The sequence below is a fragment of the Lactuca virosa genome, chromosome 4, assembly GCF_052849685.1.
Source record: "Lactuca virosa cultivar CGN04683 chromosome 4, Lactuca_virosa_CGN04683_v6, whole genome shotgun sequence".
Lineage (NCBI taxonomy): Eukaryota > Viridiplantae > Streptophyta > Magnoliopsida > Asterales > Asteraceae > Lactuca > Lactuca virosa.
Genome location: NC_136429.1, coordinates 44,934,454 through 45,006,542, shown reverse-complemented (window position 1 = coordinate 45,006,542; position 72,089 = coordinate 44,934,454). Strand labels below are relative to the sequence as shown.

At 34.4% G+C, this 72,089-nt stretch overlaps 2 protein-coding genes, 2 long non-coding RNA genes and 2 pseudogenes across 5 annotated transcripts; 1 reads left to right on the top strand and 5 right to left on the bottom strand.

Moving 5' to 3' along the window:
• Positions 1–13,094: 13,094 nt before the first annotated feature.
• Positions 13,095–14,143, bottom strand: LOC145109716 (lignin-forming anionic peroxidase pseudogene; annotated as a pseudogene).
• A 4,372-nt stretch (positions 14,144–18,515) lies between these two features.
• Positions 18,516–20,254, bottom strand: LOC145168433 (uncharacterized). 2 transcript variants are annotated; one of them, XR_013741872.1, is made up of 7 exons: positions 20,116–20,254; positions 19,813–19,842; positions 19,557–19,705; positions 19,361–19,458; positions 19,096–19,271; positions 18,823–18,872; positions 18,516–18,731 (listed from the first exon to the last, which is right to left on the bottom strand). It is a non-coding gene; the product is annotated as an uncharacterized LOC145168433 (long non-coding RNA). The 2 variants fall into 2 exon arrangements; XR_013741871.1 differs by having other exon boundaries at positions 19,557–19,842.
• Positions 20,255–20,820: 566 nt separating this feature from the next.
• Positions 20,821–22,002, bottom strand: LOC145103960 (lignin-forming anionic peroxidase-like). Its single transcript, XM_079041242.1, has one exon. The coding sequence runs from the start codon at positions 21,968–21,970 to the stop codon at positions 21,005–21,007; it is 966 nt and encodes a 321-aa protein (XP_078897368.1). The 5' UTR covers positions 21,971–22,002; the 3' UTR covers positions 20,821–21,004.
• Positions 22,003–28,824: 6,822 nt separating this feature from the next.
• On the bottom strand, positions 28,825–29,745 carry LOC145168970 (uncharacterized). The gene is made up of 3 exons (XR_013742205.1): positions 29,717–29,745; positions 29,450–29,622; positions 28,825–28,864 (listed from the first exon to the last, which is right to left on the bottom strand). It is a non-coding gene; the product is annotated as an uncharacterized LOC145168970 (long non-coding RNA).
• Positions 29,746–32,920: 3,175 nt separating this feature from the next.
• On the top strand, positions 32,921–33,526 carry LOC145104376 (uncharacterized). The gene has a single exon (XM_079041636.1). It carries the CDS (start codon positions 32,921–32,923, stop codon positions 33,524–33,526), a length of 606 nt encoding a protein of 201 aa, XP_078897762.1.
• A 6,819-nt stretch (positions 33,527–40,345) lies between these two features.
• On the bottom strand, positions 40,346–54,643 carry LOC145109714 (lignin-forming anionic peroxidase-like; annotated as a pseudogene).
• Between the last annotated feature and the right edge of the window lie 17,446 nt (positions 54,644–72,089).

Below are 72,089 nucleotides of genomic sequence, written 5' to 3'. Positions count from 1 at the left end.
TTTGGAACGAAGTATGATTGACTTCTTGATTTAACCATTTCTTCAATTCTTGATTCCTCTTCTCAGACATACAATTTCACTAAGACTCACTTAGAGGATTAATTGAGATATGGTTCTTCATCATTAAGACCTATCATAAAACATAATAAAAGGTACTCTCCCTTCTTCTTAGAATAGAGAAACTTTTATCTTTCTGCTTACTTGATTCTTCTTATTCGTTCTGCTATTGATTGAAGCTCTTTCAATCAACTCAGAATTACACTTAATCTTATGAGTATAATCATATTTACTTAACCTTAGTAAATCATGACGAATATCTTTGTTACTCTTGTGGTGGATTTGATCAACACACAACTTTGTGTACTCGATCTCCTAGTCCTACACTTGACACTATGTCCAAGAATTTGTCTAAATTTCCAAATATGAAATTTCTCATTCATCATGCAATCAAGTTGTATGATTCCAAGTTTCTATCCAATTGAAACTTGGGCGATGAGAAACTTTCCCTATTTGGTAAATTCTTGACCTTTCCACAAATAATACATTTAAGAATCAAATCCATTATTGCTAATAGTAGAAACTTACAAACATCAATTTTTTCATACACGTCATTGCAATGATAAATAAATAATATAAAATCAAAATTTATTTTATTGCGGAAAAATTTGTCCTTACAATGCAATTTAATTGAAAAAATATGTTAATACATATTTCATAGCAATCTATTCTAACTCCAAGTAGTAGCTCAAAATTCTAATCTTCAAGCAATGCGATCGAAATCCATTTCTTCACGATTAGATTCAGCTCACTTATTCCCTTAAGCTTCCTCTCTTTTCTTTGATTCTATAAAACATCAAAATGTAATCTTATTACATCATGTATTAAGAATCTAGAATAGGAACTTAAAAGAGTTAGTTAATGGATTTTACCTGAAGTAGAGCCATGCATCTTGACTCTCCCATCTCTTAGATTTCTCAGGTAGTTAGGGCAGCTTCGTCTCCAATGTCCCTTCTCTTGGCAATAAAATCAAATGGACTCCTTTGGCACAGCACATCGGACAATCATAGACTTAGTTCTTTCTAGACTTCCGATGTTGCCAGTGCCCATTGCAGTTTGGGAGTTTGACTCACCAGACAAATTTGCTTGACCAGCACGCCAAATCATTGCTGATTCAACAGCTATAAGCAAATAGGTGAGATCAATGAGGGTCACATTGTGATGCATCATATAGTACTCTCTAACGAACTCACTACATGATTCAGGAAGTGACTAAAGGACCCAGTCAACAGCCAGCTCCTCACAGACAACCGATCCCAACATTCTTAACTTATCAATGTGTGACTTCATCTCTAGGACGTGTGCACACACTAATTTTCCTTCTTCATGTTTACTTGCCAAAAGGACTTGAGTGAGTTTGAACTTTTCAATCTTTTGAACTTGTGGGTTAGGGAGAATAATAGGAGGAGGTGGAGGAAGTGAAGCATGATCTCTTGTTCCCCGATCGAATCGTGGAATATCATCTTCATGTGAAAAGCTTGTTCCACGGGATTTGGGAAGACCATAGTTGTCATACTTTGACATCTACAAAACGGGAGAAAAATTCAAGTTAGTTGATTGATTGAATCCTTAATAAATCACCCAAATGAGATATTAAGGCTAGGACCCAACACAATACTCTACAATTTGGGAGAGGGATGCCGTAACCCAAATTGCAGAACATTTGAAGGTAAGTGAATGACGATTCACTAATTTCCACCTTGAAAAACGAAAAAGAAATTTAAGTTTTAAATCTATTGAAAATTCCTAGATCTTTTGAGATTCATTGAACTTTTCAATGGCATGTTTAAATCTCGATATGCCCCTCGATTTGTGACTGGGATGCCGAGGATCACAAAACAGGGTGTGAATAACCATGCAAACTTACATGGTGCCCCCAATGTTACAGTCACCTATTCGATGTGCCGGTTAACCACACACGCTCCACCGAACTATGACAAACAATGAGTCATCCTTTGCTACCTTTGCTTAGAACCATTTAGTGTGCCGGTTAACCACACGCGCTCCACTAACGTCTTTGCAAGGGCACAAAGTGTAATTTCATGGGATTGCATCAATTCACTTTTGCCTAAAGTAACTAAGATTGGGAATTTTGTAAAAACATTTAGTTACTTTATACTTCATTATACTTTTAATGGAAAGGGTTTGCCCTATCCTACCCGTTCGGCTAACGACCCTCCACCAATCAAGGAAGCGGTGGGTGAGAGTGGACACCCATTAAACGGCCATTTTATAGGCCATAACCTTATACCCCCCTTATAGATCGGATTTGTGAATGAGGCCTACTAACGGTAAGACTAGCATTTTAGTTATACATATATAATATTAGACTTTCAATGTTATATATATAGTATAAGGGTGTATTTTACACTTTTAAAATACTAGGTGGTTTAATTTTATAAATTACACTTTTAATTTAATTAAATATAAACCATATTATTATGGATTTATTAACTCTCTTTTAGTTATACACTTAACTAATTTAATAAAACCATAAGGGTGTAATATGAACTTTTCAAAATTAGGGTTTTAGAATTTAGACTTTTTCAAAATTAAACCTTTTAATCAAACAATTTAAATTCCAAAACTTGAGGGCAAGTTTTGAAACTTTTCAAAACAATTAGGTTTTAATTTCACTTTAAAATTTTCGAAATTTAATACTATTTAAATTAAAATTTTAAATATTAAAACTCTTGATTTAATAATTATCTTGAATTAAACTATTAATTTAAATTATTAAATCATTAGGGATTATCTAAATCATGAAGGATAATTACCAATTAAACAATTAATTTATCCTAATCCTTTTAATCCCTCTAAAATTCGAAAATCATGGGATAGGATAATTCAAAATCTTTAATTACCATATATAACCATTAAAGGATAATTACAAGATATAGGATAATCCAAATCCCTAAAATTTAGGATCTTATCTAGGGGAGGAGGCTAATTTCGAAAATCATGGGGTTTTTCAAACCCTAGATTTCGAAATCTTGAGGCTTAAGGAAAGGATTTGAAAACCCTTTCAAATTTTCGCAAATTAGGGTATAGAAACCCTAATCTCGAAATTTCTTGCCTCCTAGGGTTTATTGGCAATAAACCCTAATATGTCAAGTTCATACAATTGAATAATACTAATTGAAAACAAGTTAACCAAAGGCTCTGATACCACTGATGGGTTTTATACAAACAATCCTATGTGTGCATGCAACCCTAGAGTTGGATCTATGTTATCACTATTAGTTATACAACATTATGAACATATAATAAAACCCTAATGATGCTTACTATTTTCGAAATTAACCAAAAAGGTTAGATTACATACCTCTTGTTGTTATATTGTAATAACAACTTAAATCTTGAATCTTCTTGTCTTTGAAAGCAAGTACCACAAGTGTAGTACCTCTAATGGCTCACAAACACCAAGAGCAAATGGAGAGGTAATAGAGAGAGGGAAGAGGTATAGAATTTCGTCCCTAGGACCCCTTGGGAAGGCATGGACGAATTCATGAGCCTTAGGGGTCTTTATATAGGTGTAGAGATTAGGGTTTCAGTCCTTATCCTTATCTAGTTGCTTGCCCACCAAGCAATCATAAGATAAGCCTTGAAATCCCTTATCCTTTATCCTTTGGACTATTTCAAGGATCCTTATCTCCTTGAATTCGTTCAACCCATATTTAGGATAACCATTACCATATTTTGTAACTATCACATAATTACAATTCAGCCCCTCTAGTTTAATTAATTACACTTGATCACAAAATTAATTCATAATGAATTATTGACCAATATTAATTAAACAAATATGATTTCTCCTTTAATATATTATTCTTATAACATATTAATAAATCATAATAACCTCTTTCTCTATTATTTCTCCAGTCAAGTTGCTTTGGTGAAGGCAACCCAAAAGGACCATGCACAATCGGGTCAAGTACTTACCAAATATGGTTACAGGCTTAGACACTAATCCAACACATAGTTACTCCAGCAATCAATAGAAGAGTCAAGGAGGATCCAACAAAATTTCATTAGGAGAATTCCGAAAAAGAAACAGATGAGAAGTACATAATCTATAGAAATCATTTAGTGCCCTTACCCTATTAAGGACACCAATGAGAGATTCGCATGAACTTCCGAGATTCAAAATCTTCATTACGAAGTAATGGGAACCAGTGTCAGAATCGGAAGTAAGACAGCACGGGAATTCAATATACCTACAGAGGAGAAGGACACCCTATAGATACCAGGAGAGAACAAATCATTACCACCCAGAATAGAACGGAGAACAAAGGAAAACCACGCATGATTCATGTGAAGAGTTTGAGCACCATTTCATCTAAGTAATAACTAGTAAATCAATTCAACCTAGTGAGTCAGTGATTTCATTACTCACATTAGGTTTTGAGTTTATCCTCTTTTCCTGTCACGGCTAATAACAATAAATCAGATCACGGAATCTTAATTGATAGTGATTACTTCCCAAATTCATAAGTCTATTTTATGTAGACACTGTTATGAATTGTTTTCGAATATTTTCGAAAATTGGGAAACGATATTCACCAAACGAAGGTAACTTAGTTCGGATGATACTCGGTTCCTAACCATTCTAGAAACTTAATTATGTTCCTTACCAGGACTGCATCATAGGGATGCAGGTCGAATCATTGAGAACAATATAACAACACAAAAGATTAATACATAGATACAAGTGGTTAGAATACATCTAGAGACACGATAGTCGCTCACGAGCTCATTTTCTTATCATGTAACAGAATCATGCCTCCAAAGAAGTGTAACCAACCCACCAGCGAAACACCAATCCTTCATATAGATGCGGCTACGTTTCAAGCTGCGGTCACAGCAGCTGTAACAGCTGTCATGGCACACCTTAATGCTAATAATGCAAATGTTAGTAGTAATGTTGTCGGTAACCCCGATCATGGTAATGGCCAAGTACAACAACGAGCACCTATTTGTAAGGACACCTTGAAACTTAAGCCTAATATCTTCAAACGAAAGTTTGAGAACAAGGAAGGGAGTTGTTCAACTCAAGAACCTAACAGAGGGCAACGAACTGGGGCAGTCAATACCCCCATCAACCCTGTTATTCTAGCACCGACTAAGCTGTATTTAGGAAACCTTCCACACTGCAGCAAGTGCAACTATCATCATCATGGAGTTTGCCGAGAGCTGCATTGCAATAGATGCAACATAAAGGGGCATACCACCCGCATCTGTAGAACTCCGGTCGAGTTCATCACTTCAACTACCGATGTTGGAACCATTCCCATATGTCACCTTTGTGGTGAAATAGGACATTACAAGAGGGATTGTCCAACAGAGAAGAACGACGGGGGAGCAGGAGGATTTTGACCCCAATACATGGGGAAACATCAAAGAACCCTGCTATATTTTGGTACGCTTCCAAACCCCGATAACTATCTATAATTATGATTACTCTTCCGTTCAAATTAAATCACAACCATTATATAAAATTTGAAACCCTAACATGTAAGCTATGATGACTTAGTGTATACATAAGGGTCATTTATAATTAAGATTTGCAGACTTAGAGTGAGTAATCCCGCCTCATTTCCTGTTTCTTGTTTGGTTGTGGATTTAGGGCAGGGTTGCTCAGTCAAAGGTCTTACCAATCTTAATTATACATGACTTGTATACACCAAGCGATTATAGAGAGACCTAGTAAGGATCGTTTCATGAAAGTTCATAATTTCAAATTATCAGAACCCTTGTATTGGTAGTACCCACCAATTTCGAATCAAAAGGGGGTTCGTAGCGATAATAGCAGAATAAACTAGAAGCGCTGAGAACTTAGGTACATAGGATATCACCCTAGTAATCATTCGTTCCAGAACGACTTAATATCTATTTCGTCGAGAAAATTCTGACATCCTCATTCGACATGGTTTGGCCTGGCCCTTACCATGTGAAAATTATTATGTTGTATAAGAGAACTTTTTCCTTAATCGGCCGTAAGATGAAATTCTTCCAATCATTAACGTAAAACCCTTAGGTTGTCTCTCATTTCAAAACTTCAGAAGTACCCATGCGAAGAATACCACGCCATTCTAGCCTACTTAGTAGACAGGAAACTTCAAACGAAAAGCACCGAAGTAGTCTTAGACGTCAGTCACTACCAAAGTACCTCAATCGATCTCGTAGGAAAATCATTGTACCGCAGGTCAAGTTCAAGAATAGAGACTAAGAACTCATTAAGTTAATCTATCGCTGCTAAGTGTATACACGAGAGTGGTATATAAGTTAGACTTAACAAGATTAAGGATGTGTGATTCCGCCCTATCTCCTGTTCCTTGTTTGGTTGTGGATCTGGGGCAGAGTCACCCATCCGAACGTTTTGGGAAATCTAAAATATATACGACTTGTATACACGAGGTAATGGTGGATGAGCCAAGTATGATTCTGATCATGAACTTCGGAGCAAAAGCCAGCATCATGTATTCTACCAGGTAGAATTCAACGTGAGACTAAGACAGTGGGTCGAGCTGTTAAATGACTACGACTTTGAAATTCATTATCATCTCGACAAAGCCAATATAGTAGCTGACACCCTAAGTCGGAAAGAGTACCCAGGTCATAGTGCCAATCATGGACTATGATAACCCTTTCAAATCTCTCCACACAAAGTAAGGAGGCTCAACAGGAAGCCCTGAAACCTGAAAATGTGGCAAGTAGAGAAGATAACTAGAACGTGTGAGTGCACGGTATGCCAATATCTGTTATCTCCACTGAGATAATAGAATCATCTCCCAGTTTAGGCCGTCACTCAAAAATCTCTAGGAACCAGAGTAATCATGATTCTATGGGATCGACTATGGTAAAGAATGGGATACCCATTTACCAATTAGTCGAGTCCTTTATCACGCTAGCATTCAAGTTGCATCCATTTGAAACCTTCTGTAGTCACAAGTGCAGATTCTATCTGCACTGGACTAAAGTGGTAATACGCAACTAGCTAGAGATCTAATTTCCACACAGCACCCTCGCTGATCTGGAATTCATCCGAGAAACTACAAAAAAAAAAAAATACGAATCAGGAAGCGACATGAAGCGTCCAGAGTTAACCAAAGAAGCTACGGCTTCGATAAAAGAAAACCCTTGGAATTCCAGGATTGATGACCTTGTCATATGAAGGTCTCACTCAGGAAGGACAATATGCGCTTGAGGAAGCGTGAAATACAAAATTCAAGGTACATAGGGCCATTTGAGATTCTTACCAGAATCGGTCTTGTACTTTTAAACTTAAAAGCACGACAAAAAATTAATAACATTCATCCCATCTTTCACATATCTAATCTAAAGAGGTGTCTATCTGATAAAACACTTGTTATTTCACTCAATGAAATCAAGTTAAATAAAAGTCTACACTCTGTAGTAGAACCAATGAAAACCATGATAGGGAAATCTAAAGAACCACGCTAAGTCTCATCCCGTTAGTGAAGATTCGCTGGATTACAAACCAGGGACCTGAATTCACTTGGGAAAGGAAAGATTAGACCTAGTCCATGAGTATCACGTTAGACTTAATTTCGAGACGAAATTCCCTCTAATGGGGAGGATAATGTGACACCAGTCAAATTTTGGTCAAAAAATAAATTGATCAATAATCGTATTGGGATGAACCAAGTGGTAGAGTTTGTAACAAGGTTTCCAAAAACATAAAGAACACTGAAATCCGAGTTATAACGAAGAAGTTATGACCAATCGAAAATCCGCAGTAAAACCGGCATAAAAAGCGAATTTTCAATAAAAGGATTTTTAGCCTTAACAATCTAAATGAAAGTTGTAGAATATGTTAAACCGAGAACGTTCATAAAAAGAACGTAAAAATCTCACTTCGTATGAGGAAGTTATGATTTTTCGAAGTTTCGGTTTAGCAGTAGACAACTAAAAATTTGAAATATAAATCGATCGATATTTAGCCAACGCAACTTAAACAAGAATCGAAGGTCTCGTCAAAAGTAGCACAACGGTAAAAAGACAGACGAAAACAGACGTCGGATGAAGAAGTTATGAATTTTTAACGGATTCCCGTCCCGGTCTGTTTAAAATAATAATATTAAAAATAAAGTCAAAATTAGCCGATGAAGTCTAAACGAAAGTCGTAGAGTATGATTTTACCTACGCGTGCATATAAAGAACGTCAAAAACGAAGCTTGTATGCGAAAGTTATAATTTTCGCAAGTTTTTGGCACAAAAATCAAGAAAATGTGGAAAACCGGGCAAATTCGCATGAGTCACCTCGGACATGTCACCTCGCATGCGAGGCCTCCACGTGTACGCTTCTCATTGGACCACAGCCTCGCGTGTCGTCTCCTGATAGGTCCGAAGTCGTCACCTCCTTTCCCCATTGGACCGAAGTCCGGTCCACTTAGGAGCCTCCACCTGTCCGAAATCACGTGCCTCGCACATGGTCCGAAGCTGCACCGCCTTAAGACTTCGCACGTGGCCTTCGCAGGAGCTGCCGCTTGTCCTGCTGACTCTTCCTCGCCTCGCCAGGTGGCTGCTGACTCCTCACTTCGGACCGCACCCTCGCACCCCTATATAAAGGGTGCGAGACTCCTCGGCTAAGAAGAGTTTTTCACCCCAAAAATCACCCAAATTCACATTTTCACCCCCTCGATTTTCTCACGACCCCCCAAGGCCCCGGTATCGTGTCTAAAGCCCGAAGCAAGCCCCGGAATTCTCGAGAAGTTATCCTCTCTCCTGCCGAAACTCTGCCCGGTTTGAGCCGATTTTTCGTCAAACAAACTCTTTTCCGGGAAACGAAACGCTGCCCGAATCACCGCTTATCAAAGTGAGTTCATACCCCTATAATTTACATTTTTAATTGTTTTTAAATGCTTTTTTTTTGGGGGGGGGGGGGGGAATACAAGTTTAACACAATATAAATTGTGTTAATAATTATGTGATAAAAATCACACAAAGGCTTCTCGTATATTTTTAATAATTACGAAATACTTCCAAAATAACTTAAAGCCATGTTAAATCTTTAAAGTCATGTAAACTCCGGTAAATTCTTTGAAAAATGTTTTATAAACTATTTCAAATTATAATTACCAAAATCACGTTTATATATGTATAAATATATAAATAAGATTTGAAGGACTTAGGACTAATGAATTATCTTATTTCCTTTTCCTTGTTTGGATGTGGAATTAAGGTGTTGTTATTTGTCCGAAGGTTGTTTCCTTCTTAATTATATATATATATATATATATATATATATATATATATATATATATATATATATATATATTATACATATATAAGTATAAAAGGTTACTCCTTTTGGTATCATTACCTTTGTATCAGGCTGAGCAAATGTGTTCATCCATGAGAAATCATGCTAATCAGATAGAACATATAAATTATAATAGGTATAATTTATGATTCAAAACTAAATATACAAGTATGATTCACATTCCAAGGAAATTACCAACAATTCATTTACCTATACCAGGATATGTATAATACTTTTAGTATATGATAATATATTAAAGAAGTAATAATACATCATACCGGGTTTGCATTAACAAAGGTACTATACAGAGTACCAGGGTTAGCAAACACGGGGTAATAATACATCATACCGAGTTTGCATTAACAAAGGTACTATACAGAGTACCAGGGTTAGCAATCACGGGGTAATAATACATCGTAAATCTCGTTGAAACAATAAATTTATGAGACCCTTGACGGTGTACTTATCTAAGTACGACTTTTAAGTCCTGACCTATTAACCAGAATCTCTTGTAGGGAGAGCGTGAATTTGTGTATAGATCTATATGGGACTGACAATCCCGCACCTCTACTGTTCGCTACAGTTTGGCCGGCAGGCCTATGGTGTCAAATATCATTCCATTCCGACGCCTGAAGAACGTCGCCGCATGCATATCAGTCATATTAGTATAGTTAATAGAACTCACATGGATAAAACAACGAGTGAATTAGTAAGTAATATACTTCTATTAAAACAGTAAGAAAAGATAATTACATCCCGACCAAATATACCTTCTGTAGTTTTTACTTATAGTAAAAGCTACGTATCATGAAATCAAGTATGGTAAATATACTTGTACTTCTGGTTTGAAACATTTAAAACTACAAGGCAGTATTATGGATAATATAATATTTTCCAGGATTAATACTAATGTTTTACTGTGGAACGGATAAAACTAAGAATACTTTTACAAAGGAAACGGTTAGGATTAAACCACTTTTACAAATGAAGTTGTTTATGGAATTAAAGTACTTATCAAATGGAACTTAGTCATTTAATCTCTGTAAACTAGTATAACATAAAAGACCTTTAGTGGTTAATTCTATAATTCCTTAGTTTCTACATCATAGTTATACATAAGTAATATCCGATTGACAGTGAAATGTGTGACTTCCGCCTTACTTCATGTTCCTTGTTTGGTTGTGGGCTTAGGGCAGATACACCCATTTAACTGTCCATTCGGTATTGGGTTATATATAATCAGTATAAACTAAGTAATTACAGAGGGAAACTATTTAGGTTATCAGTTAATCACCTCAGGAAATATAGGATTTCCTGGAGAAACCAGTGAACTTTTTCAAAGAACTTAGGGTATACTTAACAGAACTAAAACACTTATGAACTCACCAGCTTAAATGCTGATCTACTCTTTCCAAATAACTTGTATTCTCAGGAATCCAGTAGACAGGTACACTCCCGAAGCTTTTGAGAAGACTACCTAGTACGTACCGCGACTCTTGTCTTCTACTGTACCTACTTTAGTGTTTGAATATGTAATGTTTGAACACTTATGTAAAACTTATACTTATTAATGCAATGGTTGTTTGTACTTTGATTACTATATTACATGTGTTGTGATACTTACCTAAAGTCCTCCACCCCCGAACGTTTCCGCCGTTCTGGTTTGGGGGTGCGACAGTTGAAAACCCTATGTACTCACCAGGTTTCCCAACCTGACCCACTCAAGCTTATTTGAATCACAGGTGCCGATACGAAGTTTCATTACACTGAGAGATTAAAGATGTGTAGATCACTAGTGTAAATGAATGTAAGTTCTGTTTATGCTTATGTTTCTGTATCGACAATGACATCCCAAATGTTTTAAAATGAATAAAGATACATTTATTCGAAAATGCTTTGATAACGTATTTATCATGTTTTACTGGGAACAAATTCCGCAACATTTTTATTAAAAGAAGTACTCTGATTTTTATAAAGCATAAACAAAATCGGTCTTTTCTGGCCGTGAAAATGGGGATGTCACATCACACAATCCCTTAATACCCTGATTTCAATAGCAAGAATAAACAGTTTACTTAACTTTCATGTTAAAATTTACCATCTATGTGCAGAAACATGACCTTTAAATTCTTCGACATTCTTGATCTCAACTGCAATTAATCAACCAAAAATCCTTTTAAACAATTGATCATGAATTACCCTACAATAAGAAAAAAAAACATAAAAAAACATACCTCTTAACTGATAAAACTTGCTTCAATTGGTAGCCATTTGAAGAAATGTGAAAGGGGGTGAGAATTACTCACGAATTCAAACTAAATCTTTTTCATGCCTTAGTTCCTTGCAATGGGTTAAAATCGAGATTCTTGATGTTGTAGGAGATTTACCTGGTGAGGAATTGTGCAATGGGTTAAAATCGAGATTCTTGATGCTCTTTTTAAAGAAGATGAATCCTCCATTGACAGAGGTGCTGCTAACCTACCTTGGAGTGGGTTGGAGAAAGAAGACGAACATACAATTAAATCTTCGATTCCATGTGAGATCATAAGACGTATCTGTTGGTAAAGATGTATTTTTCAGATGGAGGAAACACAAAGATGATCTTGGGATGGTAAAAACACTTAACCGTAATGATGATTACTTGTTGATATGAAACAGAAAAGGAAGAATCCTGAAAGAAAGAGTAGAAATTAGGATTTCATTCATCAAAATTGAAACATAAACACAATGGTATGCGATTGGTTTTCATCCTACTCCGATTATTATCGACTACTATGATTTGAAATAGCAAGAACGATGGCTTCGTATTTATAAAAAAAGAGGGCGAGCAATAAACATTAAACAAACTGATTGAAACATATAAACATCAAACAAATTTCGATCATTATATAGGCCAAATTTCTCTATCGTGGTTAGGGCAGTTAACGATTAAGAAGGAAGCAACCTCCTCATCGTGGTTGGTTGAAGGAGAACTACCATAAAACACTGTTGGAAGGAGACTCAGAAACAGATTGAACAACTTTGAAAGGAGACAACCGCCGACCTCGTACGTGGGGGAGAAGAAGAAGGAATCGTGAGGACGACCTGAAGACGGAAGGGTGAGGAAGTAACCTCCGATTAACTGGAAATAGCGAGTTATTACGGTGGAGATTGAAAGTTTGGAAGTTTGAAGGGTCAAGATCATCCAGACAGTTATCGACTCACCGTCGTCAATAATATAAAGAATATTTTCGTTTTAGCTTGTTTTTTCGCAACTCTCAATGACGTCTTTCAGTCTTTTATAAGAACAAATAAAACTATTTTGCGTCTTTATATTAACCAAATTCATTTATCCGTTCAGTCTCATGGACAAATAGGAATCCCTATTAAAAAGAAAAATATTTAGAAAAAAAGCAGCCTATACATATCTTGTTCTGTTAGATTACCAATAACTTTAAAAGATAAAATATGAAAATTAGTACAAATTTCAACAATCAAATACATTTTAAATCAAACCTTTAATTATAAAATATATCAATACACATATGTTTTAAAATAAAGCAACCAAACAATATGATTACTCAACAAATATAAAATGAATCAATTAAATGTATACAAAAGCTAATAAATTTGGTTATGAATAGCTATAAATTCCATTAAAAGTGGTGATAAATAAATAAATCTTATTACTCCTTTGAGAATACTCATATATAAGGTTTTATATTTCTTTACTTTTAAAAGAATAAAATAAATGAATGAAGATTTATATGATTACAAGTATAATTTTCCGAGACAAAAACAAGCACCCAAATCAATTCTCCCTGATGAAATGAATTAGCTTAGGGAAGAGCACCACATATCCTCCTTATCACTCCTTCTTGACCCGTTAACGGCCTGATCTCACTCATCTTCGCCATCGCTTCTGCAAAATCCGACTTGAACTTGGAAGGATTGTTGCTATATTCAGAAACAATGCTGTCTGTGGATCCACCACTGTAAAGCACCTGATCCGATTCAAGAAGACCCTTCTTTTGTATTAAATTCTTGAAGTAGTTGTAATCAAACGAATTGGGAGTCACCAAATCTAGTGGTGCAAGATTTCCGTTTCCATCGTTTATAGGGCAACCACGTCTACGTGTGCTAGCGAAGCCAGCATCAATATCTGATCCATTGCTGTATATTCTGTCACGAAACAAGAAGCATTGAGCTTGTCCAATTGTATGAGCTCCTGATAAAGCAACCATGTCCCTGGCGCTAAGTCCGTTATCTTTAAACGTGGAAATAAGTGAATCAAGAGGAGCTTTAAAGCTAGGAAGACTGGTCTCCGCTAGAACAAGGCTAGCGGTGGTGGAATCTCTTCTTCCGAGCTTCACCGACCACGACGGACCACCAACCATTTCTGATGCATCACGGGCGGCCACCGTCAGTATGTCTGCACAAGATACAACTCCGGGACATAGTTTCTCAACCTCAGATTTTGCAGCGTCTATCACTTCGTAGCCTCTTACAGAACCCTTATTAGGCAACGCATTCCTTTCTCCAACTATCGAAGGCCCATCCTCCAACAAGATTGATGCGTCACAACCTTGAACGAAGCAGTCGTGGAAATGCAGACGAAGGAGGGAAGTCGCCATTCGACGTTCACGAGATATGGCTGTTCTGATGGTGGTTCGGATTGTGCGGAGTGCAGTGGGACATGTAGCGTCATAGAAGGTAGAAGATAACTGTGCGTTGCAGGGTGTGTTGTTAGTAACAGAGAGAAAAAGCAAGAAGAACATGGCTGTAGAAGTATGTCTAGAATCCATTTGAGAGATGGTTTTATAAGATTATATATGTAAATCTATGAATGTGGGGTGAGAATGTGAGATGCATCGAAAAGAAAGGACGTAGCAGAGATTTATAGCGTCGAGACTCGAGAATAGACCGTGTGGTTAAGCAGTCTTTGTTTGATCAACAGTGTGCTGATTTTGTCCATCAAGCACAGTAAGAAAAAATGATTTTGACTTTTTCAAAAGTCAATAAATCAAGTAAATCAAAAAATTAAGTGAACCTAGTTATTTACGTTGTAAATTTAAGATAATAAGATTAGACGCGCTTTACGATTAAGCTACATGTTTATTATAATAACTAGAAAAGATTCCCCGGAGTTGCTGGGGTCGGAAGGTATTGCTTTGTAAAGTAAAGTAGCATGTTGATTCTTTTTGTTCGTTAATGTGAGGGTAATTTGGTCTTTTCAAGTAGTAGGGACTGAATTTGTCACCATGGGTAGACTATATGGACCATTTATGTAATTTTGGCGGTGGTGGTGGTGGTGGTGATGGCACATGGTGGGTGGGTTTATGGTATTGGGTGAGTATTTTCTAATAAATAAAACATTAATTTAAAACCAAAAAGAAAATGTTAAATTTGGTAAACCACAGGGACCAATCGTGTAATTTTGTCTAACAATAATAATAATAATGATGAGGGACCATTTCTGCCAAAAGACAAAATACTAATAATATGTAATAAAAGGCGAGAGTTATGAAAATTTCAAACCAAATTGAAAGCGTTGTTTGTGAACAAAAGCATAAAGATGAAGGGTCAATGTTGTAAGTTGGAGGACCAAAATTGAGAAAAAAGGTGCCACTTTACTTTACTGTTAAAATCTTTCTTAACTTTAATATATATATATATATATATATATATATATATATATATATATATATATATATATATATATATATATATATATATATATAATTTGTAGGAGTTGTAAAGAAGATATAAGAATAATGTTAATGTGTGGTTTTTTTTGACATTTTCTTTCCAATACAAATTTATATTCATATGTTTGCATGTTTGCGTCTTGTAGTTTCCGCCGCAAGACAGCATGCGACAACTCAAAACTTTCTCAATTAATGCAATTTCATCGGCGAATTTACTATGTTGTACCGTAGCCCAGTTACTCCTCAAATTTTCTCGTCATATATAAATTTAATGATAATTGTTAAAATTCATCACAAATCCATTGGAAATCTGTCAAACACCTGTCACGAATCCGTTGGCAATGCATCACAAAGTCTGATAATTATGAATTTAGTGTAAATCCGTCGAGTTATTGACGATTTTTTGTCGGAAACTGCCTTCATTTTTTTTTCTAGTAGTAAAACCCCTAAAAAAATTATGCAACACTTGACTTTTCTTTCTGAGTCCGCCACTGAATTTAATATTTTTACTTAATAAATTTATTTAAACATAAACTAAATACAAAAATATAAAATTTTTATAAATAAAAAATCGAAGTTATTTAGAACAACGTCTACCTACGTCTACATGAGTTTGAGGGTTAATTATAGGAGACTTCCAAATTTAAGTTATTCAAAGAACTTCATCCTTTAATTACTTTGTGATTTCAAGAAGTATTGAAATTGTGCTTTCGACCTTGAAAAACTAAACTATAAATGTGCCTTTTAAGGGGAAAAATCATCAATATTTGTATATAGTAGCTAGTGTACAACACTCGATGGACCAACTTTAACATGAGAGTTTGACTATAAGGATGGGCGGTATGGTTGATGTTCTTACGTGTAAGAGCCGATGTGGCATATGAAATCATGCATGAACACATCCCATAAGGATGTAAATGTGTTGTGCAGTGAACGACTTCATGGATGATTACGACGCATCCAGTGGCGGATCCAGGAGTTCTCATCACGGGGGAACTAACGATCAACAATATGATAGTACGAGCAGGAGAAATCATTTTTTTTAAAAAGATAACAATATAGTATGCATATTTTCATGTTATGTCACTCTCTAGGACGATGTATAAGAAATTTGGCTATAATCAAATACAAAGCCCCATGACACTCCCATGCTTGCATCATTTGTTAATCAACTAATCCCCTAAATTCTTATGTCAGTGATTGATGTTATCTGCATAAACCAAAACTATAATGTTATAATATATTGTAGAATTTGATAAGCTAACATGGACCAAATATGAAATTGCTAAATAACAACAAGGGCCAAATATGAAATTCCTACTAAGCTGTGTAAATAATAATAAGGACCAAAAATGCATGAAGCCTTAATAAGAAAATAAAAAAATATAAATAACCAAAATCAATCAAAATATACATAATTGTCTATCATTTTACCTTCCATGTGTCAAAACCATGGGACATCTGCAATCCCTTGTTAAATACATAGTTTACTTACTACTAACCGGTGCTTAATGTTCCAGATTTAATCACAACCAACTAAAATCTATCAAACTTGGGCTTTATTGGATGAATGACATCAAGATGATAATCACCTAAACAAACCGAAGAGCCCCCTAACACAAATTTATTCATGTAAGAATAAAGAAGGGTATAGTTGTCTTTTGCAAATTATTAATTATAATAACTTCAAGGACATTCGATAACTTGTTCATAATAAAACTAATATTTCCTATGATATGAGAGATGGATACAATTTGAGGGGTTTGGCAAAACACGAAAACATCTATATCTATCTATCTATCTATCTATTTATACTTATAAAAGAGACATATTTACTTGCACTATATGCATTTTAAACCTCAATAACTTTTCAAATTCTTTCTAATAATTATTATATATTGGTTAATAATGTTAAATTAATGTAAATATTAAATTCTAATAATAAATTAACTAAACAACAATATTAAAATATCATATTTTACTTTTATTTACAAAATTATGACTTTAACTTTTTAACATATTATAGTTAACTTATTAGTTTAAATATGTTGTCGTATGTGAACAATTGTCATTTTAAAGTCATAACTTTTGAATAATTTATGATTTTATGCAATATAGTTAACTTATTAATTTCAATATAATGTTAAACGATTAATTTAAATCAAAATTTCAGTTAAACTTGAAAAAACTCGATAGACTATTTTATAAATAGTTAAAAGTTATAATTTATAACGTTAACCTAAATTGTAATCCTGAATTAACAAAAAAAAACCATGAAACTACTTTTTATAATCATTAAGAATTTTCAAATATGTAGCTTATTAGTAACTTAAAATAAGAATAGTTAAAATATATATTATATAAAAAATTATAATGTTATCTTTAAAAACAAAAACAATGTTTGTTGTTTTAAATAATTACAATTAAAGAAACTAACAATATTCATCAAATAATTTTTAAAAAAATTAAATTTACGAAACCAAATTAAAATAATTAATAGTTTCCAAATACGTTATTTTAAATAACTTACAACAACAATAGTTAAAAGTAATATTATACATAAAAATTATGTTGTTACCTTAAAAAAAACAATGTTTGATGTTTTAAAAAATTACAATGACAGAAATTAAAATCTTAAGCAAATAAATTTTTTAAAATTAATTAATCATAATAACAACTATAAATATCATTAAACTATATTTATATTTAATTTTATTCATGAGTAACCTGCAGGTAGAGATCATTGAGAAAGTTGAGATTATAGAATTTTTAAAGATGTCTACATTATCATATAATTCAAAACAAACAATGTTTATATCAACTTATTATAAGATTTATTATACAATAGTTAATAACAACATCGTTGACATATTTAAAAAGAATATATTTGTAAAGATTTCAAATATATTGTTGTATTCTGCGCAACGCACGAGTATTCGCCTAGTGATAATGTAAAGCTAAACTTTTTTTTTCTGGCTATTTACCCCTCCTACAAATAGCAATTTGCAGACTAGCATTATGTTTCTATTTGACTTTATTGGACATCATTTAACCTCATAAGCTATATATGGCCATATGGTTGTTACTTTTTTACTGGATATAAAAAGAACAACTTAAAAGATAAAGTCAGAAAAATGATGTTTCCCCGTTCAGTCTCGACTAATTTACTAATTTTCCCTCTTTTTTTTTGTTTAGTTTACTCAAATATGTGGTTATTTTTTCAAACATTCTTTTAATGCCTAAAAATGAAAACATTTATCATAAAAATATAGTAATTAATTCATACATATAGATAGTTAGCTTGAACTCAAGCACACATCTTTAAAAAATCTAGTCAGGTTCACAAAGCTCACCGGTCAGCTCCAGACCAAGCTGACTCAGATTACAGCACTTAGTTTCATCTTTAACATTATATATACTTCATAATGTAGCTCGGGGGGGGGGGGGGGGGAGGGGGGTTGCTCTTGTTGTCTGGATCAGGAGGAAGGAGATAGATAAGTTATTAGGAGGTCATGTGCTTACCAAGTAAGTGCTCCAAAATACACCAGAAAGGGAGATCTCATCATTAGCATTCCTTTATTTCTAGGTAATGACCGAACTGTACACTTTAACCAATGACATTGTTGTTGTGGTACATCAAGGGCTTCTGTACACTTTCACCATCTGTCTTTAATCCAACAAAATGTATAACAACATCAAACCTATAGAACATACACCAAAATCTATTATTAGAGTACTTGAACACAAATCAAATGCATCATGTGAGAATAGTACTGATGAAAAGAAGCTTACTTTGTGGAGGAAAAAAGTTGCTCTAGTGTAGGCTTATCCCAGATGTCCATCTGTAGCAAACATATAACATTCAAAACAAACATATAATCAACCAAATTTCCTAAAAGATCATACTCAATTTGATATTGTATACCAACATCTGAAAAAAGGAATTCCCCTATTACCCCTGCGAACCTTACGTTTTTCCAATTCAATATCCATAAACAATGATCATTTTGTTAAGAAATTCCCCAATTACCCCTGGACATGCACAATCTGTCAAGAAAATATCACCTGGATTAGCATGGAAACCATCATGAGCTTTAATTCCAGCAACAATGGTGTCAGACAATCCCTTCATACCCAGATTTCAATAGCAAGAATAAACAGTTTACTTAACTTTCATGTTAGAATTTACCATTTATATGTAGAAACATGACCTTTAAATTCGTCAACATTCTTGATCTCAACTGCAATTAATCAATCAAAAAACCTTTTAAACAATTGATCATGAATTACCTTACAATAAGAAAAAAACATAAAAAGCATAACTCTTAACTGATAAAAATTGCCTCAATTGGTAGCCATTTGAAGAAATGTGAAAGGAGGTGGGAATTACTCACAAATTCAAACTAAATCTTTTTCATGCCTTAGTTCCTTGCAATTTATCCAAATTTACTTTTATGGTTTTGATGTGTGAAGATAATAATCATAATTAGGGTTGCGATGGTGGTTTGATGATGTAGGAGATTTACCTGGTGAGGAATTGTGCAATGGGTTGAAATCGAGATTCTGGATGCTCTTTTTAAGGAAGATGAATCCTCCATTGATAGAGGTGCCGCGAACCTACCTTGGAGTGGGTTGGAGAAAGAAGACGAACAGACAATTAAATCTCCGATTCCATCTGAGATCATAAGACGTATCAGTTGGTAAAGATAAATTTTTTAGATGGAGGAAACAAAAAGATGATCATGGGATGGTAAAAAAAAACTTATCCGTAATGATGATTACTTGTTGATCTGAAACTGAAAAGGAAGAATCCTGAAAGCAAGAGTAGAAATTAGGATTTCGTTCATCAAAATTGAAACATAAACACAATGATATGCAATTGGTTTTCATCCTACTCCGATTATTATCGACTTCTATGATTTGAAATAGCAAGAACGATGACTTCGTATTTATAAAAAAAGAGGGCGAGCAATAAACATTAAACAAACTGATTGAAACATATAAACATTAAACAAATTCCGATCATTATATATGCTATATTTCTCTATCGTGGTTAGAGCAGTTAACGATTAAGAAGGAAGCAACCTCCTCATCGTGGTTGGTTGATGAAGCTGCCATAAAACACTATTGGAAGGAGGCTCAGAAACCGATTGAACAACTTTGGAAGGAGACAATCGCCGACCGCATACGTGGGGGAGAAGAAGGAGGAATCGTGAGGACGACCTAAAGACGTTAGGGTGAGGAAGTAACCTCTGATTAACTGTAAATAGCGAGTTATTACGGTGGAGATTGAAAGTTGGGAAGTTTGAAGGGTCGAGATCATCCAGACGGTTATCAACTCACCGTCGTCAATAATATAAAGAATATTTTCGTTTTAGCTTGTTTTTTCGCAACTCTCAATGACGTCTTTCTGTCTTTTATAAGAACAAATAAAACTATTTTACGTCTTTATGTTAACCAAATTCATTTATCTGTTCAGTCTCATGGACAGATAGAAATTCTTTAATTTGAAAAAAGAAAAATATTTAGAAAAAAGCAGCCTATACATATCTTGTACTGTTAGATTACCAATAACTTTAAAAGATAAAATTATAAAATTACTACAAATTTCAACAATCAAATACATTTTAAATCAAACCTGTAATTATAAAATATATCAATACACATATGTTTTAAAATAAAGCAACCAAACAATATGATTACTCAAACAAACAAATATAAAATGAATCAATTAAATGTATACAAAAACTAATAAATTTGGTTATGAATAGCTATAAATTCCATTAAAAGTGGTGATAAATAAATAAATCTTATTACTCCTTTGAGAATACTAATATATAAGGTTTTATATTTCTTTACATTTAAAAGAATAAAATAAATGAATAAAGATTTATATGATTACAAGTATAATTTTCAGAGACAAAAACATACACCCAAATCAATACTCCCGGCCGGACTAAATGAACCAGCTAGCTTAGGGAAGAGCACCACATATCCTCCTTATCACTCCTTCTTGGCCCGTTAATGGCCTGATCTCACTCATCTTCACCATCGCTTCTGCAAAATCCGACTTGAACTTGGAAGGATTGTTGCTATATTCAGAAACTATGCTGTCTGTGGATCCACCACTGTAAAGCACCTGATCCGATTCAAGAAGACCCTTCTTTTGTATTAAATTCTTGAAGTAGTTGTAATCAAACGAATTGGGAGTCACCAAATCTAGTGGTGCAAGATTTCCGTTTCCATCGTTTATAGGGCAACCACGTCTACGTGTGCTAGCGAAGCCAGCATCAATATCTGATCCATTGCTGTATATTCTGTCACGAAACAAGAAGCATTGAGCTTGTCCAATTGTATGAGCTCCTGATAAAGCAACCATGTCCCTGGCGCTAAGTCCGTTATCTTTAAACGTGGAAATAAGTGAATCAAGAGGAGCTTTAAAGCTAGGAAGACTGGTCTCCGCTAGAACAAGGCTAGCGGTGGTGGAATCTCTTCTTCCGAGCTTCACCGACCACGACGGACCACCAACCATTTCTGATGCATCACGGGCGGCCACCGTCAGTATGTCTGCGCAAGATACAACTCCGGGACATAGTTTCTCCACCTCAGATTTTGCATTGTCTATCACTTCGTAGCCTCTTACAGAACCCTTATTAGGCAACGCATTCCTTTCTCCTATTATCGAAGGCCCATCCTCCAACAAGATCGATGCGTCACAACCTTGAACGAAGCAGTCGTGGAAATGGAGACGAAGGAGGGAAGCCGCCATGCGACGTTCACGAGATATGGCTGTTCTGATGGTGGTTCTGATTGTACGGAGTGCAGTGGGACATGTAGCGTCGTAGAAGGTAGAAGATAACTGTGCGTTGCAGGGTGTGTTGTTAGTAACTGAGAGAAAGAGCAAGAAGAAGATGGCTGTAGAAATATGTCGAGAATCCATTTGAGAAATAGTTTTCACTGAATTATGAAAATACGATGAATGTGGGATGAATCGAAAATAAAAGGACGAAGGAGAGATTTATAGGGTTGAGACTTAAGAATAGACCGCGTGGTTAAGCTGTCTTTGTTTGATCAACAGTGGGCTGATTTTGTCCATTTGGTGGTAGATGCATCGAAGCACAGTAAGAAAAAATGATTTGACTTTTTCAAAAGACATATTAATTAACTAAATCAAAAAATTAAGTGAACCTAAATATGAAGATTCGTTTAGATTTTTTGTGTTATTACATATGAGAAGGTTGATAGTTTTTATCACAAATGTCCTAAATATGTTTGACAACATTAATATACACTTGAAAGTTACATATTTGGATAACGAAATAACGATTTTATCTTTCTTTTTCACATAATTTAGATTGGTTTATTAATAATATTAGGCGCGTTTTATTATTAAGCTACATGTTTATATATTATAGTTGTTTTTAACACTTGTCAAGAAGATAGATATAAAAATAATGTCAATGAGTGGCCTTTTTTGACATTATATTTCCAATACAATTTTATATTCATATATTGTAGTCCCCGCCTCAAGACAACATGCGACAACAACTTTATTTATTAATGCAATTCATATGTATGCAATACATTTATTTAATAAAATTATTTAACCATCAACTAAATTGGGGCATGTGTCATTTGACACTATTTCTGTTTTGAATAAATTTGGACATTTATTGGTTTCTTCTATTTTACCAAACCCGGTTACTTGCACACCATGTCAACTTGCCAAATCTCACCGTTCGTCATTTGATAATAATAATAAACGTGCTTTACATGTATTGGATTTGGTTCATTGTGACCTTTGGGGCCCGTCACCGGTTGACTCCTATCGCTATTATGTAATATTTGTGGATGATTTTTCTTGATTCACGTGGCTATACCCGCTCAAGTCCGATTCAGACTTCCATGTTATTTTTGCCATGTTTATTAAATTTGTGCAGAATCAATTTTCATCCAACATTAAGCTTTTTCAAAGTGATAGGGGTACGGAAATTTTAAATCACAATGTTAAAACATTACTAAACCAACATGACATCTTTGATCTGTAACACGCGTGTTTCTAGGCTAGACATTAATATTGACATGATAGTCTAGGTTAACCTTTGTGACTCATTTTGAAGAAATGAAAAGGAATTATGTGAATATTATGTGTTTTATGTGTTTTATGCTTAATTATTAGAATTTAATTAATTAAGACTAAAAATGAGCGTCGAAAATAAATATTAGATAAAGCCGATATTTATTAAGAAAGTTGTAGTGGTCGTGACAAGGATTACGGATATATAAAGAATGCCGAAATCCGAGTTATAACGAAGAAGTTATGACATGTCGAAGTTTCGCGACAAAACCGGCACGGTGCCGAATGTCGTAAAAAGTAAGTTTTTGATAAACTACTTTTTAGCCTTAGTGATCTAAACGAAAGTCGTAGTGTTCGTTAAACCGAGAGTATGTATAAAAAGAACGCCAAAATCTGACTTCGTATGAGGAAGTTATGATTTTCCGAAGTTTCAGCTTAGCAGTAGACAGCTAAAAACTCGAATTTTAGATCGAGTGATTTTTATCCGACACGACCTAAACGAGAATCGAAGGTCTCGTCAATAGTAGCACAACGGTAAAAAGACAGACGAAAACGGACGTCGGATAAAGAAGTTATGAATTTTTAACGAATTTCCTATCCCGGTCTGTTAAAAATAATAATATAAAAATTAAAGTCAAAATTAGCCGACGAAGTCTAAACGAAAGTTGTAGAGCGTAATCTTACCTACGCGTGCATATAAAGAACGTCAAAAACGGAGCTCGTATGCGAAAGTTATGGATTTTAGAAGTTTTGGCGCGAAAATCGAGAAATATTGTCAAAATCGGGAAATTTCGCATACGTGGACTTCGGCCACGTCACCTTCGCTGCATGTGTGCCATGTGTCCGAAATTCGCTGAGTCATCCGAAGCGGTGGAAGCATCCGAGGAGTGACGCGTGTGCAGCCGAGAGTCCGACGCGTGCCAGGTGTCTCCTCGCATCCGAAGCCGCCTTACCTCGCACCGACGCGTGTCGCACCAGCTGTCCGAGCTTCGCAGGAGCCACGAACCCCCCCCCCCCCCTCGTCGGACCCAGACTTCGGTCCAATCAGGAGCTGCCAGCGAGGCCCTCGCATGCGCAACCCACATGACCTCTTCTCGCATCTGATGCTGCGTGGCTTCCTCTTCGCCGTCCGATCAGGAGCCTCGCCTATAAATACAAGGCCTGCGAGACCTCCCGGGTACTTTTAAGAAATTGGCAATTTTGACCCCCTTTTTCAATATTTTTACTATCTCGACATCCCCCAAAGCCCCGGTATCGATTATAACACCCGGAATACTTCCCGAAGACCCGAAAAATTTATCTTTTCGGTTTTGAAGCCCGACCCTCGCAGAACCCGGTTTCTGAATAAAACTCCTGGTTTTATTAGAAACGATCGTTTTAGGAAACGAATTGCTGTCCGATTTTCATTAAATCAGGTGAGTGTGTAGTTACTTTCACCTTACACATATATATGAAGTATTTTATATAAAATACGTGCTGCGTGAATATATATTGTTTGTCTATTTGAGATGGATGTTGAAGGAATGATTTATACATGTTTTTAAATAATTTAAACTGTATATGTATTTTATTTACAAAAATGTTGGGAAAAACATGGGTAGATGAAATAGTGGGTGTGTGATGAAAGGTGAGTTGGATAGATGAGATGATCAGTGATATAGATCATGAGTTGAGAGTTAGTGGTGAAATGAGATCATGAGTTGAGGGTGAGTGGTGAAATATGAGAAAAGCCCTTACCCAAACGTTGAATGTGAGTGGTGAAATATGAGAAAAGCCCTTACCCAAACGTTGGCCCCCGTCATTCAGCAGAGTATGGATGACAACCATGGACTATTCTAGACGGTCTGTGGAACACTAGCAGGCCCACAACCTGTAGGTGTGTGAACTATATGTTCATTTGTTGTACTCTAAAAACCCATTGACATGTATTGCATGGGGGATTCCTGTGAATAATATTGTTGATAAATAAGAGCTATGGACTTAGCACATGTTGGATAAACCTTGGCAGCTATGGACTTAGTGCCTGTTGTATAAACCCTAGCGACGATGTGACTTCATGCCTATTCCTTAGGATGAATCCTTAGGAAGGAGTGATAGTTGATTCTTAGGGTAAACCCTTAAGAAATAAATAAGATAATGGGGTTGGGGTAATTTGGTTGATTGTTGATTTTTAATTATAATAAATTTATTTATTGTGGGTTGAAAACCCTATATGCTCACCAGGCTTCCAAGCCTGACCCACTCAGCTTTTTATATTACAGGTAGTGGATCCCGAGCATAGTCGGATGATGATGAGTGATTTATGGATTATAGGCCAGTAGTTGTAAATAACTGTTGTAAGGCTTATAATGTCTTGTTTATGCTTTTGATCTGTATCGGAACATGACATCCCGAGGTTTTGATATAAAAGGAAATTATATATTTCTTAAAGAAAGGTTTTGATAAACTTTTATCATGTTTTGTTTTGGGAACAAATTCCGCAACATCTTTTAAAAGGATTACTCTGATTTTATTTTAAAAAGCATAAAATAAATCGGTCTTTTCTGGCCGAGAAATTAGGGGATGTCACATGATCAAATTTCGTATCTATATACCCCGCAACAAAACGGCCGAGTTGAACGCAAGCATCGCCACATTGTTGAAACTGGGCTTGCTATGATGTTTCACGGACAGATTCCAACATCTTATTGGGTTCATGCTTTTAGATTTGTGGTTCACATCATCAATCGACTTCCCTCGAAGGTGCTTTCCATGTGGTCCCCGTTTGAAATTTTATTTGCACGGGTACCCTCATATGACAATTTTCGACCTTTTGGGTGTAGGGTGTACCCTTAGTTACGTGATTACTCAGAACACAAACTATCTCCCCGAAGCATTCTGTGTGTTTTTATTGGGTACAATTCGCAATACAAAGGCTACCAATGCCTCGATCCGGTATTGTCTCGTATTTTTATCACTCGTCATGCCCGTTTTGATGAGTTGTGTTTTCCATTTGGTTCTTCTACTAAGGAAGCACCTCTCACCACCTTACCATTGCACTCATTCTTGGCGGATGTTCCTCTAAACTTTGGTGATTTTCTGGCGCCTGCTCCTCAGCCACCGACGCCTGCTCCTATTCCCAAACCACCATCGCCTGTATTTGGGATTTGTGATGACTCCACCAAACCTAATCCGGACACTATGTCAAATACGAAAACTCCACCTAATGCACCCGATGTTGCCACCATCTTTGCCAACATCTGACCTAGTGTTACCACCTATTCCAAATACTGGCTCATCTCCACCACAACACCATATGATCACTCGCGCCGAGGCAAACATTTTTAAGCCACGTTATCAGGCTGAATTATCTTGTTTTCAGGAGCATAGTCTCTTCTGGACCCTATTTTCTACTCGTGATCCTACTTGCTACTAGGGATCCTACTTCTTATTCTGATACTATGCGTAATTCGAAATGGTATGATGCCATGTGTGCTGAAATGTGTGCTCCACATCATAACCACACCTGGTCTTTAGTTCCTCAACCCCCCAACTCAAATGTTGTGGGGGTGAAAATGGTTGTTTCGCACCAAATACAGGGTGCATGGCTCGATTGAACGACACAAGGCCCACCTCGTTGCTCAAGGCTTCAGTCAAGTTTCAAGGCTTGACTTTACTCACACTTTCATCCTCGTTGTAAAGGCGGCCAAGATTCGTGTTGTTCTCACACTTGCAGTTATTAATGGATGAAATTTACATCAACTTGATGTGAACAATGCCTTTATTTATGACACATTTAGTGATAATGTTTACATGAAGTAGCCGCCTGGCTTCTTGGATTCATGGTTCTCGGATCACGTTTACAAACTTAGCAAGGCCATATATGGCTTAAAACAAGCCCCTAGGGCGTGGTTCCATCGCCTCAGTACTTGTTTTTGGTATCCAATGGTTTATCCTGTAGTTGGGCTGATCCCTTACTGTTTGTCTTTTGACATGATGCATGTATCCTTTACACACTGGTTTATGTGGAAGACTTGATTCTCACTAGCTGTGATGAATCTATCACTCGCTCATTTATTACTAAACTCCATGTTGAGTTTAAAATTAAAGATCTTGATCGCTTGAATTATTTTCTTCGGCTCGAGGCGACTCATCAACCCTCTGGTTTGTTTCTCTGTCAGGCCAAGTACGCTCATGAGAACATCGCTCATATAGGTTTCCTTGAGGCAAAGCCTGTACCCACCCCCCTTTCTCCTAATGTTTCGTTTGCTCATGATGGAACTCCTTACGCGGATTCCTCACATCATCGCTCACAGGTGGGTTCCATTCAGTACTTGACCATTACTCGCCTAGATATTGCGTATGCAGTGAACCAAGTCAGCCATTTTTTATTGACTCCTACCGTTGAACACTTTCAAGTCGTGAAGCGCCTCATTCATTATGTCAAGGGTACCATCTCTTTGGGTCTCACATTTTCTCGGCCTACAAAGACCGCCATTGTCGGGTATTCTGATGTTGATTGGGCTCGATGTCTTGACACACGTCGCTCCACGTATAGGTACTCGATATTCCTGGGGGTAATCTTGTATCTTGGAGCGCCAAGAAGCAACCGTCTATTTCTCGCTCTAGTTGTGAATCCGAATATCGAACTATGGCTAACCGTTGCTGAGATTATCTAGATAAAACATCTCATACGTGAACTTCATGCCTTACCATCCGGTCGAACGACTCTCCTTTGTGACAATCAAAGTACTTTGTTTCTTACATAGAATCCGGATTCCCATGTACAAGCAAGCCAAGCACATTGACCTCGATTATCACTTCATTCGTGAGCTTGTCGTGTCTGGCAAACTTCTCACTATGTTCGTTCCAACCAAGCTTCAAGTTGCAGACATCTTCAGTAAGAGTCTTCCGCGCCAACAGTTTGAGTAGTTTCGTCACATGTTGCGCCTTGGTCCGCCACTGTTTCGCTTGAAGGGGATATTAGACTAGTATAATATGCATTGTATAGTTTTGAATTCTCTATTTATTCAGGGGATGTATGTGTAACTTTTCCTCCTATATATTGTGTATAACTCCTTGTGTAATTCAAGGAGATTTCATTTATCTCAAAAATGATGTAGCAGAGATTTATAGCTTTGAGACTTGAGAGTAGTCCACGTGGTTAAGCAGTCTTTGTTTGATCAGCAGTGGGCTGATTTTGTCCATTTGCTGGTAGATGTAGAATTGTAGATGCAAGGAAGCACAGTAAGAAAAAATATTTGACTTTTTCAAAAATTTCAATAAATTAGCAAAATCACAAAAAATAAGCTAACCAGTTAACGTTGTAAATATTACGATAACTTATAAAATGAAGATTCGTTTAGAATTTAATCTTTCTTTTTAACATAAATTACATTGGTTTATTATAATAAGATTAGGCACGTTTTATTATTAAGCTACATGTTTATTATAATAACTAGCGATGTATCCCCCGCGTTGCGGGGTTAGATGGTTTTCCTTTGTAAACAATGATGTTTACATGCAGGTATAATGTAAATATAATGTGAAGTTATAGTTGGCTTACTTTTGTTGATAACATAATCCATCCGACCTCTTTTTATCCAAACTCTCACTTCGCTTTCTCCTTTTCTCCTTGAACCCATTTGCAAGAAGCTTCTGGTAATCTACAACCTCTGATTTGGCCTTTGTAATCCTCTTGTTCTTGTCACCAATTGTTGCCCTCCTTCTTTGGTGTAACCAACCTCTGTAGCTTAGGAGCTCTGCTCACCTACTTACCTGTATATATCATATTTTATAAATCAACTCTTGCACCTTTAAAACACATGCAACAAAATAACAATTTCTTCAATTTCCTTTTTTTTATCTAGGAAACAACTAATATTTTCACAACTCCATTTACATCAATCTGGTTTTGCATATATACATCTTTTAATTTTTTTAGCTCTCAAGAATTATTTTGTTCCTAAACACGCCACCATTAACTTGTTTCATGTGCTTTGGCTCTAGTATTTATTTTGTTCCTAAACACGCCACCATTAACTTGTTTCATGTGCTTTGGCTCTAGTATTTGGAGTTCAAGAATGTGAAAGATCAAAAAAGATGAAATAGAGATAAGAATTTCAGATCCAAAGCCATATTTTACAAAAATATAAAAATAAAATAAAAGATGTGCATTATGTTGAAAGTTTCAGCTATAAACATGTCTTCAGCTATATCACATAGTCTACTTTATCAGTTCCGAAAGCAGCCACCTTAAATGATGTTTATTTTGATAAAAAAAATAAAAATAAAATGATGATTCAATTTGAAGTTAAATACAAAAATCTGTTTTGTTTTGTGGCTCTGGGATTTGTTAATTACCTCATGCATGTGCCATAAAGAAGCATTCAATACAATTCCATGCGTTCATATTGCCCAATACCCCATTCCTACCTGTTATTACCCAATTCTTCCAATTTTATATAAGCCCCAATGCAAACTCAGAGATGAGTAATTACAGCAATGCCAACTGATAGAGTAAATTCCCCAAACATCTACACAAAAGGAACATCTCCACCCTGTAAGAATCAATTTACTTTTCCATAAAATAGGATTTGCTAAAGGCAATATATACATAGTAAAACATACCTTTATTTTCCATGAAAACCCTTCAATTTTCATTTCTAGTCTTTGTTTTGCAACCACTTTCTGCAATCATCTATTACCAACTGTAAGTAGAACCTCCTCTCCTTCATTACTCTATTAAAATTATCATCCGGAAGTAGAAACAAAAATTTTACTATTACCACTTAAGAAAAAAAAATCAGATATGCAAACACCTAAAACCATTCATACACACAGTAAGATAGAGATATGCATACACTCACACATCCATTCATAGAAAAACACACTCAGAATCTCACCAATTTTCCTAGTGATGTTGTTATCTTGAAGGAGCTCACAGTCATCTTCATCAAGAACATTGTTCCACTTCGACTCTCTGTTAAGATTTATGCAATATAAATCAGAAAGGCAACCGTTAAGTTATAAGTAAACGAAAGATTGTCAAATTAATCGTACATCTTTCTTTTCTTACGCATTTGCCTCTCAACATCACTATCCACCTTTTCCTCTTCCTATGCAACCTGCTCATCTTCATCCACAATCATCTTTCTTTTACTCATCATCTTCTACTTCTGTTTAATCAAGGCCATAACAATAAGATCATTCCTAATTCCTTTACATCATCACTACTTTGGATCAAAATAAGATGTAATTTGTAATTGTAAAGAATTCATGAATCTAAAATTAAACTCTGAACACAATTTTAGACATGCTTTACATGAGATGATCGTGAATAGCGAAGGCGACTGAACTGTGCAGATGGATAAGAAATTCTCAGAATATGAAGCATTTTGGTGGAAACCCAACCCTAACCAAAAGACATTGACGGTGGAGCCTGAGACCAAAAATTGAAAATCTAAAAAACAACTATATGTTGAATTCACTTCCATCCCATCACTGATTCTGATTTTACGAACATACACACACTCACTAAATGAGTTTAAATCAACAGATAGTTCAAATCGATTACATACCTGGAACAATAATCCGTAAATCGATGCTTACGGATCGATGGGAAGTCGAAGCCGAGAAGTAGATGAAGCGGAGGAGAGGAGCCCCTGAACGTTTGAAAGCTTCCTCGCCTTGACCCTAATCCTAATCCTTTGAGAAGGAGTAGCGGTGGTTTGGAGGAACGGTGGAGAAGATGAGACACATGTAAGGTGAGACGGTGGAGGAAACATCGAGAAGAAGTGGGGGGATTAAACTAAGTCGATGAGTAGCAAGGATCCGGCCTCGAACAGTACCGACCCGGGAATAGAAGACAAACAAAAGGATATGATATAAATTAATTAAAGAAGTAGAGGGACCAGATATGTCAAGGGACCAAAGGTGGACAAAGTATGCCAATTTTACTGTTCTTTTCCTCCACAACTTTAATATATATATAATAATTTATAGGAGTTGTAAAGAAGATAGATATAAAAATAATGTCAATGCGTGGTTTTTTTTGACATTTTAATTTCTTTCCAATACAATTTTATATTCATGCATTTGAATGGTTTCAACTAAATATAGAAATATAAATATTTTATAAATGAAAAATCGAAGATCCACCTATTATCGACAGGAGTTTGAGGGTCAATTATAGGAGACTTCCAAATTTAAGTTATTAATCACTTGTGATTTTAAATAGTATTGAAATAGTGCTTGCGACCTTTAAAACCTGCTTTTAAAGGGAAAAATGTCAACATTAATCGATATTTGTATATAGTAGCTAGTGTACCACACTCGATGAACAAACTTCAACATATAGTTCAACTATAAGGGTAGTACTTGCACTTCAGAAACTAGTATGCCTCAAAGGTGTATCCACCAATGACATAACGTCATAAATCAAGGTAACATTGATCATGTTTTGTTCTATTAATGATATATCTAATTCCAAATCTTAGAGATATTATATAACCTATAAACTAAAATAGTAATTTGTTGTATCTATCTTTACCTTATTTTATACATTTGTGTAGTATAATCACTTAATGAGATATCTTACTCAATATGTGGTGAATATATTAAATCTTCTATTGTATCCTACACAATGTGTGTGGTGAATATATCAAATCTTATATTATATCCGTCTAAATTCGATCATCTTCCTTCTAAATAAATGTTGAGAAAAGTAAAGGTTTAATATCAAACTTAAACATTAATTTTTAAAGGATTCAGGGTAAGTATTGTATTTTATATATTTGTGTGGGTGTGTAGTGAAAAGTATGCAGGTTATGTCGGGTTTATACGCGGGTTATCATACGGGTTATGGATGTATCCATGGTGTTAGTGACCTGAGTATATATCTGGTGGCTGGAGACTGTTTGTCTGATACACCTCAAGATATTTTTACAAAGTTCTTTTTCTCTCGTTCTTTTATCATCAGTTTAGGGTTTGTTCATGTTCAAGAGTTAGATCTAGATTAACAGATTCATTTGTTCATATGAGAGTGAGAGATTTATGTAGTAAGGTTTGAGTTGTAATGTGTTTGATGTATAAACCATATGTTTCATAGTGAATGAAATGATGAAGTTGGGAAATCGTTGAGTTGTTTAGATTTTTAGATGGTATCAGAGCTATAGGCTTCGTTCTTCTTCTTATAACACTCAACGAGTTCGTTCATCACTTGATCGTCAGGTATCTTCTGATTCGTTTACGTTTTATGTTTTGAATTTGTTTGTTGTTGATAGATCTAAGTGTTCCTCTGAACTCTTATATTGTTTAGTCATAAACTGTTGATCATTCGATCTGTTTTTGGTTTTGTTCCTAATCAAATCGAACTTGTTCTTTGTTACGTTATTTCTAGATCCTGGTACTACGAGTCTTGTTTGTGTGATTGCAGGTATCTACTGTGGGGCTTCTTGTGGTCTATGACTTTTGTGTCTCCTGTGGATCGTCATCGATTGAAAAAACCTAATCGATTAATCTTCTTGTTTGAAATAACTCTCTAGGGGTCAGATTTTATCACCGATAAACTCTAGTAGGGAATGGATAAGGAGAGTCGATTCCTTCTTCTGTTATCTTCAGCACTGTGAGAAGTTTCTTGTTCCTTTCTTCCTCTTTTTGATATCTGTTCTGGGAGATCCTGGTGTCTTGTGTACACCAGTTACTTTTCTTGTTTCGTTTTTACTTGATTAGTTCCTTCGGTACTGGTTGTCTTGGGCCCCGACATACGTGGTGATCATCTGGAGTTAATATCAGTACAAAAGTGAGTTCTTGTTTTCTTTCTGTGTATTGTATATGGCTGGTGGTTCTACTGATCCACCTGGTGGAAGTGGAAAGGATGATCAAATCAATTTTGATGATCCTCTTTACATCCATCCATCTGATAATGATGTTACATCAATTATTACAACAAAATTAACTGGAAATGAAAATTTTAGACTATGGAGAAGTTCTATTTCTAGGGCTCTTAAGGCCAGGAATAAACTTGGTTTTGTAGATGGAACTTTTAAGAAAAGTAAGGTTGATGATTCCAAACAGTCTAAATGGGATAGGGCAAATGTTATTGTTTGTTCTTGGCTCTTGTCTTCCATTTCTGATTCCATTTATCAAAGTCAAGCTTATTCTGAGGTTGCAGAAGAAATTTGGGAAAATCTTTTTGAAACCTATAATAAATCTGATGGGTCAGTTGTGTTTAACATTCACCAACAGATTAATTCTCTTAAACAAAATGGTGTTTCTCTATCAGATTACTTCAATAAGCTTGATTCTTTGTGGAAAGAATTTGATGGTCTTACTAGCCTAACTGAGTGTACTTGTGATGCTTCTGTTAAACTTAAAGATCATTCTAATCTCATGAAACTTATGCAGTTTTTATCTGGTCTAGATGACTCTTACAATTAAGTCAAAAGTCACATTTTATTTATGGACCCTTTACCTAATGTGAAAACTGCTTTCTCTACTGTGTCAAGAGAAGAATCCCTTCAAAGGAATGGATCCTTGTCTTCTTTTCAGTCATCTCAATCTGTGACAAAGACTCAGTCCACTGCTTTTAATAGCAGATTTAATAACAGATCTAATGCTAAAAATAAGGGTCAAATTGTTCAGTGTAAGAATTGTGGTATTAAAGGATATACTATAGAGAAGTGTTATAAGTTGATTGGATATCCCAAGGACTTTAAACCAAGAAATGAAAATAGTAATCAGAATAATTTTGTGAAAATTTTTTCTGCTAATTCTTCTACTACTTCTTCTGGAAATGGAAGTACTTCTAATTATCCTGATTCTAATGGGGATTCTGAGTTTCATCAACTCACTAAGGATCAATATGTCAAGTTTTTGCAACTAATTGGTGATAGACATGTCAATGAAGAGTCATGTGTCAGTGCTAATATGGCAGGTACTTGTTTATTTCAAGCATGTAATGCTTCTGTTAATTCACATAAATGGATTGTTGACTCAGGAGCTAATCAACATATGATTGCTTCTGAGTCAATTCTTCATGATACCTTGGATGTGTCAAAATTAGATTTAGTAGTTAGTCATCCTAATGGTACATCTGCTAAAATTGAGAAAATTGGTAATCTGAATTTGTCTGACTCTTTAACCCTGTTTGATGTATTTGTTGTTCCTGATTTCAATGTGAATTTACTGTCTGTTCATAAGGTTTGTAAAGATAGTAATTGTGAAGTTGTGTTTAATGAACATAGTTGTAAAATTCAGGGTTTACAGTCAAAGGTGATGGTGGGGAATGGTAGAGAGTCTGGGGGTCTCTATTACATAAATAGTGTACCTTCAGGTATATCTTCTAGTCTCTCTAAGTCCTCTTCTGTTTGTTGTGTGTCCAAACTGACTTGGCACCATAGGCTTGGTCACCCTTCTGATCAAGCTTTGGGTGCTTTAAAAACCAAACTTAGAATTGGTAATGAAAGTCTTCCTCCATGTGATGTTTGTCATAAAGCTAAACAAACTAGAGAACCTTTTCCTGTTAGTCAACACTCTACTTCTAAACTTTGTGAGTTGATTCATCTAGATGTTTGGGGTCGCTATAGGGTGACAACTGTTGAAGGATTCAGATATTTTTAACCATTGTGGATGATTATACTAGGGCTACTTGGGTCTATCTGTTGAGGTCCAAAGATGAAGTTTATGATTGTATTGTTGTTTTCTTTAATATCCTTCTTAATCAATTTTGTGTTAAAATTAAAACTGTTAGGTCAGATAATGGGACTGAATTTTTAAATAACAGGATGAAATTTTTAATTGAGTCAAAAGGAATTTTGCATCAAACTTCTTGTGTTCATACTCCACAACAAAATGGGGTTGTGGAGAGAAAACACAGACACATTTTAAATGTTGCTAGGTCCCTTATGTTTCAGTCTACTATTCCACTTAAATATTGGGGAGATGCAGTTTTAACCTCTGTTTTTTTAATCAATAGAACTCCTACTTCTGTTTTGAACGGTGCTTCTCCTTATGAACTTGTTTATAATAGTGTTCCAGTTTTTGATAAACTTAGAGTGTTTGGTTGTTTATGTTTTGCCACTAAATTGAATAATTCAGACAAATTTTCTGAAAGAGCTGATAAGTGTATTTTTCTTGGATATTCTTCTGATAAAAAGGGTTACAAAGTTCTTAGTCTTGACTCAAATCTTGTTTTTGTTTCCAGGGATGTAAAGTTCTATGAGTCTGTGTTCCCTTTCAAGCTTAAATCTTCATCTTTGACTAATAGATCTAATATTCCTATGAATCCAAATGATTTGTTTTCCTATGACGAGTCATTAAATTCTAGTTCTATTCTTGATAACACTAGGGTAGAAAACCTGGATAGCAACCATCAGTTGGATGGTGCTAATGTAGACCATGACTTGGATGAGACATGTCCCTCTGATGTCAGCAACCGGACTGGTGGGGCATATGTGCCTCCCACTGATGAGATGTTTCCAGGTTCTTCTACTTTGACTGAGGAAAATGTTTTAAATAATTCTGGTCCTTCTGATAGTTTGTCAACTAGGGAAACTAGATCTGGACGTAGTATTCACATGCCAGTTAGATTTAGTGACTATGTTATTGAAGGAAAACATAAATATGGTATAGAAAGATCTGTTAACTATTCAGCTCTTGATAATGATACTTTTTGTTTTGTTTCAAGTCTTAATAAAACTGTTGAACCAAAGAGTTATAGTGAGGCAGTCCTTGATCCAAATTGGATTAAGGCCATGAATGAGGAAATGGAGGCCCTTTATAGAAATAATACTTGGGAAATTACTAATCTTCCCAAAGATAGAAAAGCTATTGGATGTCGATGGATATATAAGATTAAATATAAGTCTAATGGTGATATAGAAAGATATAAAGTCAGACTTGTTGCTAAAGGATATAATCAAAGGGAAGGAATAGATTATGAAGAGACTTTCTCACCTGTGGCCAAAATTGTAACAGTTAGAGTGGTACTCTCTTTGGCTGTTCATAATTCTTGGCCTCTTTTTCAACTTGATATTAATAATGCTTTTTTGTATGGAAACTTATCTGAAATTGTTTTTATGAGTCAACCTGAAGGGTATCATTCAAAGGGTGATACTAGAGTGTGTAAACTATTGAAATCTCTCTATGGACTTAAGCAGGCCCCTAGAAAATGGAATGAGAAGTTGTGCTCTTCTCTTTCCAGCTTTGGATTCAAACAAAGTATGAATGATTATTCCTTGTTTGTTAGAAGTTTTCAAGATTCTTTTGTGGTTCTTCTTGTTTATGTAGATGATATTAATTTAACTGGAAACAATGAAATTGAGTTTAATGTTAAAAATTTTCTTAAATCACAGTTTTTAATAAAGGATCTTGGTGATTTGAAGTATTTTCTTGGTATTGAAGTTTTAAGAACTGATAATGGTATCTGTCTTAATCAAAGAAAATATTGTATGGAGTTACTTCATGAATTTGGTATGCTTGCATGCAAACCTGTTAAAACTCCTTTAGAATCCAATCTTGTTATTAAAAGAGAATCAGATCTGGATAAATCAGATTATTTGGTTGATATAACTGAATATCAAAAGCTTATTGGAAAGTTGATTTATCTAACTATTACAAGGCCTGATATTTCATATGCTGTTCAGCTGTTAAGTCAGTATATGCACAGGCCCTACAAGTCTCATGTTAATATTGCTTTCAGGTTATTGAGGTATTTGAAAAAAGGTTTAGGTATGGGTATTCATTTAATTAAGTCAAATTCTTTTGATTTAGTTGGTTTTGTTGATGCTGACTGGGCTAAATGTTTGTTTAGTCGTAGGTCAGTAACAGGTTATCTTGTGTATATAGGAGGGTCACTTGTCTCTTGGAAGAGCAAGAAACAAAGTACTGTTTCTCGCTCCTCCATAGAGTCTGAATACAGGGCTCTAGGTAGCATAACCTGTGAAGTTATATGGATTTTAAAATTGCTTTTTGATTTGAATATAAAACCAAAATTACCTGTAAATATTTTTTGTGATAATGAGTCAGCAATTAAACTTGCTTTGAATCCTGTCTTTCATGAAAGAACAAAACACTTTGAAATTGATCTACATTTTGTAAGAGAAAAAATTGAAAATGGAGTGTTAAAAATTAATAAAATTTTATCTTCAGAACAAAATGCAGATATTTTGACCAAGTCTCTTGGTAGTAGTCAACATGAATATATTGTGAATAGACTCAATATGGTTAATGTTTTTAAAAGTAATTAAAATTGTTTTCTGAAATTAATGTTTAGTTTGAGGGGGCATGTTGAGAAAAGTAAAGGTTTAATATCAAACTTAAACATTAATTTCTAAAGGATTCAGGGTAAGTATTGTATTTTATATATTTGTGTGGGTGTGTTGTGAAAAGTATGCAGGTTATGTCGGGTTTATACGCGGGTTATCATACGGGTTATGGATGTATCCATGGTGTTAGTGACCTGAGTATATATCTGGTAGCCGGAGACTGTTTGTATGATACACATCAAGATATTTTTACAGAGTTCTTTTTCTCTCGTTCTTTTATCATCAATTTAGGGTTTGTTCATGTTCAAGAGTTAGATCTAGATTAACAGATTCATTTGTTCATATGAGAGTGAGAGATTTATGTAGTAAGGTTTGAGTTGTAATGTGTTTGATGTATAAACCATATGTTTCATAGTGAATGAAATGATGAAGTTGGGAAATCGTTGAGTTGTTTAGATTTTTTAGAATAAAAATAAATAAATAAAAATATTTATTTATCAAATATATCAAATGGTTTATATATTAAAGTAAATTAATTAATTAGTATAAACAACTACATGCGTTTGGCTACTTAAATTAATGGTTTGAAATGCTTATTAAAAACACACTTATTAGTGTTTGTACGCAAAAAGGTCAACTAAGTTGTTGGTATTTATCATATAAGAAATCCTAAGTTGACACTCTAACCTTATCAGTGAAATTAAAGCCTCTAACATTTTTTTTATTTTGTTTGTCGATCAAGGACAAGGGAAGAAGTAGGGGTGGCAATTTATGACACGACACGACAAAAATTCACGACACGAAACGAAATTGGGACGAAACTGAAATTTGAATTCGTGTTCGTGTTAACTGTAAAAAACACTATATCGTGTCGTGTCGTGTTCGTGTTCAAAATTCGACACGAAATTGACACGATTTAGCAGTTTTTTATCGTGTTTTTCGTGTTTGTCGTGTTATATTTGATAAAGTATTCATTAAATAAACTAGTTTTTAGTATATGATATATTTTTCGTGTCGTTTCGTGTTTGTCGTTTTTTAATTCGTCTGTTTTCGTGTTAGTTAAAAAAAGCACGACATCGTGTCGTTTCGTGTTCGTGTTGCATAAAACATTGTCTTGTCGTGTCGTGTTAGACAGAAACACGAAACGATAGCACGATTTGCCACCCCTAGAAAGAAGCAAGGTGACTTGATTTTTTGATTGGGGTCTTGCAACTTTTCATGTTGCTTGTGTGGATATTGTTACTGAGGTAGTAAGTTTAGATCATAGTCACATGGATCGTTGGACATGTCATGGTCGACGTTTTGGATAGTGTGATCCAGTTTGTGTAACGTTTTCGATCTAAACATCATTGCAACGCAACTTGGATCATGATACTAAACAACTTCAATTTTATATCAATTGCGTTGTGAGTTATGAATCGGGGAGATGGGAACGGCGAATTGAAATGTTGATGCCGCCAATTTGGAACGCCGGTGTTGGTTTGGAACATCGATGTCCATTGGAACACATGTGAATTGGTACCAGGTTGATTTCTACATCTGATGTTAAACGATTTCAATTTTGATACTATTGATGCAATCTATTGGTTCTATACTTAGCTTAAATATAAGTAAGTGATTATGTGATTGTAAAGGAGAATAAGATTTGGGTGCACTATTTAGATTTTGTAACGTCCCTCTTACTGGATTTGTTGATATAATATGTAAAATTTATTTGATAGATTCACTGAATTATTTGATTTTACATAAACGCCGATTGATTTAATTCAATTAATTTCTCTTGGTAAAGTATGCGTATATGTATGCATGACGATTTTCGTGTTTACTACACATTATTCATAAAAAACAATAACAATTACAGAGAAAATGCCACATTTATCATAGGAAAAAAAAAGATTTTTGGTAAAAATGTATCCGAGTCCAAGGAGCATATTGTAGTAGATGAAGATGAAAATAGCGTCCAAGAGAACACATTTGTAGTGGAGACTCAAGAAGTTCAAATCCATAAAATGAGAGACGACATGTCATTACAAGAAGTGAACATTATTTCTGCTACACTTGGCAAGAATGTTGGTGGGGGTTCAAAGGTGTGAGTATGTAAACATTGCTTAGGATGAACATGGGTCGGTTTGGGTCAGTTTCGACCTAAAAAAGAACCCAAACCCATAATATCGGTTTCCAAATATTTAAAACCCAATCCAACACCCAAACGGATGGGTTCAGTTTTCTAGTTTTTCAGTTTCGGGTTTAAACCCAAATCCAATCATAAACTAAGTTATAAGTCTTGCAAGTCATTATATAGAAGCTGAAGTGGGTTGATGTTATATGCAATGATTGATGTGGGACTCCTCAAACACTATAAAAACACTACATAAAAGTTGTAGTTGGTGAAAGTTGTATGTGCTGCATAAAAGTTGTAGTTGGTGAAAGTTGTATGTAATAGGCGATGAGGAACGACTCTAGTGGTTGTCATAAAAAAATGAAAATGGGGAAAAAGGGAATAGAAAGATTAAAAGACAAGACCTCTAGTAGCAATTAATGTCCAACGATTTACCAACACTATCAAGTTGATACTTGTAATTTATTTATGTTGATTTATATACAATATATATAAAAAAATGTGTTATATATAAACTCCGGGTGTAGTGCGGTTTTTCTCAGTTTCTTATATTTACGTAACCGAACCTAAACCAAAATTTTCGATTTTTGAAAAACACAAATCCCAACCATTGGTTTATGCTTCGGTTTCGATTTTTTTCGGTTTTCAGGTTTAGTTTTACTCGCCCCTTTAAGATCCTGTTGTACTAACGGATCGCGAGAAGTATCATATAACTATATATTGCATTAAAAGTGGTTACAAATAATTAAATCTTACCCGTTGAGGATACCCATAAACTTTTATGTTTCTTTACACTTAAAAGAATAGAATAAATGAATGAAGATATGACTACAAGTACAATTTTCAGAGACAAATACAAGAACCCGGGACTAAATGAACCAGCTAGCTTAGGGAAGAGCACCACATATCCTCCTTATCACTCCTTCTTGACCCATTAATGGCCTGATCTCACTCATCTTCATCATCGCTTCTGCAAAATCCGACTTGAACTTGGAAGGATTGTTGCTATATTCAGAAACTATGCTGTCTGTGGACCCACCACTGTAAAGCACCTGATCTGATTCAAGAAGTCCCTTCTTTTGTATCAGATTCTTGAAGTAGTTGTAATCAAACGAATTCGGTGTCACCAAATTAGTGGTGCCAGATTGCCGTTTCCATCATTTACAGGCACTAGTACAAAAGCTATTTAATAGTGCGATGAGTTTTTTTTAGTGCGGTGGTAGGTCAAAACCGCATCATTAAAAAATAACAAAATATTTTTGGCATCAATAAACAAGGAAACCACGTTATTTAAAACATTTGATGGAGCGGTTTCCATGTGACCGCATTAAATTGCATTTGTTGGTGCGTTTATATAGAATCGCACCATTAAAGTTGAGTTCCCTCCTTACATTTCATTCCCGGACGATGGCTTTCCCATTCAATTTTTTCATTCACCCGCACGATTCCTTTCTTATATACATCTCATCTCATCTCTCACCCAAAGGCAGATGACGAACACAATAGATATATACCGGCGACCTCCTTCTTCAACCGACGACTTCCGTTCCGGTACAAGATTTGAAAACCCTAGCTTCGATTTTTCTTATTGTTAGTATATTCGTTATTGTTCCTATTCTTAAATAGTTTTGTTTGATGGGTTTGATTTCCAGCGACTTCGGACCGCAAACTCCTCGACCGTAAACCCTCGCACATATATATAGAATTGCTTCATTTTTCACCATTTCTCACACTTTCAACCCAAGAAACTCGATTTCTCTCTCAACTATCATCACGATTTACACGTTGATCTTCAAATAAGTAAGTGTTTCTTCCATTCATTAGTTGATACCTTGCTTATTCTAGTGAAACCCTATGATTTCATCCATGAAATCATCTCTTTTGCTTAGATCTCCAAGAACACCAAGAATACACACTAGTTCTTTAGACCGTGAATACCCAATTCAAGCTGCAAAACGTAAGTATCTTTCCGTATACTAGTTATTCTAAAGAAGCTCATAACATACACCCTTGAAAACAACTATTTCCCAAGAACATAAGAGTTTACGGCCATGAGCATCTCCCTTGGCCGTAAACTCAAGATCTTCTTAGGCCGTGAACATCATTGGTTGTAAACACCATGGCCGTGAACACCTTGTGTGGGCGTAAACCCCTTTAGAACAATCACATGTGATTGTAACACTTAAATTCAAGTGTTTCCTAGTCCCTAAAGTAGTTTCCTATCATAATTAGTTGTTATATACACTAATTATATCCATATATGTATCATTATATGCTTAATAGGATCCGTTGTGTTCAAGACTTCCCTAAAGTGTTTCCTAGTCCCTAAAGACTTCACTAATTATATCCATATATGTATCATTATATGTTATAAATAAGTGATTTTCAAATATCTTATCAAAATGGATTTCAGTTATCATCAAATCAAATAGTTTTAAATGATTGTTTCAAAATGACATCAAGTCACCCAAATAGATTTCAAAATATCAAAATTCTTTTAAATGTTTTATAAACTTATATTTTTCCCCAAAAATCATACTGGTATACATATATTTATATAAATAAGATTTAAAAGGCTTAGGACTGATAACTCACTTTGGTTCCTTTTCCTTGTTTGGATGTGGGATTATAAGCATCAATTATTTGTCCGAGTGTTATATAAATTTTACTTATATATATATATATATATATATATATATATATATATATATATATATATATATATATATATATATATATATGTATATATATATATATATATATATATATTTGTATATGTATACAAGTATAAAAGTTAATTCATTAAGTTCAATTACCCTTTGTAACATGTTGAGTAAGGGGTTACATTCATGAATACTCGTTTTCAAATCAGAAAGTACATATAAATTATAATAGGTATAATTTATGATTCACAAAACATTAATTCACGATTCAAGTATACTAGAATACATTGTTTTACAATAACAAAGATTTGAATCAAAACTATTCAAGTGTATACATTTTTCAGATACATGTTAAGAATACTAATTCAAGAACATACTATCAATCATTTATTTCAGAATGATTGGGTTTTCATAACTATTATACATGCAACATTTATATGCTTTTATGAGACAAGTAGTTCAGGTTGTTTAATTCATTTTAAACAACATAGTTAAAGTCCTGACATTATAACCAGAATCTCCAGCAGGGGATCGAAACAATGTGTGTATAGATCTATATTGGGATTGACAACCCCGCACTCGGACTGCTAGCTACAGTCAGGCATACACGCCTGTGAGTGACAAATTGTTATCAACATGTTTTCAGCGCACTCATAGCGTTGGGTCAGGTTATCTAATCAATATGGTTATAATAACTCATTAAAAGATATTATCAATACGTTATTGTATAATTAACTAAACTTAAGTACATTTTCAAAGTACTAGCTTACAAGATACAGTTTACAATAACAGTTGATGAAATCAGACATACTCTCATATACAAGTTTACAAAAAGATTACAAACACAAAACATTGGTTTACAATTAGAACAGTTTTATGTAACTAAAACTACTTTTCATATACAGCTGAAAATATAAGATTTTCTGGAAACAGTTTACATATTCAAGAAAAAGAAAACATTCTTTCAAACATAAATACTTATGCACTCACTCAACTTTATGTTGATACTCTCTTTTCAAATTACTTGTATTCTCAGGGAACCAGTAGACAGGTATACCCCAAGCTTTTGAGAAGATGGAGCTATTTATGTCTTGTCTTCTTCTTTTTGTATAACTATTTAGTTTCAGAATACAATGTTGAAACACATGTAAATATTTATACTTTTTAAATACAGTGGTTGTTTGTACTCTGATTACTATAATGCATGTGTTGTGATACTACAAATGAAGTCCTCCACCCCCGGACGTTTCCGCCGTCTGGTTTGGGGGTGTGACAGATTGGTATCAGAGCATTGTTTATAGTGAACTCAGTATATTAATCCATAAAAGATATACAGACTATAAATACATTTGGGGCTGAGAGCTCTGACTATAAGTATACTTTTTTAAAAAAAAAATTTAAGTATTTTTACAAGTAGTATACTAACACTCAAGTACAGTATCACAATCATAATAAGTTAAAAGTATTTGGATGTTGAACATTACAGTCAAACCTGGGTAGTTATGTAATCATATCTGGGATTAATATAGCTTGATCAACTATATTGATTTGAGATATGACCAACATGTGTTTGGGAGTGATAGTGGTGTTGTAGCATGTCTAAAACTTACCAACCATACATATTCAGAAGAACTCTAGAACAGAACATAAAGATTAAAATACTATAGGGGTATTTTAGGCACTATATACTAAAAATAAACAGATGAAAACAATAAAACAATTAAGGGTAGAACTATAAATATTAAGGGTATATTACAATTATATATAATTAAAGTGATATAGACTTAGAGTATGTGATTTAGCTTCATTTCCTGTTCCTTGTTTGGTTGTGGATTTAGAGCCGGGTCATTTAATCGAAGGTCGGTTATACTTAAGTTATATATAATTAGTATACACTTTATAGTTATAGTAATACCTAGAACAAGTCATACAGAATACATTATTTATTAAGTGTAGGTCTCTCTCGTAGAAACTTATACCCTTAATCAATCATTACTAACTATATTCTATATCTCTTATCCCTATTCTCGCTTAGATAACAATGGCTGAATTTCACTTACCCGGAGACCCGTACTTTCCCGGTCAAGAACAAGATGCAGAGCCAGAAGAAAATCACGAAATTCCCTTAGATGATGATTTTGCAGAAAATTTTCCTGAAGAAAATGATTCCGAATCAGAAGCATATAATCCTCCACCAATAGCCTAAAATCCTAACCCTCGTCCGGCTTTCCAAGGCCCAACGCCTCTGTGGGTAGAAAGCTTGGAAACATGGAGTCAAGAGCAGGGTCAACCCATGCCATACAACGGAGACAGAAGCTTCTACAACCTGAGCGAAGGAGGCTCAGCAAACAGAGTCCTGCCAATTCTAGTCCGTAGGGTTGCTCGAAATGAAATTCAGGGTAGGACATCCATCAACCGAATCAGGGAAGTTGATGCCAATGCGAGAGTTAATACAGTTTGCATTCGTCGTCTTGAATATGCTCGTGAGAGAACTACAAGGGACAATGAGTCTCTACTGCAAGAATTAGCTGAAACTCGAGCTGAAGTCATAGAACTCCGAGCACGTTTGACGGTGTATGAAAGACATCTACTTGCTATGGAGCGCCAACTGGCTGAGTTGAGGTTTCGTCCAAGTTATACCCATCGCCAGTAGGAGATGCTCTACTTGTTTCCTATTCACTCTTTTGGTTGTAGTTAAGTCTACGGATAAGTTCTAGCGTTATTTTTCATGTTTTTCAGTAAGACCAAGAAAATTTTAATTTTCGGTTGGTCTGTATGATGTCGATGTTTTCCTAGAATTTGGTGTATTGTAGACCTGTTTAAGGTCAAGTTTTTCAAGAACTTTATGTATTCAATATGCCAATTTAATCGACATGCAATTTCATGATATTTGAAAAATAACCATTCAAATTCATATCATTCTGTTATAAGTTATACTTATCGTAGACTTCTATTTCCAATTCATTACGGGATTCATGTTGAACTATATGTTTTAGTTCAGAGATATCAAAATTTATATTCACTCTTGATATCTTACCATTCTATTATCTTTTGAGTTTTATAGAAAAAGATGCCTCCTCGTAGAAATCCAAGACATAACACTGTTAATGAAGCACCAGTGCCACCTCCGCCACCACCTCCTCAGTTTGACCCCGCTATGTTGCAAGCGGCGGTCACGGCAGCTATAGCTGCTGCCATGTCTCATATTAATACTTCTGGTGCTAGTGGGTCGGGAGCTGGTGCAAATCCTTCTAACCATGGCGAGAGTCATGGGCACTTGCGAGAGTGCACTTATAAAGATTTTTCCAATGCCAAACCCAGGACCTTTAATGGAACTGGAGGAGTTATGGCATTAAGACAGTGGATAGAAAAGACAGAAGCAATTTTCGAAATTTGCTCCTGTCTTGAGAGCAGCAAGGTCAAATTCGCTGCTTGTACTTTTTCAGATAGAGCATTAACGTGGTGGAATGGCCATGTTAAGTCACTTACTCTTGTAGTGGCTAACTTGATAAGCTGGGAGAACTTCAAAGCCATGCTTATGCGGGAATACTGTCCGCTAGGAGAAGTTCAGAAACTCGAGAAGGAGCTCTGGGGTCTTACAATGGTTGATTCTGACATATCAACCTATACTAGTAGATTCTGTGATCTAGCAATTCTTTTCCCGGATATGGTTGCTCTGGAGAGCAAGAAGATTGAGAGATATATTTGGGGACTGTCGCCCCAAATTCAGTCAAGTGTCTTAGCTTCGAGGCCTGTTACTTTTGACAGTGCCAAGGAACTGGCACAATCTCTTATCGACCACGGAACCCGTCAAAACTCAGTGGTTGCTGCACCAGAACAACCAAATGGAAACAACAACAACAACAAGTAGAAGGGTAGGAACAAGAGGAAGGGCAAGTTCCCACAGGATTCCTCAAAGAAGCAACAGCTAGTTACAGTCAATGTTGCTACTGTACCTGCTGCTGTTCCTATTAACCCAGTACCAGCCAAGCCTTATGCTGGTAATCTCCCCAAGTGCAATTTTCACCATAATGGAAATTGTCGAGAAATGCAGTGTCGTAACTGCAACAGAAAAGGGCACGCTGCCCGATTCTGTAGAACACCACCCCAACCACTTAACCAAGTACCTGCTGCTGGAGTAGGTCAAGCATGCTACCAGTGTGGTGAAGTGGGGCATTTCAAGAAAGACTGTCCTAAAGATGGAAATGTCGGTGGAGTTGGGAGAATTTTAGCCTTGGGTCATGAAGAAGCGGTGGCAAACCCTGCCATAGTCACGGGTACGTTCCTTCTCAACAACACTTATGCATGCATTTTATTTGATTGTGGTGCTGAGAAGAGATTTGTGAGCCATAATTTCAAACACTTGCTAAATCAAAACTCCCAACCATTAAAAGAAACATTCACAGTCGAAATGGCTAACGGGAAATCTGAATCCACCAATGATATATACATAGGATGTACTCTTACCTTGAATAACTTTTCGTTCCCAATAGACCTTATGCCGGTCTCTATCAAAAGTTTTGACGTCATAATAGGTATGGATTGGTTGTGTCCTAACCATGCTGACATCCTATGCCATGAAAGAGTCGTTCGTCTAAACTTGCCAACTAACGAAACCCTTATTATTTACTGCGACAAACCCGAAACGAACCTCCAGATCATTTCTTGCATCAAGGCACAGAAGTACCTTCGCAAAGAGTACTGTGCTTTCTTAGCTCGCGTGGTAGACAAAAAGCAAGAAGTAAAAGACATAGCAAACATTCCTGTAGTCTGCAACTTTCCCGACATATTTCCTGATGATCTTCCAGGAGTGCCTCCCGAACGACAAGTAGAATTCCGAATCGACTTAATTCCAGGGGCTACCCCTGTAGCCAAATCTCCCTACCGTCTTGCACCTTCTGAATTGCAGGAATTATCCAGCCAGCTTAACGAACTCCTTAGCAAAGGTTTTATAAGACCAAGCTTCTCACCCTGGGGAGCACCGGTTTTGTTCGTGAAGAAGAAGGATGGATCTTTCCGCATGTGCATTGATTACCGCGAGCTGAATAAACTTACTATTAAGAATCGATATCCTCTGCCTCGCGTTGACGATTTGTTCGACCAACTTCAAGGAGCGAGCTACTTCTCCAAAATAGACTTAAGATCTGGGTATCACCAGTTATGAATTTTGGAGAATGACATTAACAAAACCGCGTTCAGAACTCGTTATGGTCATTATGAGTTCGTAGTGATGCCATTCGGATTGACGAATGCACCTGCTGTGTTCATGGATTTAATGAACAGAGTGTGTCGTCCTTTCTTGGAAAAATTCGTCATAGTCTTCATTGACGATATTCTTATCTACTCAAGAAACGAAGAGGATCATGGCCAACACCTTCGTCAAGTTTTGCAAACTCTTAGAACAGAGAAACTCTATGCGAAGTTTTCAAAATGTGAATTTTGGATCAGGAAGGTTGAATTCCTAGGTCACGTGGTCAGTTCTGATGGAATACACGTTGACCCTTCCAAAATTAAGGCAATTGAAAACTGGTCAGCACCCAAAACACCTACAGAAATTCGTCAATTCTTAGGTCTTGCTGGCTATTATCGCAGGTTTATCCAGAATTTCTCTCGAATAGCTAAACCTCTTACCACCCTGACGCAAAAGGGAGTAAATTTTAGCTGGGGAGAAAAGCAAGAAACAACGTTCCAAACGCTGAAGCGAGCCTTGTGTAGTGCACCAATCCTATCTCTTCCTGAAGGGACAGAGAATTTCGTAGTGTACTGCGATGCTTCTAATCAAGGGCTTGGATGTGTTCTTATGCAAAGAGGAAAGGTGATATCTTATGCCTCAAGACAGCTAAAGACACATGAAGTCAATTATTCAACACATGACCTTGAACTAGGAGCAGTAGTATTTGCTCTGAAGATCTGGAGACATTACTTGTATGGCACGAAATGCACAGTATTCATGGACCATAAAAGTCAGCATATCTTCAATCAGAAAGAGCTGAACATGAGACAACGATGATGGGTAGAGCTACTGAACGACTACGATTGTCAGATTATTTATCACCCTAGTAAAGCTAATGTAGTAGCTGACGCCCTTAGCAGAAAAGAATACTCGAGACGCCGAGTAAAGTCGTTGACCATGACAATCCATTCACATCTGTCCACACAGATCAGAGAGGCTCAACTTGAGGCCTTAAAACCTGAAAACGTGGCAGGTGAAGTTTTGAGAGGAATGGATAAGAATTTCAAAGTCAGGGATGATGGAGTCTATTGTTTTATGAATCAGATCTGGACACCTAAGTTTGGTGGTTACAAAGACGTAGTCATGAATGAAGCCCACAAAACCAAATACTCCATTCATCCAGGTTCAGACAAGATGTATCTGGACCTCAAGAAACTATACTGGTGGCCAAACATGAAGGCTGAAATTGCTACCTTTGTGGGCAAGTGTCTTACTTGTGCCAAAGTAAAGGTAGAATACCAGAAACCTTCAGGTTTATTGCAACAACCTGAAATACCTGAATGGAAGTGGGAGCGGATTACTATGGATTTCATAACCAAGTTACCCAAGACATCGGGTGGTTATGATACTATTTGGGTAATCGTTGATAGATTAACCAAATCTGCACACTTCTTACCAATCAAAGAAACAGACAAGATGGAGAAGCTAACAAGAACTTACCTTAAGGAAATCGTTAGACTGCATGGTGTGCCAATATCTATTATTTCTGATCGAGATAGTAGATTCACTTCTCGTTTCTGGCAGTCTTTACAAAAATCTTTGGGAACTAGGTTGGACATGAGTACAACCTACCATCCACAAACTGACGGACAAAGTGAGAGGACGATTCAAACTTTAGAAGATATGTTGCGAGCTTGCGTGATAGACTTTGGTAAGGCATAGGATGCTCATTTACCCCTTGTCGAATTCTCTTACAACAATAGTTATCACACTAGCATAAAGGCTGCTCCTTTCGAAGCTCTCTATGGCCGCAAGTGCAGATCACCGCTGTGCTGGGCTGAAGTGGGTGATACGCAGCTAGCTAGAAGCCAAGTTCCTGACAGTACTCTCACTGGTCCGGAAATCATTCACGAAACCACAGAGAAAATCGTGCAAATCCGGGAGCGACTTAAAGCTTCTAGAGATAGACAGAAAAGCTACGCTGACAAAAGAAGAAAACCTTTGGAATTCCAGGTTGGTGACCGCGTCATGTTAAAGGTCTCACCTTGGAAGGGCATGATACGCTTTGGAAAGCGTGACAAGTTGAATCCAAGGTATATAGTACCATTCGAGATTCTTGCTAGAATTGGTCCCGTAGCTTACAAACTCCGATTACCTCAAGAACTAAGTAACATACATCCTATTTTCCACATCTCAAACTTGAAAAAGTGTCTATCCGACGAGACTCTTGTTATTCCACTCGACGAGATCGAGATCGACGAGATCGAGATCGACGAGAGCCTCAACTTCGTGGAAGAACCTGTAGAGATCATGGAATGAGAGGTCAAGCAAACAAAGCAAAGCCGTATTCCTATAGTGAAGGTTCGCTGGAATGCCAAGCGAGGACCTGAATTCGGGAGCGTGAGGATCAAATGAAATTGAAATATCCTCATCTTTTTGCTTAGTTATTTGTAATAGTTTAATTGCTTAAACTCTAATTTCGGGACGAAATTCTCTCTAACGGGGGGATAATGTGACAACCCGAAATTTTTGTCTTGTACTGTTATTCAAATCAATTAAAGTTAGACTCGTTTCTGCTACCTTTTAGCATTATATTGAGTCAAACTGAGTGTTCTAAACCTAGTATCTTCATGTTAGAGTTTAGATTTGGGTTCCGCGAGTTCACCCGACACAAAATAAGGCCTAACACTCCAACATAAGGAGTGTACGGCCGTACACTTGGGTGTGCGGCCGCACACCCCTCTTCTGGCAGCACACTCACGACCATAAAAGTAGACATGGCCTTCATTCAATCCTTTCACTCTTCTAGACTAGAACTCGCTTTCTCTCAAGTATCATCCATATTTTCTCTTCAAATCTTCAAATCAAGTAAGTATTGCTTCCTTGAATCGTTAATACAAGACCTTAATTAGCCATTCCCTTTGATTTGATCCATGAGAACGCCTAATTGGTGTTAAATCTTCAAAAACACCAAGAACACACACTACCTTTTTGGACTTTAACTACACTTTTAAGCCTCTAAATCGGGTATACACTTGAAATAGCTTGATATAAGCTAAGGACCCTTGAAGTTATACATGAAAAACACCATTTCGTATGATCTTCAAGTGTGTACGGCAGCACACACCATGTGTACGGCCGCACACACCAAGTGTAACCGCACACACACCTTTTTAAAGGCCTAAAATAGCAACAAACTCCCCATCCGACTAAGTAATGGTCAAAACACCTTCCCTAGAACATTCCTAAGGCTTGGAAACAAGTTTTTGACACACTTCATAGGGAGTGTGCGGCCGCACATACACTTGGCCGCACACACCTAGCCGCACACCCAATGGGCAGCACACCAGGTGGCCGCACACGCTCCTGTACGGTCGTACACCCATTTCAGACGACTTTTGATACTTCTAACACTTGAGTCTAAGTGTTTTCTAGACCCTAGGGTGTTTTCCTTTCATTATTAGTTGTATAAAGACTAATTATATACATATATGTACCAATATATGCTTATAAGGATCCGTTGTGCTCAAGTCTTCACTTGGCACTTAACATCCTTCACCAATCTTACGTTTGAGTAACTCACTGCAGGTGAGTTCATACCCTCGCATTTTCATAGTTTTTACTGTTTTAAGGGGGGAAATACAAGTCTAACACAAAGTTTTTGTGTTATAAACAAGTGATTTCAAACATTTTATCAAAATGAATTTCAGTTATCATTAAATCAAATGGTTTTCAATGATTGTTTCAAAAAGACATCAAGTCACCAAAATGAATTTCAAAATATCAAACTTCTTTTAAATGTTTTATAAACTTATATTTTTCCTCAAAAATCATACTAGTTTGCATATATTTATATAAATAGAATTTAAAAGATTTAGGACTAATAACTCACTTTAATTCCTTTTCCTTGTTTGGATGTGGGATTACAAGTATAAGTTGTTTGTCCGAGTGTCATTTAAATTTTACTTATATAATTGTATATGTATACAAGTATAAAAGTTTATTCATTTAGTTTCAATTACCCTTTGTAACATGCTGAGCAAATGGTTACATTCATGAATACTCCTTATCAAATCAGAAAGTACATATAAATTATAATAGGTATAATTTATGATTCAAAGAACATTAATTCACGATTCAAGTATACTAGATTTCATTATTTTACAAGAACAAAGATTGATTCAAAACTATTCAAGGATATACATTCTTTCAGATACATGTTAAAAGTACTAATTCAAGAGCATACTATCAATCATTTACTTCAGAATAATTGGGTTTTCATAACTAATATACATGTAACGTTTATATGCTTTTATGAGTCAAGTAGTACAGGTTGTTTAATTCATTTTAAACAATATAGTAAAGTCCTGACATTATAACCAGAATCTCCAGCCGGGGATCGAAACAATGTGTGTATAGATCTATATTGGGATTGACAACCCCGCACTCGGACTGCTAGCTACAGTCAGACATACACGCCTGTGAGTGACAAATTGTTATCAACATGTTTTCAGTGCACTCATAGCGCTGGGTCAGGCCATCTAGTCAGTATGGTTATAATAACTCATTAAAAGATATTAACAATACGTTAGTGTATAATTAACTAAGCTTATGTACTATTCCAAAGTACTAGTTTACAAGATACAGTTTACAGTATTACATTACAGTTTACAATAACAGTTGATGAATTCAGATATACTCTCAGATACTCGTTTACAAAAGGATTACAAATACATAACATTGATTTACAAATAGAACAGTTTAATGTAACTAAAACTACTTTTCACATACAACAGAAAATATAGGATTTTCTGGAAACAGTTTACATATTCAAGAAAACAGAAAACATTCTTTCAAAACATAAATACTTATGCACTCACTCAACTTTATGTTGATACTCTATTTTCAAATTACTTGTATTCTCAGGGAACCAGTAGACAGGTACACCCCGAGCTTTTGAGAAGATGGAGTTGTTTATGTCTTGTCTTCTTCTTTTGTACAAACTTTTTAGTTACTGTATACATTAGTGAAACTCATGTAAATATTTATACTTTTTAAATAAAATGGTTGTTTGTACTTTGATTACTATTATACATGTGTTGTGATACTACAAATGAAGTCCTCCACCCCCGGACGTTTCCGCCGTCTGGTTTGGGGGTGTGACGTTACCCCAATCCTTTCATCTTATGCATCTTCACCTCATCAATGCTTGAACGTCTTTTTAGTATCGGCTTTAACTTTTTTTTCACTATTCGTCACTTCCATCTTTTTTGTATTAATTTCAATTTTGTTTTTATTTTTGAAGAAATTCATGGTTTGGAGTGGTCATCGAGATAGGGAACACCAAGAATCGACACAACACAGGTAGGGTTTTTTGTTGATTGGTTAAGTAGCTTCTAAAATTTAATTTTTCTCATGTTTGTACTACATACCTTGACCTTTTCCGTTTATGAAGCTTTGTTATTTTTTTTTATTATCTAATTTTGACTTTTGGATTAGTTTCTACAAATACCAACTGAAGCTCAATGAAAGGGTAATTCTATAAATCACATTGCGGTGAGATTTTACTCTTTTGTATATAACTTAAACAAATTTTTTTTATGTTAAAGTCTCTTTTTTTAAAGGTGTGTATACTATCTGCATAATCATAGTGCCTGAGCATAACTCAACTATTTGTTCAATAGAAGTGGAAAGCTTAAGATACTGTCCTGATGTTTTCACCCTAAAAGATTTAGAAGCTTTGTATCCAACTATTGGATGTTTCTAATAACATAACGTTCTCAAGTTCTCTGTTATTCAAAAACTATGTACTTTGTATGTTTTTAAACACTTTTTTTTCTAACAATTAAATCTGCATACTCATTACAGGAAAAAGTCTGCAGATTGAACTTGAAATCAATATCAAGTTAAGGCATGACTTTCTTTTCTTTATTGTATCTCATTTTGGTTGGGTATGCTTGTGTTTTCATACCAAAGAATTAATTGAATTTAAAATGTTTTCTTTTGACCTTTTATAATGAGTTTTAGCTACTTTAAGCCCTCTATTTGGAAAGATGATCACAACGACCCAATCCTGCCATATCTATCCAGATTTGTTGACAATTTCGGCGGTTGGACCGATTAAGTCGAGGGAGCTGGTAGAGAATGGCTTTCATGCATAGTATTGTCGAGTCTTAGAAAATCTAGAAGTACAATGTATTTTACTTCTACTGTTCAATTGTAAATTTTTTAATGGATATTTTATGTTATTTTGGTGACCGTATATTAGTAAATAGAATCAGAATGTGAAAGTTTTGTTTGAGGGGTATGAACTTGTTAAACCTGATGATTTCTTAAAGAAGTCAATATTTTGGAAATATAGCATTAAGTTGCATTAAATTGATACATTTAACTCAAAAGCATAATATTGCATTTATTGGCTGTTTCATTTAATAGTTTAAAGATGCGGTTTGTTTTTTATGGTGCGAATTAACTGGTATAACCTTTTGTTTTTTGGAGCGGTTTCATCATTTTTTGGTGCGGTTTTATAACCGCATCATTAAATGGGGTTGTTTTTTGATGCTATATCTTTTGATGCGGTTCAATAACCGCCCTATTTAATCATTTCCACCGCATTATTAAATGCTTTCTCTACCAGTGAGGGCAACCACGTCTACGTGTGCTAGCAAATCCGGCATCAATATCTGATCCATTGCTGTATATTCTGTCACGAAACAAGAAGCATTGAGCTTGTCCAATTGTATGAGCTCCTGATAAAGCAACCATGTCCCTGGCGCTAAGTCCGTTATCTTTAAAGGTGGAAATAAGTGAATCAAGAGGAGCTTTAAAGCTAGGAAGACTGGTCTCCGCTAGAACAAAGCTAGCGGTGGTGGAATAATCTCTTCTTCCGAGCTTCACCGACCACGACGGACCACCAACCATTTCTGATGCATCACGGGCGGCCACCGTCAGTATGTCTGCGCAAGATACAACTCCGGGACATAGTTTCTCCACCTCAGATTTTGCAGCGTCTATCACTTCGTAGCCTCTTACAGAACCCTTATTAGGCAACGCATTCCTTTCTCCTACTATCGAAGGCCCATCCTCCAACAAGATTGATGCGTCACAACCTTGAACGAAGCAGTCGTGGAAATGGAGGCGAAGGAGGGAAGCTGCCATGCGACGTTCACGAGAGATGGCTGTTCTGATGGTGGTTCGAATTGTGCGGAGTGCAGTGGGACATGTAGCGTCGTAGAAGGTAGGAGATAACTGTGCGTTGCAGGGTGTGTTGTTTGTAACAGAGAGAAAGAGCAAGAAGAAGATTGCTGGAATTATGTCGAGAATCCATTTGAGAGATTATTTTATTAAATTTATGTAATCCGGTTGAAAGTTGGTGAGAATGTGAGATGAATCGAAAAGAAAAGAACGTATCAGAGATTTATAGGGTTGAGTATATAGAGACCGCGTGGTAAAGCTGTCCTTGTTTGATCAACAGAAGAATCATAGGGAGATGGGCTGATTTTGTTCACTTGCTGGTAGATGCATGGAAGATTGGAAGAAGGGTGATTTGACTTTTTCATAAGTCAATAAATCAACTAAATTAAAAGGGTTAAGTGAATCTATTTATTTTTGTTGTTAATGTTTACGAAGATTTATGAATTTAAAAATTCAAGTAAAAATTTAATATTATACAATATCCACAATAAATTAAACTCTAGTGGTTCAATAAGCTATACAATAATTCAAAGAACTATCATATAAATATTCTGATTGTATATTGAAATCTATCATTTTTTCTATAATACATTAAATTTACAAAGTTTAATATATTGTGATATTACTATTATTTTTTATAATGCATTAAATTTTACATTTTATAAAGTTTATTCGTTCCACACTCATGACTTGCTTCTTACATAATTTAAGATAGAACTGATATTACATAAAACTTAATTCAATAACTTAAAATTGATATATTTAAATTAAAATACATTAATTAATAAAATTTATTCGGTTATTTCTTCAAGTATGAGTCTTGTAATAGATTAAAAGCAAAATTTTAATCATTCTATGATAACTTCGTCAAATATGAGTCATGTAATAGTGTACTGGTTATCTTTTTATCAAGATATTATATATTTCTTTTGAACTCTACGAATAATTTTGTATAACGTTTCATTTATTAATTGTTAAAACTTTAAATTATTGATATTGATTTATTAAATTATTTTACTCTAAAATAAATGTTACCTCATTTATTTTACTCTTCATGAGTATATTCAGTAGATTCAAAAATAGTAATAAGCAGGTGATTAAAAATCAGTTAATAGAAGAATATGAAGTCCCAAAGAATTTAGACCTTCTTAATAAATGGACAATTCCTAGTATCAACCCTAAATTTATATATGAATTAGGAACTTTTGAAGAATTAGGTTTTATCCAAACTGTTAAAACTACAGAAGAAAATTTAACTATGAATGAAGATGACATGACAGTTCAGTTAATAACTCCACAAGACATAAATAGATATAAACATATTTATAATTATTTGCATATTGGTTTGGTGCAAATTGCTTTTAAACCATTAACACTACAGGGATTACCTGAAAGTTTTTTAGCAGTTCTTAGGGATGCTAGAAATAAAAATTGGAAACAATCTTTAATGGGTATAATAGAATCTAGCTTGTCTCAAGCCTTAACATTAAACGTCAAAACTCATGGCTATAATTATTTACCAGGATCAGAAGTAATATGTATATGTTATCGTATATATTATAAACCATTAAAAACTATGAATCCTAAATGTAAGATAGTTAATAAACCTATAAATGAGACAATTTTAATAGAAAGTAATTTTGATGTGTCAAAAATTACAACTAGAAAAGCTATAAAATGGGAGGAAATAAAATTTCCCCAACACTGGATTTTAGAAAATAATATACCACCTACACCTTTAATAAATAATAATATAGAAAGTATTATACAAACTTCTGATGGCGTTGTTACTATTGAGTTTAACAAAGAAATAGAGCATAATAACGACCTAATAAAACGAACAAGATCTGCAAGATCTTCACATTTATACATATCACCACTAGATTATAACGTAGAAATTCCCTCTACTCGTGCTTCTGTTGATAATAGAAAGATAAACAATTTAAATATACATGATGATATTGTGTATGAAGCGGAGGCATCTACTCCTTCTGAAATGAATTTTACAGTTTAATGGATTTAAAAGAAAAAATAGATTTTAGTCCTGGTTCTCAGGCAAGAAAAATTATTTCAGAAGAATTTTATTCGAATAAATGGATATTTTTTAAAGAATGGTTATTTAAAAATTATTCTAAAGAAGAATTACAAGAAATACAAAATAGATTTTATGAATATTTATCCTCTATAAATCAAATTATACATTTTATTCCTTGGTTTGCTCATACTTTTTTACATAATATTCACAACATAGAAAGAGATTATACTCTATCGGGAGACAAAATAATAACAAGTATATTTCCACCACAAGTCCCTTTTACCATTACAAATAACAATGTTACTATAAAATTTTCGGCTTACCAAAAACTTTTTGAAGAAAAGACTCTTACAATAGATGTTAATCATATTAATAGTATGATTCAACAATTAAATTTCCATAATTTATATTCCATAATATTAGGAGAACAGTTAATGGACTTACATAAAAAATTAGAAAATATAAATTCACCCATTAACAATAAAGATATAATAATACAGAAAAAAGATAAAAAACAACAAATAAATGCTACTATTCAACCCCCACCAAATATTACTGGTTATAAACTTAAAAATTATAATTATATGCTAGATATTCTGCAAGAACAAATGAAGAAATTACAAATTAATACTATAAATAAAGACTCAAATAATGATTCAGATAATACTCAGATAAACAAAATTAACAATTATGATAGCAAATTTGCTAGAAAACCTGTTCAAAGATTATATTATTATCCAAGACCGAGCCCCCAAGATGTCCTACATGAGGAACAAGAATATGAAATTAATAATAGTTATAGTGGTAAAAATGTTTACGAATGGAATTTAGATGGTTATACTGAAAGACAAATATATAACATGATTCATAGAATGTTAATGTATAGTACAATTGCTAAAAATACAGGAAATAGTGATAAACAAGTGGCTAATATGTTAATTGCCGGATTTACTGGCCAATTAAAAGGCTGGTGGGACAATTATGTGGATGAAAAAACACAACAAGCTATTCTTAATACAGTTAAAACAGAAAATGGAATAACCACTCCTAATGTAGTTTATACTCTAACTTGTACCATAATAGAACATTTTACAGGAAGATGGTCAGATAATTCTGAAAATATCCGTACTCTATTAAATGGACTATTTTGTAAAACTCTTACATCTTTTCGATGGTATAAGGACACTTTCTTAAGTAGAGTAATGGAACTTAATGATTGTAATAGTGTTTACTGGAAATCCAAATTCATAGATGGTTTACCAAATCTTTTTGCTGAAAGAGTTAAAAACCAACTAAGAATAGATAATACAATTCCTTATGAAGATTATACGTATGGGAAATTGATAGGAACTTGTATACAGGAAGGTTTAGCCTTATGTAGTGAAATAAAACTAAATTACCAAATTAAAACCCAACATCTTAATGAAAAAAGACAATTGGGAGAATTTTGTGATCAATTCGGAATACAAACTAATAACAATAGGAGGAAACAGAAAAAAGAGTTTCAACAGAAGAAAAAATATTATAAGAAAAAACATAGTGATCCTAATAAAAAAGATAAACATATTAAAAAAAGATTTAATAGAAAAGATTATAAAAAACCCCCTACTTGTTTTTCATGCGGGAAAATGGGACATTATGCTAATAAATGCAGGAATAAAAAAATAAAAAAACAAATTAATAATATGAATATAAGTGAGGATATAAAAATACAATTAATAAATTTGATAGATAATTCGTCAGATGAAGAGGAGCTCTCAGACGAAGATTCTGATATAAACATAATAGAATATGATTCTGATTATTCGTCAAAATCTGAAGAAATTGAATGTAATTGTGATAATTCAGAACAATGTTCATGTAACATAGACCACCAATTATACCTAATACAGTCTCAATTCAAAGATGAATTAACTATAAATGTAATTAGTAATGATATTGCAAACTTATTAAAAGAAATAAATGATCCAGAAATCAGGCAAAAAATAATAGAAAATCTAAATACTAAGGAACAGAGTACACAAGAAGAAGGGATATATTCCATGAAAAACGTTCATGATATGTTAAAAGAAAGAAGAAATAAAAATTCCGCTAATACACCTACAGTACAAGATTTACAGCTTGAAATTCAAAACCTAAAACAGGATATATCTAAGATAAAAAATGACCAGCTAATAAGCAATCAAAGAATTAACAAATTAGAAAAATTACAAAATAACCAAGATATTGGTACCAGTAATGACAATTTTCTTCAGTCCATGGAATTGGTAATATCTAGAAAATGGCATGTCACAATTAATTTATTTATTACTTATAATTACCAAAGAAGTTTTGTTGCCCTAATAGATAGTGGTGCAGATTTAAATTGTATAAGAGAAGGTTTAATACCTACTAAATATTTTCAAAAATCAACACATACGTTAAGAGAAGTATCAGGTTCTAAATTAGATATTAGATATAAATTAACAGATGCAAAAATTTGTACAGAAAATGTTTGTATACCTATTAATTTCACGGTAATTAAAAATATGAGTAATAATACTATGATCTTAGGAAATCCCTTTTTAGAGATGATATTACCCCTAACTATTGACAAAGATAAAATCATAGGATCTTATAAGAATCAACCCGTTATACTAAATTTTGTCTCGGACCCTTATTCTATCTGGGTCAATGAGTTGAATTTAAAAAGAAACCAAATAAATTTTCTGAAAGAAGAAATCAGAAATGTTCAAATAGATGAACAACTAGAACAACCTAAGTTACAGGAAAAAATTAGATTTTTAACAAATCAATTCTCTTTGAAAATATGTAATGATCATCCTAATGCTTTTTGGGAAAGGAAAAAACATATAGTTACACTTCCTTATGAGGAAGACTTTAATGAAAAACAGATTCCTACCAAGGCAAGACCTTGTCAAATGAATTTCGAATACTTAAATATATGTAAAAAAGAAATAACTTCCTTATTAAATAAAAAACTAATACAACCTTCCAAATCTCCATGGTCATGCACTGCCTTTTATGTAAATAAACATTCTGAACAAGAAAGGGGAATACCAAGACTAGTTATAAATTATAAACCCCTTAATAAAGTCTTAAAATGGATCAGGTATCCTATTCCTAATAAAAAGGATTTATTAGACCGATTACATGATTCTTTAATATTTTCAAAATTTGATTTAAAATCAGGATATTGGCAAATACAGATTGATAAGAAAGACAGATATAAAACTGCCTTCAATGTTCCTTTTGGACAATATGAATGGAATGTTATGCCATTTGGCCTAAAAAATGCCCCTTCAGAATTCCAAAATATAATGAATGATATATTTAATCCTTATAGCAATTTCATTATTGTATATATAGATGATATCTTAGTCTTTTCAAAGGATATTCAAGAACATTTTGGTCACTTGCATACTTTTGAAAAAATAATAGTAAACAATGGTTTAGTAATATCACAATCTAAAATGTCCTTATTCCAAACAAAGGTAAGATTTTTAGGACATAATATTGAAAAAGGACAAATTATTCCTATACAAAGAAGTATAGACTTTGCTGCGAAATTTCCAGATGAAATAAAGGATAAAACTCAGCTACAAAGATTCTTAGGTAGCCTAAATTATATATCGCCTTTTTATAAAGATTTATCAGCAGATAGTGCAATTTTATACGACAGATTGAAAAAGAATCCTTGTGCTTGGACTAATGATCATACTCAGGCAGTTAAAAGAATAAAAGACAAAGTTAAAAGTCTACCATGTTTATCTTTAGCTAATCCTAATTGGGAGAAAATAGTAGAAACCGATGCCTCTGAAATAGGGTTTGGAGGAATTTTAAAACAAATCCACCCTAACAGTAAGCAAGAATTCTTAGTTAGATTTCATTCTGGAAAATGGACTCCTAGTCAAAAAAATTATTCTACTACTGCTAAAGAAATTTTGGCATTGGTAAAATGTATTCTCAAATTTCAAGATGATTTATATAATCAACATTTTATTACCAAAACAGATTGTCAGGCAGCTAAATTCATGTTTAATAAAGACTTTAAACATGATGTTTCTAAACAAATGTTTACTAGGTGGCAAGCTACATTAGCATGTTTTGATTTTGAAATACAATATAAAAAAGGAAGCGATAATAGTCTTCCTGATTTTTTAACTAGAGAATTCCTAAATGAGTTATCACCAGCTAAGACAGTTATCACATGAAATTACTAATATAAAAAATTTAATTAATAAGGCAGATGTTGAACTGGCTAACTTAGCAAATGAACCATATTCTAGTAAGACAGGAATTAATTTAAGATTGATAGGATTAAGGATCCAACTCAAGAATCTTGAAAACAAACTCTTATTACTCTTAAATTAACATTTCCATTTGCAGGATGAATCCCAATCGCGGAAGAGGCCATCCTTCATATAGAGGTGGTTATCATAGAGGTCGGGGAAATCCTACGGCTTCAAGCAGTTCTTATAAAACTGGAAATTCATCACAAACAAATGATCAATCTCTTCCAGTTCCTGGAAGCCCATTATATGAGGAGTTTAAAGCATTTTTGGAATCAAAAAGGGAAAATACTCCCACTCTCGCTCAAATGATCACAGATGGTGAAACCATCAACGATAATTTTGAATATAAGGAATCACCTCATAGAGATAATATTATTATTTTGGAACATAAAGATATAATGCTTTATTTTGAGAATAATGACGATCCATGGTTTTTAATGACCAGATACTTGGATACAGCGACATACGCTGGATATTCTTACAAACAAAGATTATATTATGAAAATATTTTGAAAATAACCGGATCAGTTGAATTTTCTCATTTTACATCCGGAGGTAATACCAGTGTTTACAATTTTAGTAAAGCTATTATCAAAAAGATCATATCACCTGAGGAATGGGGTTTAAGTACCCTAAAGGAAAAAGAATTTTTAATCCCTCCTTCAAAAATACCAATGAAATTTACATATTGGGATTATATTGAAAGCTTTCATAAAGCCTTTTTATATGAAAATCCTCAGAGAAAGCATACTTGGTTTTTTAAAGTATGTGAAAAGGTTTATAACCAAAACAGAGATATACCAAATTGGTTTACTAATTGGTGGATCTCATACGGCCCGAGTATAGATATCCTCCCTGAGGAACCATTCAGAAAATTATATGGGGAATGGTTACCTGTCTCTCCAAGATACCGAGACCAAGTTATACCCTTGAAATCAGAAGGATTGGAAGTAATATCTTCTATGCATTTTTTCATGGAATTTTCTATTCCTTGGATCTGGAAATGGTCCCCATATGTGGATTATACCCCCTCTAAATTTCCTTCCCTACAAAGGTCATACTTTACCAAATTTTGGCCTAAAATGCTTCAAAAGAATCCAGAAACAAAAACCCTTAATGCTCAGGAAACAATTGATCATATCAATCAACAAATTAAGAAATACCAAGACCAAAAACTCTTTTCGGAAATAGCCTCCTCAACAGCAGTGACCCCCTCAACTCCTCAAAAAGTTAATTTAACCAAAGAGGAAATGATCAAGTCATTCAGATTATATTGTTCTGAACTAAAAGAAAATCTTAAAAGATTTTCAAAACATGATACAGATGAAGGTTCAAATGAAGATATTCAAGATAATATGTCAGTTGATAACCAAAGCCAAGGCCAATCACCATGCTTAGCAGGGGAATCCCAGCCAGATGATGAAGAAGTTCCAGATGGTGAACTCCCAATTGATTGTATAATTGACATGATTGAGGAGTCAATCACGCAAAGAAAGAATCTTTCAAAAAACAAAAAGACATCACCACAATAGACTATAGGTGACAGGTGGATGGACCAAAATAAAAGAAGAATATATTCTTCAAGAATTATTGAAGACAGAGGAAATTACTCGTCAGACATTATTAAAGCCAGAAGAATCAAACAAAAAGTCATTTCTACTTTTCTTAAAAGTTGTCTGCCAATGCTAAATGTAATAATTTAGGTTTTGTTTGTTTTTGAGTCCTCCTGATCTATTTAAGGAGCCTCTACCTTATGTTTTAGGCAGGCTGAAAGCCAATTTCCTCTTTCTTGCAGAGATGTTTTTTACAGAGGAGGGATTACAAGAAAGAAAGAGGAAATTGGCTTTCAGCCTGCCTAAAACATAAGGTAGAGGCTCCTTAAATAGATCAGGAGGACTCAAAAACAAACAAAACCTAAATTATTACATTTAGCATTGGCAGACAACTTTTAAGAAAAGTAGAAATGACTTTTTGTTTGATTCTTCTGGCTTTAATAATGTCTGACGAGTAATTTCCTCTGTCTTCAATAATTCTTGAAGAATATATTCTTCTTTTATTTTGGTCCATCCACCTGTCACCTATAGTCTATTGTGGTGATGTCTTTTTGTTTTTTGAAAGATTCTTTCTTTGCGTGATTGACTCCTCAATCATGTCAATTATACAATCAATTGGGAGTTCACCATCTGGAACTTCTTCATCATCTGGCTGGGATTCCCCTGCTAAGCATGGTGATTGGCCTTGGCTTTGGTTATCAACTGACATATTATCTTGAATATCTTCATTTGAACCTTCATCTGTATCATGTTTTGAAAATCTTTTAAGATTTTCTTTTAGTTCAGAACAATATAATCTGAATGACTTGATCATTTCCTCTTTGGTTAAATTAACTTTTTGAGGAGTTGAGGGGGTCACTGCTGTTGAGGAGGCTATTTCCGAAAAGAGTTTTTGGTCTTGGTATTTCTTAATTTGTTGATTGATATGATCAATTGTTTCCTGAGCATTAAGGGTTTTTGTTTCTGGATTCTTTTGAAGCATTTTAGGCCAAAATTTGGTAAAGTATGACCTTTGTAGGGAAGGAAATTTAGAGGGGGTATAATCCACATATGGGGACCATTTCCAGATCCAAGGAATAGAAAATTCCATGAAAAAATGCATAGAAGATATTACTTCCAATCCTTCTGATTTCAAGGGTATAACTTGGTCTCGGTATCTTGGAGAGACAGGTAACCATTCCCCATATAATTTTCTGAATTGTTCCTCAGGGAGGATATCTATACTCGGGCCGTATGAGATCCACCAATTAGTAAACCAATTTGGTATATCTCTGTTTTGGTTATAAACCTTTTCACATACTTTAAAAAACCAAGTATGCTTTCTCTGAGGATTTTCATATAAAAAGGCTTTATGAAAGCTTTCAATATAATCCCAATATGTAAATTTCATTGGTATTTTTGAAGGAGGGATTAAAAATTCTTTTTCCTTTAGGGTACTTAAACCCCATTCCTCAGGTGATATGATCTTTTTGATAATAGCTTTACTAAAATTGTAAACACTGGTATTACCTCCGGATGTAAAATGAGAAAATTCAACTGATCCGGTTATTTTCAAAATATTTTCATAATATAATCTTTGTTTGTAAGAATATCCAGCGTATGTCGCTGTATCCAAGTATCTGGTCATTAAAAACCATGGATCGTCATTATTCTCAAAATAAAGCATTATATCTTTATGTTCCAAAATAATAATATTATCTCTATGAGGTGATTCCTTATATTCAAAATTATCGTTGATGGTTTCACCATCTGTGATCATTTGAGCGAGAGTGGGAGTATTTTCCCTTTTTGATTCCAAAAATGCTTTAAACTCCTCATATAATGGGCTTCCAGGAACTGGAAGAGATTGATCATTTGTTTGTGATGAATTTCCAGTTTTATAAGAACTGCTTGAAGCCGTAGGATTTCCCCGACCTCTATGATAACCACCTCTATATGAAGGATGGCCTCTTCCGCGATTGGGATTCATCCTGCAAATGGAAATGTTAATTTAAGAGTAATAAGAGTTTGTTTTCAAGATTCTTGAGTTGGATCCTTAATCCTATCAATCTTAAATTAATTCCTGTCTTACTAGAATATGGTTCATTTGCTAAGTTAGCCAGTTCAACATCTGCCTTATTAATTAAATTTTTTATATTAGTAATTTCATGTGATAACTGTCTTAGCTGGTGATAACTCATTTAGGAATTCTCTAGTTAAAAAATCAGGAAGACTATTATCGCTTACTTTTTTATATTGTATTTCAAAATCAAAACATGCTAATGTAGCTTGCCACCTAGTAAACATTTGTTTAGAAACATCATGTTTAAAGTCTTTATTAAACATGAATTTAGCTGCCTGACAATCTGTTTTGGTAATAAAATGTTGATTATATAAATCATCTTGAAATTTGAGAATACATTTTACCAATGCCAAAATTTCTTTAGCAGTAGTAGAATAATTTTTTTGACTAGGAGTCCATTTTCCAGAATGAAATCTAACTAAGAATTCTTGCTTACTGTTAGGGTGGATTTGTTTTAAAATTCCTCCAAACCCTATTTCAGAGGCATCGGTTTCTACTATTTTCTCCCAATTAGGATTAGCTAAAGATAAACATGGTAGACTTTTAACTTTGTCTTTTATTCTTTTAACTGCCTGAGTATGATCATTAGTCCAAGCACAAGGATTCTTTTTCAATCTGTCGTATAAAATTGCACTATCTGCTGATAAATCTTTATAAAAAGGCGATATATAATTTAGGCTACCTAAGAATCTTTGTAGCTGAGTTTTATCCTTTATTTCATCTGGAAATTTCGCAGCAAAGTCTATACTTCTTTGTATAGGAATAATTTGTCCTTTTTCAATATTATGTCCTAAAAATCTTACCTTTGTTTGGAATAAGGACATTTTAGATTGTGATATTACTAAACCATTGTTTACTATTATTTTTTCAAAAGTATGCAAGTGACCAAAATGTTCTTGAATATCCTTTGAAAAGACTAAGATATCATCTATATATACAATAATGAAATTGCTATAAGGATTAAATATATCATTCATTATATTTTGGAATTCTGAAGGGGCATTTTTTAGGCCAAATGGCATAACATTCCATTCATATTGTCCAAAAGGAACATTGAAGGCAGTTTTATATCTGTCTTTCTTATCAATCTGTATTTGCCAATATCCTGATTTTAAATCAAATTTTGAAAATATTAAAGAATCATGTAATCGGTCTAATAAATCCTTTTTATTAGGAATAGGATACCTGATCCATTTTAAGACTTTATTAAGGGGTTTATAATTTATAACTAGTCTTGGTATTCCCCTTTCTTGTTCAGAATGTTTATTTACATAAAAGGCAGTGCATGACCATGGAGATTTGGAAGGTTGTATTAGTTTTTTATTTAATAAGGAAGTTATTTCTTTTTTACATATATTTAAGTATTCGAAATTCATTTGACAAGGTCTTGCCTTGGTAGGAATCTGTTTTTCATTAAAGTCTTCCTCATAAGGAAGTGTAACTATATGTTTTTTCCTTTCCCAAAAAGCATTAGGATGATCATTACATATTTTCAAAGAGAATTGATTTGTTAAAAATCTAATTTTTTCCTGTAACTTAGGTTGTTCTAGTTGTTCATCTATTTGAACATTTCTGATTTCTTCTTTCAGAAAATTTATTTGGTTTCTTTTTAAATTCAACTCATTGACCCAGATAGAATAAGGGTCCGAGACAAAATTTAGTATAACGGGTTGATTCTTATAAGATCCTATGATTTTATCTTTGTCAATAGTTAGGGGTAATATCATCTCTAAAAAGGGATTTCCTAAGATCATAGTATTATTACTCATATTTTTAATTACCGTGAAATTAATAGGTATACAAACATTTTCTGTTTTAACTGTATTAAGAATAGCTTGTTGTGTTTTTTCATCCACATAATTGTCCCACCAGCCTTTTAATTGGCCAGTAAATCCGGCAATTAACATATTAGCCACTTGTTTATTATTTTAAGATATAATTTAAAACTTTAAATTATTGATATTGATTTATTAAATTATATTTTATATTATTTTAAGATATATGTAATAAAAAACAATACATAAACCTAAAATAAAAAGTTTATTTTATCTAATGCAATATATAATAAATAATATAAACAAATATTTGTGTAAGTTATAAAATATATCTATCTGATTTAATATTGGTTAGTACGATATAATAGGGGTATATTCATTTAATTGAATGGTTCAATTAGCATCAAACAACTCTATTAAACTCTATATCATCCCCATTAAACTCTAGTTGAACTCATTGTTATTGCCCTACACAGACAGAAGATAAATATACAAATAACGTCAATGTGAGGCCTTTTTGACATTTTCTTTTCAACACAATTTTATGAACATATATACTTGCATGGTTGCGTCTTGTTGTCTCCGCCGCAATACAGCATGCGACAACTGGAATTTATTAAATTAATGTATAACATACTAACATACGTATGGAATCTTTTCACTTGATAAATATATATATAATGTTCAAATAAATATAGTAATATAAAAATAAGAGAATTAAGATTATTTAAAAGATCTTCCTACATCGACATTGTTTTAATCAAGGTTCTAAAAAGCTCGTCATGGCTCCAAGACTTGTACCTGCCGCCAAGCTTTACCAAAATGCCGCCTTAACTCATATATGTATATAAAAATGAATAATAGTTGAAAATACATATAAAAATATTAATTATATATAAAATTGCCGCCTTAAGTCACGCCTTACCAACGACATGGCTCGCCAATGCTTGAAAAAAAACTTGAGGCTTGACATTGCCGCCAAGTCACGCTTTACGTTATTTAGAACATTGGTTTTAATGGTTTAAAGGAGAGTTCCATATCAAAGTTAAATTAAGCTTCCCCTTTTAATTAGTTTTGATTTTAAGCAAACAACATATTTTATATATATATATATATATATATATATATATATATATATATATATATATATATATATATATATATATATAATATAATGTATTTATTTTTAACCACATTAAATTAGCTTTTTAATGCAATAAACTTCTTTATTATAAAAATTTTAATGTCAACTTTTTAATTTTCAACATAATTTGTTTAATTTATTACTTTAAATGCTTTGTAAGATGTAAAACATTACTTTTTAATTATATAAATAATATATTTAATTTATTAATTTAAATTGGTTTTATAATGCAAACCTACACTACCAAAGGGCTTGTAGCCTAGCGGTATCAGATGTTATCCTCACTCTTTAAAGTTGAGGGTTCTAGTCTCGTCGTGAATATATGTGAAATTGATGAGTAGTTTATGAGTAAATTTAATTTTTCATTTAAAAAAAATGCAAACCTACACTATTTAATTTGTTAGATATGTGTTTTGTTGGTGGTAGGGTAACGACAGGGAAGAGGAAGTCGTGGTAAAAGTAAATGGACGAAGATGGTGGTTATCGATGCTCGCCATAGCTCATAAATTTAGAGGAGAAAATTGTAGATATGAAGGCGAAAATCGTAGATCTGAAGCTGAAATTGTAGATCTAGAGCTAATCGGAGCTTGTGGATCTGATGGCGGTGGTTCGTTAGTCGTAGGAGGTGGCGGCAACGTAGTACGAAGGTGGTGGCTGGTGGCAACTGTTGGTAATGTTTGTGTGTTCTTCAAGTTTCAGATGAGAGAGAAGATATCTATGTGAAAGTGTGTGTTGTGTGTAGATATGATATAATAAAAGATGAAAGTGGGTCTTAAGTGGTTCTTAACCTTTAGCGGTTCTCATTTCATCTTATATATATATATATATATATATATATATATATATATATATATATATATATATATATACATATAAGAGATGAAATGAGAACCGCTAAAGGTTAAGAACCACTTAAGACCCACTTTCATCTTTTATTATATCATATGTACACACAATACACACTTTCACATAGTTATATTCTCTCTCATTTAAAACTTGAAAAACACACAAACATTACCAACAGTTGACACCAACCACCACCCTCGTATTGCCACCGCCTCCTACAGTTAGCGAACCGCCGCCATCAGATCCACAAGCTCCGGTTGGCTCTAGATCTACAATTTCAGCTTCAGATCTACGATTTTCTGCTTTATATCTACAATTTTCTCCTCCAAATATATGAGCTCTAGCGAGCATCGATAACCACCACCTTCGTCCCTTATTGTTACAGCGACTCCCTTTTCACTGTCGTTACCCTACCACCAACAAAAACACAAATCTGACAAGATCTTATGAAAATACCTCCAGACCCACCGTCGATCGCCACCTAGTCTTAAATATGGAGTTATAAAGTTGTTTCAGCTTCTCTTTCCATCTCTAAAACACAAAACATCTCAGATCTGATGCGATTTGGTCAGACTTGATACCACCATCATCACCGTCAACTTCGTCTCCACCATCGCTGCCACCATTAATGTCATACCACAACCTCATACTGTCGACATCACGTTCAAATATGGTCAGATCTAGTGTATGCGGTCCGTTTTGTCTAGATCTAGATTATGTGGTGCTATCTCATGTATAGATTTGAAGCTATAATAGTGGTACCAGTGGCCGATGGTGGTTCCACCATCGTAGATTTGTTCTAGTACCGCTACCTTGTAACATCCTGTTTCAGGAAGTTTCTTATTCCAGGATTGTGGACAATAAATGGATCAAGTAAAGGCTTTGGGCTTCAAGGGAATAGGTTTTACTGTTTTAGACCTTATTGGATGATGATAATGTTGGATAAGCAATTAAAGCCTTGGCTTATGTCTTGGAGTCAAAGGGTAAAATGGGGAAAGTGATGTTTTAGACTTCTTTTATAAATTAATGATTTTATTTCAATGTGATTTAAGTCAAAATTAATTATATAGGGTTGTGGGGTTCGCCAATACCTTTCCGTGAATATAAACAACGCTGAAAACAGAGTTGAAACAAAGAAGTTATGATTGTTTGAATTTGGAGTGAAATTGGGTGAAAACCCGTTCACACGAGGTGAGATGTAATTTTCACGACGTGAGAGTCCTCACGAGGTGAGAATATATTCTCACGACATGAGAACTGTGCAAGCCAAAGCCCATGAAGTTTTAGGGTTTTCAAGGTATTTAAAGGTAATGATTCATGTTTTAGGGTATTTTCTTAGCCTCCATTATATCTAGAACCTCTTGGGAGAAAACCTAGCCTCTATTTTCAAGATTTGAGTTTCCCCTCTCCTCTCTCATCCATTTTTGGAGTTTTTGGTGGTTTTGGAGTAATATTTTCAAGCAAGATTGATCCTTGAAGCTTGGAAATTGAAGATCTCAACTTTCACTTACCTTCTAGACCTTTGTAAGTTATAAAGTTCCAAGATTTATTTCATTTCATCTTTGGATCTAAGTGTATTTGGTGTTTTGGTCCATTTTAATGAGTTTTGAGTGAGATTTGGGAATAAAGTTTTCAACTTATTACTCTCCAAGATCCCAAGAACATTGTATGTTTCAGATCTAGATTCCAACACCTTTTGATCAGTTTAGAATGCTTTCTTGGACCTCATAGACTAGGAAAGTTTTGATCTTTTTCCTTCCCTTTCAACCATGCAAGTTATTTTCGTCATTTAGGCCATTTTGGTGTATTAAAGTTTAGATCTTGAAAGATTGAGACATTATTATGGATAAAGTTGGAAACTTTTATCCATCTAAACATCATGTTGATTTAGATATGAAGGTTGGGGACTCGGACTTAATGGATTAAGTTAAGAAAGATGCACTTTTGAGTCCCTTTGAGACTTAAAATCTAGATATTGGTGGTTAGGACCCTCCTAATGGATAAAGTTGGAAACTTTGTCCATTAAGACCTTGGAACAGATTAGATCTGAGCTTTGGAGCTCTTGAAATCAGAAGAAAATAGATTAAGATCATTTGAGTTGTTCAGAAAAATCCCTACGACGTGGGCTTAGGCTGCCACGACATGGCGACTGGGGGATTAGCTATTGTTTTGGCATTTTGTGTCACGGCGTGGCCAAGGAAGGCAACAAAGTGGAAGGCTGTTGTTTGGCAATTTGGCTTTGACTTTGACCGTTGACTTTTTGACTAGTTTGACTTTTGGTCAAACTTGAGTAGAATTAAGCATTTGGCTAAGGATTTGTTTCAGTTTGGAGTTAGGAAGCTTGGGTTGGTTGTTTTGTTGTTGATGTAGCTGTTGGGCTTCTGTTGAATAGTTCATGTGAGTTTGCTCACTATACTGTAGGACACTAGGGTTGTATGTGCTTGTTGTCTTTGTGACTCTTACTGTATGCAAGTGTGACTATTTGTTATATGTATGTGGGGTGAAATAGACCCATACGGTTGAAAAATATCGATTGAGTTGAAATAGACTTGAGGGTGAAATAGACCCGGTACAGCCTTGAGTTGACATTTGAGTTGAAATAGACTTAGGGGTGAAATAGACCCGGGGTGAAATAGAACCGGTTCAGCCTTGAGTTGACGTATATGTATGGTATGTGGTCTTTTAGGGAACTCAGCAAGCTTAGTGCTTACGGTTTGGTTTCAAAAGGAAGGGCCCGGCTTGATTGCACTGCATCCAGGGCCGGTCCATTGGGTTTTAATGCCCAGGGCGAGATAAGAATTTTATGCCCATATGTTTGGACCGTGCAATAGACAAAACACGTACAAAAAAATTCTAAAACAAAAATTCAATTAAAGTTAAAGTCAAACAAAACCAAACAAATACAAACCAAAAACTTACAAAATCACTTAAAAGGATGCCTTGTGATTTTTGAATAAAAAACCACTATTATTTTACATTAATCAAGACTTTGTTAAAATTGACTTTCAATACTTTGCTTACTAATTCAATCTTTCTTGAGTCATGGTGCTTCGAGAATAGGATCTCAAGAACTACAATTTAAAAAAACCTTTTTCCAGAAAAGCAACTGTAACAAGCAACGTCAACGAAATCTTATACGCAACCAAATTATTAGGGATCACATCTATTCCTCTTGTAAACTATGTTATTTGAAAAGATGTTCGTGGACTTTCTTCTTTGTATGCTTCATCCGACAACAATTTCTGCAAAATAATAAATTCATATTATTTCACTTTATCAACTGATTCATTATTCTCACAACCATTAAAACAATCAACCAAATCATTGGAATTTCCAATTGGATGTGTAGCAATATAATGTAAAGTATATCATTAAAATTATTAATCAGATCATTAGAACTATTTTCACTGACTTTTTCATTTCTAACAAAAAATCTATTTAAAGGAAGATAGATACCCAAATTTTATGCTTTTGTTTACACTATCAATATGTCAACTAACCTGGAAAAGAAGTAATGAAATCAGAAATAAGAACCATTTTTTTAAAAAAACTATTGTATAATAGCAACAATAATTAGAGCTTAGAAGTTCAATTGATTAGTATTTGCGTATTTGGTATACCTCCAGCCAAATGAATCACAAAACATAACATAAAACTTCTGAAGTTCAACTGATTAATATATTGTATACATCAAAACGGAATCAGAAAAGTGATAAGAAAAACGATTTGGGAATTACCAAATAACAAGGCCACGAACTCTGGTATGCAACTCTTTCAAATAAGGAAATCTGAAATGAAGGCTTCAATCTTGTAACATCCGGATTCCCAGGTATCTTATTTTAAGTATTTATTTTTGAGTTTTAGGGGGGGGCTCGGC

What these genes read in the sequence shown, in the direction of transcription:
- LOC145104376 (XM_079041636.1), top strand. Translation starts at nt 32,921, where the DNA reads ATGGCTGGTGGTTCTACTGATCCACCTGGTGGAAGTGGAAAGGATGAT.
- LOC145103960 (XM_079041242.1), bottom strand. Translation starts at nt 21,970, where the DNA reads ATGGATTCTCGACATATTTCTACAGCCATCTTCTTCTTGCTCTTTCTC.